Below are 72,089 nucleotides of genomic sequence, written 5' to 3'. Positions count from 1 at the left end.
ATATACAGGCCACCTTTTGTGTATGATTGGTGTTCTGTGTAAACTGTGGGTTCGTACCTCTGAGTTGTTTGACTCTGTGCTCGCTGTTTTCCTTCATAGGCACCGTCCGCTGGGACATGTGAGGAGATGGCGGCATCCTCTGGTGTACCGACCATTGGTGGACCTGTCGACAATGGAGGATCGACATGTCATGATCACATACAGGCTTGACCGTGCCACAATCCAGGAACTGTGTACCCAGTTGGAGCCAGACCTGATGTCAGCAATCCGCCATCCCACAGGAATCCCGCTTCAAGTGCAGGTGCTGTCAGTGCTCCATTTCCTTGCAAGTGGGTCATTTCAAACAACAGTGGCCATAGCATCAGGGATGTCCCAGCCTATGTTTTCCAACGTATTGTCCAGAGTGTTGTCTGCCCTTCTGAAACACATGCAGAGGTACATCGTTTTCCCTCAGGTGGAGGATTTGCCTACAGTGAAAGGTGATTTCTATGCCCTGGGACATATCCCCAACATCATAGGTGCCATTGATGGGACCCATGTGGCTTTGGTCCCCCCCGCAGGAGTGAACAGGTGTACAGAAACCAGAAGAGTTATCATTCGATGAATGTACAGATGGTATGTTTGGCAGAACAGTACATCTCCCATGTGAATGCTAAGTTCCCTGGCTCAGTGCATGACGCCTACATCCTGCGGAATAGCAGCATCCCTTATGTGATGCGTCAACTCCAGAGACACTGTTTGTGGCTATTAGGTAAGCACCTGGAAGCAAGACAGTGGGAATGGTTGTCTGGGTCTGGGGTTACCCTACAGGTTAGTGTGTGTCTAATACTTGTCCCTCGCCATTGCAGGTGACTCTGGTTACCCCAACCTCTCATGGCTACTGACCCCAGTGAGGAATCCCAGGACAAGGGCAGAGGAACGCTACAATGAGGCACATGGGCAAACTAGGAGGGTGATCGAGCGGACCTTCGGCCTCCTGAAGGCCAGGTTCCGGTGCCTCCATATGACAGGTGGTTCCCTATTCTACTCACCAAAGAAGGTGTGCCAGATCATAGGTGCCTGCTGTATGCTTCATAACTTGGCATTGCGATGACAGGTGCCTTTTCTGCAGGAGGATGGTCCAGATGGCAGTGTTGTTGCAGCTGTGGAGCCTGTGGATAGTGAAGACGAGGAAACAGAGGAAGAAGACATGAACAACAGGGACTCAGTGATCCAGCAACATTTCCAGTGAGACACAGGTAAGAGTACAGACCTGCCTACCACATGTACTTAAACACTGCTACCTCTCTACTGTCTGTCCTTTTCACTCAGTGTATGGTCACTGAGTTGTCACTTTCCCTTACGATTTCACAGATGTGGGTCCCACTGTGTGACATCTGCTTTGATTCCTCATGGACTTGAGCTGTGTGACATAGGTATGTTGACATTACTATTGAAAGAGCATTTTGTCACTGTAATTGTTCATACACTATTTCGAAATCACAGACAGACTGCAGATTGTTTTGAGTTTTAAGTGTATTTATTTAAGTGCTCAATATTGGAGGGGGTGGTGAAATGGTGAGGAGTGATGGCGGGGGAATGTCCATGGCAGAGTCCAGTCTATTAGTCTCACAGGTGCATTGCCCAAATGGGCATAGGAAGTGGAGCTGGGGCAGTTTCAGTATGGACAGGGTGACAAAGTGCGACAGTAGGATGACAGTCAGGGTGGTCTCATTTCTTGGCGGGGTCTTGGCATCGTGGTCTGTCTTTGTCCTGGATCTCAGGGACCGTTTGCGGGGTGGTTCTCCCTCTGTAGGGTGTGGGGTGCTGGTGTGGTGGTCCTGTGGCGGGGCGTCCTGTCCACTAGCGCAAGCGGAGGTGGTGGGCAGTTCATCATCCATGCTAGTGTCCGGGGCCACTTGTAGTGCCACAGTGTCCCTCCTGGTGTTGAGTACTTCCTTCAGCACCCCTACAATGGTGCCCAGGGTGGAGCTGATGGTTCTGAGTTCCTCCATGAAGCCCATATACTGTTCCTCCTGCAGACGCTGGGTCTCCTGAAACTTGGCCAGTACCGTTGCCATCGTCTCCTGGGAGTGGTGGTAGGCTCCCATGATGGAGGAGAGGGCTTCATGGAGAGTGGGTTCCCTTGGCCTGTCCGCCCCCTGTCGCACAGCAACCCTCCCAGTTCCCCTGTGTTCCTGGGCCTCCGTCCCCTGGACCGTGTGCCCACTGCCACTGCCCCCAGGTCCCTGTTGTTGTTGGGGTGGTGGGTTATCCTGGGTTCCCTGTAGTCGTGGACACACAGCTGATTGACGTGTCCTGGGGACGGAGGTATGGGCCCGCTGGGTGGGTGCTGTGCTGGTGTTTCCAGAGGTGGGAAGGTCTGTGATGGCCTGTGCCTGTGTGAGGGGAACCGACTGTCCCAAGGTCCCCGACAGGCCGGGCTGGTCATCTAGATCCAGTTGGAGAGAGGTGCTGTCATCACTGTGGGCCTCTTCTGTTGGTGGTGTGGACATGTGTGGACCCTCCTGTCCGGTGACGTTGGGTAGGGGTCCTGCAGGGGTATAAAAGGATGGTTATTAAATCTGTGTGTGTCATGGTGTGCAATGGGTGGGTGAGCGTGTACCCCAGTCCTTGCATTCCTGTGTGGGAGCTTGTGTCATGGTGGTTTAGGGGGTTGTATGGGTATGTGCAGTGGGCATGCTTTAGTGATGGGTGTCCATGCTCTGTTGTTGCATGCAGGGCTTGGTGCTGGGATGGGTGTTTTGTGATGTTGGGACATATGTGAGGAGTTGGGGTGCTGGGGGTGAGGGTGTGTGATAGCATGCAGGTAGGGTGGGGGATGTAATAGTTAAGATTTGACTTACTAAAGTCCATTCTTCCGCCTACTCCTGCGAGGCCCTCAGGATGCAGAATCGCCAAGACCTGCTCCTCCCATGTTGTTAGTTGTGGGTGAGGAGGCGGGGGTCCGCCGCCAGTCCGCTGAACCGCCAGGTGGTGTCTTGAGACCAAGGAATGCACCTTCCCCCGTAGGTCGTTCCACCTCTTCCTGATGTCCTCCCGAATTCTTGGGTGCTGTCCCACTGCGTTGACCCTGTCCACTATTCTTCGCCATAGCTCCATCTTCCTTGCAATGGAGGTGTGCTGCACCTGTGCTCCAAATAGCTGTGGCTCTACCCGGACGATTTCCTCCACCATGACCCTGAGCTCCTCCTCCGAGAACCTGGGCTGTCTTTGCCGTGCCATGAGGTGGTGTAGGTGATGTGTGTGGTGGATTGTGTGGTGATCAGTGTGCTGATATGTAGTGGTGTGTTGTGTGAGGTGCGTGGAAGTTGTGTGGGTGATGGTATTGTGTGCCTGTGGATGTTGTTGTTCTTGCTGTTGGTGTCTCTCTCTGGCCTTCTTTCTGAATTTTTTGGTCATAGGGGTTTGTGGGTGATGTGGGTGTGTGTTTTATATTGTAATGGGTGTGTGGGAGTGGTGTGTGTATGTGTATCAGGTGTGTGTATTTAGAATTGTCCAATGTGGTAGTGTTTTGTAAATGTGTGTTTTTTTAGCGCGGCGGTGTGTACCACCAATGGAATACCGCGGTTGAAAGACCTCCGCGTGGATACGTGGGTCGTGATAGTGTGGGCGTATTTCTGTTGGCGTGACGGTGTTGGTTTTGTTTTCGCCAGTTTATCACTGACCTTTGGTGTGGTGGACTTGTGTGGGTGTCTGAATTTTGGCGGATTCTGAAATGTGGGTCATAATAGCTGTGGCGGTTTTCCACGGCCGCGGCGGTGTGTTGGCAGTCTTCTGCATGGCGGTAAGCGGCTTTTACCACCAATGTTGTAATGACCACCAATGTCTGCTGTTTTACAAGTTTCATAGAATGTAAGGGATCTGAAGAAAAGTACATTGAACTGTCTCTGCTACTGCAGCTCAAGCCGTCAAAGACCAAAGTATACACTTGGACTGGCCATGAAGAGTAAAAGTTTGATTGTGGTGACAGCGAAAAAGAAAACAAAGGCTTAAGCACCAACCCATGTACTTCAAGGTACAGTAGCAAGTGCCTGCCTGCCCATTTTCAATACGGCTGCTGACATGGGACTGATTTCAGTGAATTACAACATGAATGCTCATCACGAGATAGTAAGTCAGTTCCCTTCATTATTTCATGGTTTGGGAAAGTAAAAGGCTGTGAAAGTAAAACTGCATATTAACGAGGATATCGGTCCTGTTGATCAGAGACATAGGCAAGTTGCTTTTCATTCACAAGAAGCTGTTGAAAAATAACTTGAATTATTACTTAAGCATGACATTATCGAACATGCCACTGGTCCACCACCAAGGGTTCCTCTCACAGTAGTAGTTCCTGAAAAGGACCCTGAAGGAGCTGTGCGCAGATGCATTGACATGTGCCAAGCAAACAAAGCAATTGAATGAGAGAGACATCCAGGGCTGCACATTGCAGATATGATTATGTAATTAAATGGTGCCAAGATCTTTTCTTGACTTGAGTTGAATAAAGGTTATCATCAGCTAGGACTAGAGAAAACTGCACTATATTACAACTTTTGCTACACATGTTGGTTTGTTTAGATACAAGAGACTTAGGGGGTCATTCTGACCCCACCGACCACGGGAGCACCGCCAACAGGCTGGCGGTGCTCCCTCGAGCATTCTGACCGCGGCGGTTCAGCCGCGGTCAGAAACGGAAAGTCGGCGGTCTCCCGCCGACTTTCCGCTGCTCGGGTGAATCCTCCATGGCTGCGGAGTGCGCTCCGCAGCCATGGGGATTCTGACACCCCCTACCGCCATCCTGTTCCTGGCGGGTCTCCCGCCAGGAACAGGATGGCGGTAGGGGGTGCCGCGGGGCCCCTGGGGGCCCCTGCAGTGCCCATGCCCATGGCATGGGCACTGCAGGGGCCCCCGTAAGAGGGCCCCACTGTGTATTTCAGTGTCTGCAAAGCAGACACTGAAATACGCGACGGGTGCAACTGCACCCGTCGCACCTTCCCACTACGCCGGCTCCATTCGGAGCCGGCGTCCTCGTGGGAAGGTAGATTTGCCCTGGGCTGGCGGGCGGCCTTTTGGCGGCCGCCCGCCAGCCCAGGGCAAATCTCAAAATACCCTCAGCGATCTTGTGACCGCGGAGCGGTATTTTGACGGGGGAACATTGGCGGGCGGCCTCCGCCGCCCGCCAATGTTAGAATGACCCCCTTAGGGTCTGATTTCGATTTTGGTGGAACTCCCATTGTCCCTCTGTGGGGGAGTTTAAAAGTACTCCATTAAGCTTATGGATACCCGCCAGCCCATTTACATGATCCCCCTAGCCAACATCCTCCGATCCCACAGAATCACTATCCTCTCCTACGCAGATGACACCCAACTCATCCTCTCCCTCACCTGCAACACCACCACCACCAAAACCAACCTACATGCAGCTCTCCTCGACACTGCCAACTGGATAACAACTAACCACCTCAAGCTTAACTCCAACAAAACCGAGATCATCATCTTCGGCCCCAACAAAACCATATGGGACGAATCCTGGTGGCCCACAGCCCTAGGCCACGCACCCACCCCAGCAAACCACGCACGCAACCTCAGCATCATCCTGGACCCCTCCCTCTCCATGACACAGCAAATCAATGCTCTAACCTCCTCCTGCTTCCACACACTCCGCACTCTAAAAAAATCCTTCAAATGGATTCCCCCAGAGACCAGGAAGACAGTCACCTATGCATTCATCAGCAGCAGACTAAACTACAGTAACGCCCTCTACGCCGGCACCACACTCAAACTCACATGCAAACTCCAGAGAATCCAGAACACAGCTGCACGCCTCGTCCTTGGCCTCCCCCACCACAAACGAATCTCACCACACCTCAAAATCCTTCACTGGCTCCCCATAAACAAGAGAATCACATTCAAGATCCTCATCCACGGACACAAATCCCTCCACAACACCGGCCCGACCTACCTCAACGAAAGAGTGAACTTCCACACTCCCACCCGCAACCTCCGATCAGCCGACCTCGCCCTAGCCACAGTCCCCCGCATCCAACGCACCACCAAAGGAGGCAGGTCCTTCTCCTACCTCGCCCCCAAAACCTGGAACTCCCTCCCCACCAACCTCCGCAAAACTAAAGACCTCCTGCTCTTCAGAAAGAACCTCAAAACATGGTTGTTCGAACAGTAACCCTCCAGCCCCCCCCCCAAGCGCCTTGAGACCCTCACGGGAGAGTAGCACGCTTTACAAATATTTTGATTGATTGATTGATGGACGAATGGTGGCTGAATCACCGTCTGCGTTGACAGGGTGTTTTCTGTTTCATAAGCAGCGCACCACAGACAACTCTGCGGACTTCTATGCTGGCTAACATTACTCTGTCGCCATCAGGGTGGCAGGTTTGGACCGAGCATATCTAGATTTCATTGTTGTGCAATACACTGTTGCATTATCTGGTGGAACGTCAAAACCAGTTTCAGTGGTGTAGTACAAGAAGTTCTTTTTTCAATGATGAGACACATCAACAGCTTCATACACTTAACACAAAATTAAGATTTTGCCAATGTGAAGGGAGATTAGTATTCTGTGGGTCAACTAACACATGTGGTTAGAGCTATTTAAGCAGCACATATTGGCTTGGTGGCAACATTCAACAGAAATCAAGTGTAATGCAATCCCAAAAACTTAAAATCAGTTATTGTGAAAGGTGTGTTTATACAAGATACGTGTACCCAAAGTGAGTGTGTGTATCTCACATGATCAACCCATGTTCACTTTGTACTTTTGTACAGCAGAGTGTAACTGCAAGTGTCACAACTTTGAAATCTCCAAATGAAAATGACATGGTGAAGGGGACTATAACTGAATAAAACCAAAATATTCTTTAAATTACATGACAAAATAGACACTTTACAAATCAATAATTTTGAGGACACATTTTTTAAGAACAATCACGGACAAACAATGTAAATGAATACAGTAGTCAGTATGTCAAACCTTTGACCAACACACATCTTTGCCCTGGAATGTCTTAAACTTGCCCTTCCTAAAGCATGTCCAGCACAGACTTTTATCCTCCTTAGATTAAAAGTTGGTTTAACATTTAATGCAATAATATATAAATTATACTTACACTCATGTGAAGAAGTTAATAACATCTTTATGTAAGTCAATTCCTTTTTCTTCACCATTATCATCTGCATTTGGCATTTCAATATCCCACCCAGTGGCTCATCATGGTCTCCATCCTGTGCAATGTACTGGATGTTCCATTTCAAGGCTATGTTGTGCAACATGCAGCATGCCATGGTGATTTTGCACACCTTACCAGTTAAGTAGGGGAAGGCTCCACCAGTGTTATCCAGACATCTAAATCTGGCATTTAGGAGATCAAAAGCCCACTTTACTGGCCTCTGTGTTCTTCCATCTGCCCCACTGAAGGGGACTTCCCCTGGCGTTGTTGGATTCCTCAGCAGTGTTAACAACCCTGGTTGGTAAGGATAAGCTGAGGCTCTTATATAAACCAAAAAATAAAAATGAACCCAAAAATCTAATCCCATTGTAGATCCTTGAATTAGACATTAAGCAATAAATATATTGATAGATTGTACTTACCAACAAGGCAGGCCCTCTCAGGTTCACGTTGTGACATTTGCAAGGGTATGCTGCTGTTCCATAGTACAAAGGAATCGTGCTGACCCTGGAGAACGTACACACACTTGTGATGTACAAATCAGATAAGCAGACAACTTGCACATTGAATGGAAGTCCGTTCGATTGTGGTAGACCTGTTCTCTGTCATGTGGTGGCACTAAGGCAATATGGCCCTCATTACAACATTGGCGGTAAATCCCCTTTACCGCCGTGCCAAAGACCGCCAACACACCGCTGCGGCGGCGGATATCTGCTACAGCTATTACGACCCACAGCTCGGAATCCGCCAAAATCCAGACACCCACACAAGTCAGCCACACCAAAGGTCAGTGATGAACTGGCGATAACAAAACCTCCACCGCCACGCCAACAGGAATACGCCCATACTATCACGACCCACGAATCCATGCTCGGTCTTTCAACCGCGGTATTCCATTGGCGGTACACACCGCTGTGCTCAAAATACACACACATTTACAAAACACTACCACATTGGACAAAACGAAATACACACACCTGATACACATACACACACCACTCCCGCACACCCAATCCAATATAAAACACACACCCACATCATCCACAAACCATTATGACCAAAAATTCCGAAAGAAGGCCAGAGAGAGACACCACCAACAACATTAGCATCCACAGGCACACAACACCATCACTCACACACCATCCACGCACCTCAGACAACACACACAAACACATCCCCTCACACATCACAACCGACACCACCTCACACATCACCCACACCACATAATGGCACCTCAACGACACCCCAGGTTCTCTGAGGAGGAGCTCAGGGTGATGGTTGAGGAAATTGTCCGGGTAGAGCCGCAGCTATTCGGATCACAGGTGCAGCACACCTCCATTGCAAGGAAGATGGAGCAATGGCGCAGAATCGTCGACAGGGTAAACGCAGTGGGACAGCATCCAAGAACACCGGATGACATCAGGAAGAGGTGGAACGACCTATGGGAGAAGGTGCGTTCCGTGCTCACACGTCACCAGATTGCAGTACAGAGGACTGGCGGCGGACCCCCACCTCCTCCCCCACAACTAACAACATGGGAGGATCAAGTCTTGGCTATAATGCATCCTGAGGGCCTCGCAGGAGTAGCAGGAGGAATGGACTCCGGTAAGTCAACTCTTAACTATTACATCCCCCACCCTACCTGCATGCTATCCCATACCCCCACCCTCACCCCATCACTCCAACACCTCACAAATGTCCCACTATCACAACCCACACATCCCAACACCAAGCCCTACATGCAACACCAAAGCATGGACATCCATCACCAAAGCATGTCCACAACAGATACCCACACAGACCCCAAACCAATTATCACACAAGGTCCTAGACTAGAATGCAAGCACTGGAATACAGGGTCACTCACCCATTGCACACGATGGCACACACAGATGCTATAATCAAGCCTTTACACCCCTGCAGGGCTCCTACCCAACGTCACCGGAGAGGAGGTTCCAGAAATGCCCACTCCCCCCACAGAAGAGGCCCACAGTGATGACAGCAGCTCTGCCCAACTGGAACAAGATGACCAGCCTGGCCCATCTGAGACCTCGGGACAGTCGGTTCCCCTGACACTGGCACAAGCCACCACAGACCTCCCCCTCAGGACACACCAGCACAGCACCCACCCAGCGGGCCCATCCCTCTGTCCCCAGAACACGTCAAGCAGCAGGATGTCCACCACTACATGGACCCTGGGTCAACACCCACCCCAAGAAAATCAGATACCTGGGGTAGTGGCAGTGGGCACACGGTTCAGGAAACAGAGGTAAAGGAAAACAGGGGAACTGAGAGGACAGCTGTGCGACAGGGGGAGGACAGGCCCAGAGAACCCACTCTCCACGATGCACTCTCCAACATCATGGAAGCGTACCATCATTCCCAGGAGACAATGGCAACAGTACTGGCCAACTTTCAGGAGACCCAGCGGCTGCAGGAGGAACACTATCTGGGAATCAGGGAGGAACTCAAATCCATCAACACTACCCTGTTCACCATTGTAGGGGTGCTGAAGGACCTTGTCCACACCAGGAGGGACACTGTGGCACAACAAGGGGCCCCTCACACTAGCCTGGATTATGAACAGCCCACCACCTCCGCCGGTGCTAGTGGACAGGAGGCACTGCCACAGGACCATGACACCAGCACCCCACCCCCTGCACGTGGAGAACCATCCCGCAAACGGACCCTGAGATCCAGAAACAAGACAGAGAACAATGCCAGAACCCCCACCAGGAAATGAGACGCCCCTGAATGTCATCCTTCTTTCCCACTTTGTCACCCTGTCCATCCATCAATTGCCCTAGCTCCACTTCCTATGCCCCTTTGGACAATGCACCTGTGAAACAAATAGACTGGACTCTGCCATGGACATTTCTCCACCATCACCCCTGCCCAGTTTACAACCTCCTCCACTTACTTGCACACAAATAAACACCCTTGAATCACAAAACAATCTGGAGTCAGTCTGTGCTTTCACAAATGTGTATTTACAATAACTATGGAACATATCAATGTCAATTTTCTTGTCAACATACCGATGTAACACAGCTCTAGTCCATGAGGTAATATAGCAGAGGTCACGAAGTGGGACCCACATCTGTTAAATGGAAAGGTAAGTGGCAAGTCAGGGTCCATACACTGGGTAAAAGTGACAGACTTATGATAGGTCAAACAATTGTATGAGTTGTGTGAGGCAGTGATATCTTCTTACCTGTGTCTCACTGGAAGTATTGCTGGATAACGTTGTTTCTGTTGTCGATATCCTCTTCTTCTGCCTCCTCTTCTTCACTGTCCACAGGCTCCACAGCTGCCAGAAGACCTCCAGCTGGACGTTCCTCCTGCAGAAAAGGCACCTGGTGTCGCAAAGCCAGGTTGTGCAGCATACAACAGGCCATGATGATCTGGCACACCTTCTTTGGTGAGTAGTAGAGAGAACCACCTGTCATATGGAGGCACCGGAACCTGGCCTTCAGGAGGCCGAAGGTTCTTTCTATAATCCTCCTAGTTCACCCATGTGCCTCATTGTAGTGTTCCTCTGCCCTTGACTGGGATTGCGCACTGGGGTCAGTAGCCATAACAGGTTGGGGTACCCAGAGTCACCTGCAAATGTTGAGGGACAACTGTTAGACACACACTAACCTGTAGGGACAACCCCAGACCCAGACAACTATTCACAGGGTATAGGGTCCTTGTCCTCACCTATTAGCCACACACGGTGCCTCTGGAGTTACCCCATCACATAAGGGATTCTGCTATTCCTCAGAATGTAAGCGTCATGGACTGAGCCAGGAAACTTGGCATTCACATGGGAGATGTACTGGTCTGCCAAACACACCATCTGCACATTCATAGAATGGCAGCTCTTCTGGTTTCTGTACACCTGTTCACTCCTGCGGGGGGTACCAAGGCCACATGTGTCCCATCAATGGCACCTATGATGTTGGGGATATGTCCCAGGGCACAGAAGTCACTTTTCACTGTAGGCAAATCCTCCACCTGAGAGAAAACGATGTAGCTATGCATGTGTTTCAGCAGGGCAGACAGCACTCTGGACAACACGTTAGAGAACATTGGCTGGGACATCCCTGATGCAATGGCCACTGTAGTTTGAAAAGACCCACTTGCCTGGAAATGGAGTACTGACAGGACCTGCACTAGAGGGGGTATTCCTGTGGGATGGCGGATAGCTGACATCAGGTCTGGCTCCAACTGGGCACACAGTTCATAGATTGCTGCACAATCAAGTCTGTAGGTGACTATTACGTGTCTCTTTCCATTGTCGACAGGTCCACCAGCGGTCTGTACACCGGAGGATGCCGCCATCTCATCACCTGCCGCAGCGGACATGCCCTATGGAGGAGAACAGCGAGCAGAGAGTCAGCCAACACTGAGGTATTACAAAATGTCATTTGTACAAATTTGTTTATCCGCAATGTGCTTGTTACTGTGTGTATGCAAGGCCTGGATAGATGTGACGCAGTTATCATTAATGCCATGTGGCCCCCTGAAATGGCGGCTGCCTGACCTGTAAGGTGGGACAAGGGGATATGAGGTAACTGCGCTGGCGTTCTACACCGTCGCGGTAGGCGTTTGAAGACCGCGGCGCAATCCTGCATTGGATAACATTGGACCCTATGGGTCCCAGGAGCCAATGACGATGTACGCCGGCGGTGACGGTACGCACCGCCGTGGACGTGACCGCCATTTTCTATCTGTACACTCACTTGATACCTGACCTTCAACAGGAGAGGACCTACACTGTACGTGCTGCTGTGACCTCAGTCTGGAAGCGACGATGGCTCATGTTTCTGGGGAAAGGGCCCCTGCCTTCTCTTCGTAGGAGTTTGAGAAGTTAGTGGATGGGGTCCTCCCCCAGAACACGCTATTCTACGGTCCTCCAGACAAACAGGTGAGTACACTGTGAGCATGCTGCATGGGCAGTGCCTGTTTGGAGTGGTGTGGATGGAAGATACAGGGGGGGGGGGAACTGAGCCCTGCTTGAGCGAACCGTGAGTGTATGTGCGTCAGGGCAAGGGTGGGAACGTGGGCCAATGACTGTGACGGTCTGGACGGCTAAAGTTTTTCCATGTCCCCTGTACTATTCCTGTAGGTCAGCGCCAACCAGAAGAAGGATATTTTGCATGCCATCGCCAAGGACGTCCGGACCCTGGGGGTCCACCACAGACGGAGCACCCACTGTCGGAAAAGATGGGAGGACATTTGCCGTTGGAGCAAGAAGACGGCCGAGGCCCAGCTGGGGATGGCCTCCCAATGTGGGAGGGGTGCACGTCGCACCACGACCCCCCTGATGTTCCGGATCCTGGCGGTGGCGTATCCGGAGTTGGATGGGCGCTTAAGGGCATCACAGCGGCCACAAGGGGGTGAGTACAGTCACATCCATCTGACTCTGCACGCATTACGAGGTGTCTGGGTGGGGGAAGTAGGCAGTGGGTTCCCCTAGGCCAGGGCGAGCTTTGTAGGCAAGGTCCCTTTGTGAGGCAGGCTATGTGGCACCCCAACCCCACCAGTGGTAAGAGCCATCTACACCTAGTCAGACTCCTGTGACTTCCATGTGTGCAGCAATCGTGCATAGGCCTTGTACCCCATGGCCCTGTGAATTAACTAGGAACTATAAGTGCATGGCATAGTGCAGAGGGCTGCTGTCTGTAGTGTCAATGGTAGTGGTATTGCATGCACTGAACATGTCTTTCTTCTGTCTCCCCCCCCCTTTTTGTGGTCTCCCTGTTCTTGTGTACAATAGCATCATCAGGTGGAGGAGCAGTGGCAACGGAGCAGGAGGGAGCTGCATCCCACTTGGCCCTGGAGGGCGAGAAAATGGAGTCTGAAGCCACCAGTGGGACAGAGGGTGAGGGGAGCTCCAAGGCGGAAACAGGAGGTGACAGCTGCGACAGTGACTCTTCCTCTGATGGGAGCTCCCTTGCGGTGGCGGGCCCCTCTGTCCCCCCCGCATCAACAGTTACAGCCGCCACCCCCTCTACCAGCACCGCCCCCCCAGCAGCCCCTCAGCGTGTGTCCCGTGGCTGCTCACCCAGGAGGGTGGGCATCTCCTTCGCCCCAGGCACCTCAGGCCCTGCCCCAGTCAGCCCTGCTGCCCTCAGTGAGGAGGCTATTGACCTCCTGAGATCCCTCACTGTTGTGTGATCTACCATTCTGAATGCCATCCAGGGTGTCGAGAGGCATTTGCAACAAACACATGCATACTTGGAGGGCATTCATTCTGGCCAGGCAGCGAGCATTTCAGGCTCTGGCCTCAGCACTGATGGCAGCCATTGTCCCTGTGTCCAGCCTCCCCCCTCCAACTTCCTCCACCCAGACCCAATCCCCTGTACCTCAGCCTATCCCAAGCACACCATCAGACCAGCATGCACACACCTCAACACACAAAAGTGGCTCAGGCAAACATAAGCACCACACATCCCACAGGCACTCACACAAGCATCATACCCATGCAGACATACCAACATCCACTGCCTCCACAGTTTCCTCCTCCACGTCTCCCTCCTCCTTCCCAGTCTCGTCTCCACTCACACCTGCATGCACTACATCTTGAGCCACTACCTCCATCACCAGCACGCCCATCACCACACACCGCTCATGTGCTCTCACCTCCCCCACTACCATTCACATATCCCCTGTGTCCTCTACCAGTGTGTCTGTGAGCCCTCCTCCCAAAGTACACAAACGCAGGCACACACCCACCCAACAGCCATCCACCTCACAACAGCCTCAAGCCCATGCACCTTCACCCAAATTCAGCAAACGTACACCTCCTACAACCTCTACCTCTTCCTCCACTCCCAAACCCACTCCATCTACCCGTCCCAGTGTGTCTAAGAAACTTTTCCTGGCTAATATTGACCCCTTCCCTACACCTCTCCCCCGCCCGTCCTCTAGGGCCAGGCTTTCCAGGTCCCAACCCAGCACCTCAGCCACTACATCACCAGGCACAGTGGTGCCAGCAACTGCGGCCAACCAACAGGGCTGCCAGTGTGCCACGGAACGAGGGCAAGGACATTCCGCCACCTGCAAAAGTTAAAAAGTTGCCCACATCCTGGAGGGAGAAGCAGAAAACACATGCCATCAAGGGCTCAGGGAAAATGAAGGGGATAGTGGCAAGACAGCTGCGCCACCATCCAAGGTGGGGAAGGGCCAGAAAATAAAGGGCAGGTCAGGAGAGGGCATGGTGGCACCGACTGAGGGACCAGTGTCACACCTTCTTTCCACGTCGACGCCAACCTGTACGGCAGAGAAGACCGCCACCTGCACTGCCGCCAGCACCACTGCCACAGAGTCCGCCACCAGCACCGCTGCCACAGAGCCCGCCCCCAGCACCGCCGCCACAGAGCCCGCCCCCAGCACCGCCGCCACAGAGCCCGCAACCAGCTCTGCCACCACAGAGCCCGCAACCAGCACTGCCACCACAGAGCCCGCAACCAGCACTGCCGCCACAGAGCCCGCCGCCAGCACCGCCGCCAGCACCGCCGCCACAGAGCCCGTAACCAGCACCGCCGCCACAGAGCCCGCAACCGGCACTGCTGCCACAGAGCCCACAACCAGCACCGCCGCCACAGAGCCTGCCGCCAGCACCGCTGCCACAGACCCTGCCACCAGCACCGCTGCCACAGAGCCCGCCGCAAGCACCACCTCGACTGACATCGCCGCAAACACCGCAAGCAGCCCCGCGACATCCTGAGCCAGTGGCACCAACGCAGACATGGCTGCCATCCCTAGTGGTCAGTCGTCCAAGGCTGGTGGTGAGCTCCAGGAGCCTGGGCAGCTTCCATGAAGCATCACTTTCAGTGGAGAAAGGCATCCACTACCTCAGTCCTTGGCAGGATCAAGAACTCTTGGCACCAAGCCCCCTCCAGAACCAGTGTATTATTTACACATTTCTAGAAAAATAATAGACATTAAAAACGTTACTTAAAATTTAAAAATCCCTAATACCTGTTGTGTACAGCACACTGGCAGCCCTAATGGTTGGGGCACTCCAATAGCCCGCAGTTGCTGGCACCACTGTCCGTGGGGATGTGGTGGCTGAGTTGCTGGGTTGGGACCTGGAAAGCCTGGCATTAGCGGACGGACTTGGGGGTGAGGAGTAGGGAACAGGTCAATATTAGCCAGGAAAAGTTTTTTAGACACACTGGGACGGGTAGATGGATGGGGTTTGGGAGTGGAGGAAGAGGTAGTGGTTGTAGGAGGTGAACGTCTGCTGAATTTGGGTGAAGGTGCATGGGCTGGAGGCTGTTGTGAGGTGGATGGCTGTTGGGTGGGTGTGTGCCTGCGTTTGTGTACTTTGGGATGAGGGCTCACAGACACACTGTGAGAGGAAACAGGGGATGTGTGAATGGTAGTGGGGGTGGTTAGTGCACGTGAGCGGTGTGTGGTGATGGGTGTGCTGGTAATGGAAGTAGTGGCTGAAGATGTAGTGCATGCAGGTGTGAGTGGAGACAAGACTGGGAGGGAGGAGGGAGACGTGGAGGAGGGGGACACAGTGGAGGCAGTGGATGTTGGTATGTCTGCATGGGTATGATGCTTGTGTGATTGCCTGTGGGATGTGTGGTGCTTATGTTTGCCAGAGCCACTTTTGTGTGTTGAGGTGTGTGCATGCTGGTCTGATGGTGTGCTTGGGATAGGCTGAGGTACAGGGGATTGGGTCTGGATGGAGGAAGTTGGAGGGGGGAGGCTGGACACAGGGAGCATGGCTGCCATCAGTGCTGAGGCCAGAGCCTGAAATGCTCTCTGTTGGGCTGCCTGGCCAGAATGAATGCCCTCCAGGTATGCATTTGTTTGTTGCAAATGCCTCTCAACACCCTGGATGGCATTCAGAATGGTAGACTGCCCAACAGTGAGGGATCTAAGGAGGTTAATAGCCTCCTCACTGAGGGCAGCAGGGCTGACTGGATCAGGGCCTGAGGTGCCTGGGGCGAAGGAGATGCCCACCCTCCTGGGTGAGCGGGCATGGAACAGACGCTGAGGGGCTGCTGGGAGGGCGGTGCCGGTAGGGGGGGTGGCGGTTGTACCTGTTAATGCGGGGGGCACAGAGGGGCCCGCCACTGCAAGGGAGCTCCTGTCAGAGGAGGAGTCGCTGTCACTGCTATCACCTCGTGTCCCCGCCGGGGAGCTCCCCTCGCCCTCCGTCCCACTGGTGGCTTCTGACTCCGTTGTTTCGCCCTCCAGGGCCAACTGGGATGCAGCTCCCTCCTGGTCCGGTGCCACTGCTCCTCCGCCTGATGATGTTATTGCACACAAGAACAGGTAGACCACAAAAAGGGGTGTGGAAAGACAGAAGAAAGACATGTTTAGTGCATGCAACACCACTACTGTTGGCGGACACTACAAACACAGCAGCCCTCTGCACTACGCCATGTACTTATTGTTCCTAGATTATTCACATGCCCATGGGGTACAAGGCCTAAGCCTGATTGCTGCACACATGGAAGTCACAGGAGGCTGACTAGGTGTAGATGGCACTAACAACTAATGGGGTTGGGGTTCCACTGAACCTGGGGTTCCACTGAACCTGCCTCTCAAGGGACCTTGCCTACCAAGCTCGCCCTGGCCTAGGGTAACCCACTGCCCACCTCCCCCATCCAGATACCTCGTAATGCGTGCAGAGTCAGATGAATGTGACTGTACTCACCCCCTTGTGGCTGCTGTGATGCCCTCAAGCGCCCATCCAACTCCGGATACGCCACCGCCAGGATCCGAAACATCAGGGGGGTCATGGTGCGACAGGCACCCCTTCCACGTTGGGAGGCCAAACCCCTGCTAGGCCTCCGCCGTCTTCTTGCTCCAGCACCGAATGTCCTCCCATCTTTTCTGGCAGTGGGTGCTCCACCTGTGGTGGACCCCCAGGGTCCGGACGTCCTTGGCGATGGCACGCCAAATATCCTTCTTCTGGTGGGCGATGACCAAGAGGAATAGTACAGGGGAAAAGGAAGATCTTTACCCGTCCGGACCGTCATACTCATTGGCCCACGTTCCCACCCTTGCCCTGACGCACATACACTCACCGTCCGCTCATGCAGGCCTCAGTACCCCACCCCCATGTACCTTCCATCCACACCACTCCAAACAGGCATTGCCCATGCAGCATGCTCACAGTGTACTCACCTGTGTGTCTGGAGGACCGTACAGTTGTGTGTACTGGGGGAGGACCCCATCCACTAATTCTCCAACTCCTCCGAAGTGAAGGCAGGGGCTCTTTCTCCAGACACGTGAGCCATCGTCGCTTCCAGACTGAGGTCACAGCAGCACTTGCAGTGTAAGTCCTCTCCTGTTGAAGGTCAGGTATCAAGTGAGTGAACAGACAGAAAATGGCGGTCACATCCGCAGCGGTGCGTACCTTCACCGCCGGTGTATATCGTCATTGGCTCCTGGGACCCATAGGGTCCAATGCTAACCAATGCAGGATTGCACCACGGTCTTCGATCGACTACTGCGACGGTGTAGAATGCCAGCGCAGTTACCTCATATCCCCTTGTAGCACCTTACAGGTCAGGCAGCCGCCATTTCAGGGGGCCACATGGCATTAATAATAACTGCGTCACACCTATCTAGGCCTCGCATACACACAGTAACAGGCACATTGCGGATTAAGAAATGTGTGCAAATGACATTTTCTGATACCTCAGTAGAGGCTGACTCTCCGCTCGCTGTTCTCCTCCATAGGGCACGTCCGCTGGGGCAGGTGATGAGATGGCGGCATCCTCCGGTGTACAGACCGCTGGTGGACCTGTCGACAATGGAAGAGAGACACGTAATAGTTACCTACAGACTTGATCGAGCCACAATCCATGAACTGTGCCCAGTTGGAGCCAGACCTGATGTCAGCTATCCGCGCCATCCCACAGGGTTGCCCCCCAGTACAGGTCCTGTCAGTACTCCATTTCCTGGCAAGTGGGTCTTTTCATACAACAGTGGCCATTGCATCAGGGATGTCCCAGCCAATGTTCTCTAACGTGTTATCCAGAGTATTGTCTGCCCTGCTGAAACACATGCGCAGCTACATCGTTTTCCCTCAGGTGGAGGATTTGCGTACAGTGAAAGGTGACTTCTATGCCCTGGGACATATCCCCAACATCATAGGTGCCATTGATGGGAACACATGTTGCCTTGGTCCCCCCCGCAGGAGTGAACAGGTGTACAGAAACTAGAAGAGCTGCCATGCTATGAATGTGCAGATGGTGCGTTTGGCCGATCAGTACATCTCCCATGTGAATGCCAAGCTTCCTGGCTCAGTCCATGACGCTTACATTCTGAGGAATAGCAGCATCCCTTATGTGATGGGGCAACTCCAGAGGCACCGTGTGTGGCTAATAGGTGAGGACAAGGACCCTATACCCTGTCAATAGTTGTCTGGGTCTGGGGTTGTCCCTACGGGTTAGTGTGTGTCTAACAGTTGTCCCTCAACATTTGCAGGTGACTCTGGGTACCCCAACCTATTATGGCTACTGACCCCAGTGAGAAATCCCTGGACAAGGGCAGAGGAACGCTACTTTGAGGCACATGGGCGAACTAGGAGGGTGATCAAACGGACCTTCGGCCTCCTGAAGGCCAGATTCCGGTGCCTCCATATGACAGGTGGTTCTCTCTACTACTCACCAAAGGAGGTGTGCCAGATCATAGTGGCCTGCTGTATGCTGCACAACCTGGCTTTGCGACGACAGGTGCCTTTTCTGCAGGAGGATGGTCCAGCTGGAGGTATTGTGGCAGCTGTGGAGCCTGTGGACAGTGAAGAAGAGGAGGCAGAAGAAGAGGATATCGACAACAGAAACAACGTTATTCACCAATACTTCCAGTGAGACACAGGTAAGATGATGTCGCTGCCTCACACATCTCATACTATTGTTTGAGCTATCAGAAGTCTGTTATTTTCACCCAGTGTATGGACCCTGACTTGTCACTTTGCCTTTCCATTTAACAGATGTGGGTCCCACTTTGTGCCCTCTGCTATATTTCCTCCAGACCTACAGCTGTGTTTCATCGGTATGTGGACAATTAAATTGACATTGCTATATTCCATAGTTATTGCAATTACACATTAGTGAAAGCACAGACTGACTCCAGATTGTTTTGTGATTGATGTGTGTTTATTTCTGTGCAAATAAGTGGAGGGGAGTTGTAAAATGGGCAGGGGTGATGGTGGAGGAATGTCCATGGCAGAGTCCAGTCTATTTGTTTCACAGGTGCATTGTCCAAAGGGGCATAGGAAGTGGAGCAAGGGCAGTTGAAGGATGGACAGGGTGACAAAGAGGGACAGAAGGGTGTTCCTGGATCTCAGGGACCGTTTGCGGGGTGGCTCTCAATCTGCAGGAGGTGGGGTGCTGGTGTCGTGGTCCTGTGGCGGTGCCTTCTGTCCACTAGTGCCTGCGTAGGTGGAGGGACGTTCATCATCCAGGCTAGTGTAAGGGGCCCCTTGTTGTGCCTCAGTGTCCCTCTTGGTGTTGACAAGGTCCTTCAGCACCCTTACAATGGTGACCAGGGTGTTGTTAATGGACTTCAGTTCCTCCCTGATCCCCAGATAGTGTTCCTCCTGCAGCCGCTGGGTCTCCTGAAAGTTGGCCAGTACCGTTGCAATCGTCTCCTGGCAATGATGGTACGCTCCCATGATGTTGGTGAGGGCCTCGTGGAGAGTGGGTTCCCTGGGCCTGTCCTCCCCCCGTCGCACAGCAGTCCTCCCAGTTCCCCTGTTTTCCTGTTCCTCTGTCCCCTGAACCGTGTGCCCACTGCCACTGCCCCCAGGTCCCTGATTTTCTTGGGGTGGTGGGTTTGCCTGAGTTCCCTGTAGTGGTGGACACACTGCTGCTTGACGTGTCCTGGGGACAGAGGGATGGGCCTGCTGGGTGGGTGCTGTGCTGGTGTTTCCTGAGGGGGGAGGCTCTGTGGTGGCTTGTGCCAGTGTCAAGGGAACCGTCTGTCCCGAGGTCCCAGATGGGCCGGGCTGGTCATCTTGATCCAGTTGTGCAGAGATGCTGTCATCACTGTGGCCTCTTCTGTGGGGGTCTGGATATGTCCAGAACCTCCAGTCCGGTGATGTTGGGTAGGGGTCCTGCAGCGGTGTAAAGGCATGATTATTGCATCTGTGTGTGCCATTGTGTGCAATGGGTGATTGACCCTGTACTCCAGTGCTTGCATTCTTGTCTAGGTCCTTGTGTGATATTTGGGCCCATATTTATACTTTTTGACGCAAAACTGCGCCAACGCAGTTTTGCGTCAAAAAAATTAGCGCCGGCTAACGCCATTCTGAAGCGCCATGCGGGCGCCGTATTTATTGAATGACGTTAGCCGGCGTTAGCCGCCGGCGCTGTCTGGTGTGCGTTAAAAAAAACGACGTACACCAGGCAGCGCCGGCGTAGGGGGAAAATGGCATATGGGCGTCCAGAAATGGTGCAAGTCAGGCTGAGGCAAAAAATTCGCCACAACCCGATTTGCGCCATTTTTTTACGACACCCATCCCCCATTGAAATGACTCCTGTCTTAGCAAAGACAGGAGTCATCCCCCCTTGCCCAATGGCCATGCCCAGGGGACTTCTGTCCCCTGGGCATGGTCATTGGGCATAGTGGCATGTAGGGGGGCACAAATCAGGCCCCCCTAAGCCACAAAAAAAACAAAAAAAAAAAATACTTACCTGGACTTACCTTAATGTCCCTGGGGTGGGTCCCTCCATCCTTGGGAGCCCTCCTGGGGTGGGCAAGGGTGGCAAGGGGTGTCCCTGGGGGCTTGGGAGGGCACCTCTGGGCTCATTCTGAGCCCACAGGTCCCTTAACGCCTGCCCTGACCCAGGCGCTAAAATCCGGCGCAAATGCAGGTTTTTTAGTCCCGCCCACTCCCGGGCGTCATTTTTGCCCGGGAGTATAAATACGACGCATATGCATCGCAGTCATTTTTTAAGACGGGAACGCCTACCTTGCATATCATTAACGCAAGGAAGGTGTTCACGCAAAAAAATGACGCTAACTCCATGAACTTTGGCGCTAGACGCGTCTAACGCCAAAGTATAAATATGGAGTTAGTTTTGCGTCGAATTTGCGTCGAAAAAAACAACGCAAATTCGGCGCAAACGGAGTATAAATATGCCCCTTGGTTTGGGGTCTGTGTGGGTATCTGTAGTGGACATGCTTTGGTGATGGGTGTCCCTGCTTTGGTGTTGCATGCAGGGCTTGGTGTTGGGATGGGTGGGTTGTGATAGTGGGACAAATGTGAGGTGTTGGAGTGATGGGGGTGAGGGGGTGGGGGTGGGTGGGAGTATGTGATGGCATGCAGGTAGGGTGGGGGATATAATAGTTAAGAGGTGACTTACCAGAGTCCATTCCTCCTGCTACTCCTGCGAGGCCCTCAGGATGCAGTATTGCCAAGATTTGCACCTCCCATGTTGTTAGTTGTGGGGGAGGAGGTGGGGGTCCACCGCCAGTCCTCTGTACTGCAACCTGGTGTCTTGAGACCACAGAACGGACCTTCCCCCGTAGGTTGTTCCACCTCTTCCTGATGTCATCCCGTGTACTTGGATGCTGTCTCACTGCGCTGACCCTGTTGACGATTCTGCGCCATAGCTCCATCTTCCTAGCAATAGAGGTGTGCGGCACCTGTGATCCGAATAGCGGCGGCTCTGCCCGGATGATTTCCTCCACCCTGACCCTGAGCTCCTGCTCAGAGAACCTGGGGTGTTGTTGTGGTGCCATGATGTGGTGTGGGTGATGTGTGAGGTGGTGTGTGTTGTGATGTGTGGGGGGATGTGTTGTGTGTTGTTTGAGGTTCGTGGATGTTGTGTGAGTGATGATGGTGTGTGTCTGTGGATGCTAGTGTTGTTTCTGGTGGTGTCTCTCTCTGGCCTTCTTTTGGAATTTTTGGTAGTAAGGGTTTCTGGGTGATATGGGTGTGTGTTTTTTATTGGAGTTGGTGTTTGGGAGTGGTGTGTGTATGTGAATCAGGTGTGTGTATTTCGATTTGTCCAATGTGGTTGTGTTTTGTAAATGTGTGTGTATTTTGAGTGCGGCGGTGTGTACTGCCATTGGAATACTGCGGTTGAAACACCGCTGCGTGGATTCGTGGGTCGTGATAGTGTGGGCGTATTCCTTTTGGAGTGACGGTGGAGGTTTTGTTTTCGCCAGTTTGTCACTGACCTTTGGTGTGGCGGACTTGTGTGGGTATCTCTTATTATGGCGGATTCCGAGCTGTGGGTCGTAATACCTGTAGCGGACTTCTGCTGCCACAGCGGTGTGTTAGCGGTCTTCTGCACGGCGCTAAGTGGCATTTACCGCCAATGTTGTATTGAGAGCCAATGTGAACACATTACATTTTTCCAATGAAAACTGATGTGTTTTTTTGTAAAGTGACTAGCTGTGGATTTTGCCCTCTAGCTCACCTGGAACCTAGGGAAACCTACCAAACTTGTAAATTTTTTGAAAGTAGACACCTAGGGAAATCCAGGACGGGGTGCCTTGTACGTCTTCCTCTAGGTTCTGTCACCCAGAATCCTTTGCAAATATCAAAACTGGGCAAAAAACATTTTTTCCTCAAATTTCGGAGGTGCAAAGTTCTGGAATCTGAGGGGGCTCACAAACTTCCTTTCACCCAGCATTCCCACAAGTCTTCCGATAAAAATGGTACCGCACTTGCGTGAGTGGGCTTAGTGCCCGCAACAGGAAATGCCACAAAATACAAAGTGGACCCATCACAATTTCCGAATGAAAACTGACATGTTTTTTGCAAAGTGCCTATCTGTGGAGTTTTGCCTCTAACCCAGCCAGCACCTAGGGAAACCTACCAAACCTGTACATTTCTGAAAACTAGACATCTAGGGGAATTCAGAATAGGGTGACTTGTGGGGCTCTCACCAAGTTCTATTACCCATGATCCTTTGCAATCCTCATAATTTGGCCAGAAAATACCTTGTTCCTCACATTTTGGTGCTGCAAAGTTCTGGAATCTGAGGGGAGCCACAAACTTCCTTCCATCCAGCATTCCCACAAGTCTCCCGATTAAAGTGGTACCTCCCTTGTGTGGGTAGGCCTGCTGCCCACACCTGGAAATGCCCCAAAACACCACGTGAACACATCACATTTTTCTAATGGAAACAAATGTGTTTTTTTGGAAATTGCCTAGCTGTGGATTTTGGCCTCTCGCTCAGCTGGTACTTAAGGAAACCTACCAATCCTGTACATTTTTGGAAAGTAGACATCCAGTGGAATCCAGGATTTGGTGACTTGTGGAACACTCGCTGGGTTCTGTCACCAAGAATCCTTGGCAAACCTCAAAATTTGGCCAGAAAAACACTTTTTCCTCACATTGCGGTGCTGCAAAGTTCTGGAATCCGAGGGGAGCCACAGACTTCCTTCCACCAAGCATTCCCCCATGTCTCCTGAAAAAAAATGTACCTCACTTGTGTAGGTAGGCTTAGTGCCCACAACAGGAAATGTCCCAAAAAACAACTTGAACACATTACATTTTTCCAATGAAAACAGATGTGTTTTTTTGCAAAGAGCCTAGCTGTGGATTTTGGCCTCTATCTCAGCTGGCACCTAGGGAAACCTACCAAACCTGTATATTTTTCGAAAGTAGACACTTAGGGGAATCCAGGATGGGGTGACTTGTGGGACTCTCACTGGGTTCTGTCACCCTGAATCCTTTGCAAACCTCAAAACTGGGCTAAGAAACACTCTTTCCTCACATTCGGTGCTGCAAAGTTCTGGAATCTGACGAGAGCCACAAACTATCTTCCATCCAGCATTCCCACAAGTCTCCCGATGAAAATGGTACCTCACCTGTGTGGGTAGCCCTAGTGCCTGCAACAGGTTGTGCCCCAAAACACAATATGAACACATCACATTTTAACAATGAAAACTGAGGTGTTTTTTTGCAAAGTGCCTAGCTGTGGATTTTGCCCTCTAGTTCAGCTTGCACCCAGGGAAACCTACCAAACCTGTACATTTTTGGAAAGTAGACATGTAGGGGAATCTAAGATAGGTGAATTGTGGGACTCTGACTGAGTTCTTTCACCCAGAATCCTTTGCAAACCTCAAAACTGAGCTAAAAAACACTCTTTCCTCACATTCGGTGCTGCAAAGTTCTGGAATCTGACGGGAGGCACAAACGTCCTTCTATCCAGTATTTCCCCAAGTCTCCCAGTGAAAACGCTACCTCCCTTGCGTGGGTAGGCCTGCTGCCCACACCCGGAAATGCCCCAAAACACAACGTGAACACATCACATTTTTCCAATGAAAACTGACATGTTTTTTGCAAACTGCCTAGCTGTGGATTTTGGCCTTTAACTCAGCCGGCACCTAGGGAAACCTACCAAACCTGTACATTTTTGGAAAGTAGACACCTAGGGGAATCAAGGATGGGGTGACTTGTGGGCCTCTCACTGGGTTCCGTCACCCAGAATCGTTTACAGATCTCAAATGTGGCTAAAAAACACTCTTTCCTCACATTTCAGTGCTGCAAAGATCTGGAATCTGACGGAAGCCACAAACACCCTTCCACCCAGCATTCCCCCAAATCTCCTGATGAAAAACGGTATCTCATTTGTGTTGGTAAACCTAGTGCCCGTGACAGGAAATACCCCAAAATACAATCTGAACACATCGATGTGTTTTTCTGCAAAGTGACTAGCTGTGGATTTTGGTGTGTAGCTCAGCCGGCACCTAGGGAAACCTGTCAAGTCTGCACATTTTGAAAAGTAGACAACTATGGGATTCCAGGATGGGATGACTTGTGGGGCTCACTGGGTTCTGTCACCCAGAATCCTTTGCAAACCTCAAAACTGGGCTAAAAAACACTCTTTTCTCACTTTTCTGTGCTGCAAAGTTCTGGAATCTGAGGGGAGCTACAAACTTCCTCCTAGCAAGTATTCCACCCATGTCTCCTGATGAAATGGTACCTCAGTTGTGTGGGTAGACCTAGTTCCCACAAGAGGAAATGCCCCAAAACACAATGTGTACACATTACATTTTTCCAATGAAAACAGATGTGTTTTTTTGCCAATTGCCTAGCTGTGAATATGGGCCTCTAGCTCAGCAGGCACCTATGGAACCCTACCGAACCTGTAAATTTTTGGAAAATAGACACCGAGGGGAACCCAGGACGGGGTGCGTTGTGGGACTTTAGCTGTATTCTGTCACCCAGAATCCTTTGCAAACATCAAAACTGGGGTAAAAAACACTTTTTCCTCACATTTCAGAGTTGCAAAGTTCTGGATTCTGAAGGGACCCACAAACTTCCTTCCATCCAGCATTCCCACAAGTCTCCTGATAAAAATAGTACCTCACTTGCATGGGTGGGCTAAGAGCCCACAGCAGGGAAATGCCACAAAACACAACGTGGGCACATCACATTTTCCGGATGAAAGCGGACATGTTTTTTGCAAAGTGCCTAGCTGTGGATTTTTGCCTTTAACTCAGCCAGCACCTAGTGAACCCTACCAAACCTGTACATTTTTTAAAACTAGACGTCTAGGGGAAATCAGAATGGGGTGGCTTGTGAGGCTCTCACTAGGTTCTTTTACGTTGAATCCTTTTGAAACCTCATAATTTGGCCTGAAAAACACTTTTTCCTCACATTTTGGTGCTGCAAAGTTCTGGAATCTGAGGGGACCCACAAACTTCCTTCCACCCAGCTTTCCCCCATGTCTCCTGATAAAGATGGTACCTCAGTTGTGTGGGTAGGCTTAGTGCCTGTGTAAGGAAATGCCCCAAAACACAACATGGACACATCACATTTTCCCACGGAAAAGTGACCTGTTTTTTGCAAAGTGCCTGGCTGTAGATTGTGGCCTGTCGTTCTGCCAACACCTAGGGAAACCTACCAAACCTATACTTTTTTAAAAAGTAGACACCTAGGGTAATCCAGAATGTGGTGACTTGTGGGACTCTCACTGGGTTCTGTCACCCAGAATCGTTTGGAAACCTCAAAATTGGGTTATCAAACACTCTTTCCTCACATTTCGGTGCTACAAAGTTCTGGAATCTGAGGGGAGCCACAAGCTTCCTTCTTCCCAGTATCACCCCATGTCTCCCCATGAAAATGGTACCTCACTTGTGTGGATAGGACTAGTGGTCACGACAGGAAATGCCCCAAAACACCACGTGAACACATCACATTTTGCAATGAAAATAGATGTGTTTTTCCCAAGGTGCCTAGCTGTGGATTTTGGCCTCTAGCTCAGCTGGCACCTAGGGAAATATTAGAAATGGGGTCTTTGCTTGACAGTCAAGTTACACCCTGTTGAAGCGAGGACCCTCACTCTAGTCCGGGTAAAAAAGAATCACCCTCGGCTAGCCCCTGCTTACCCCCTTGGTTGCTTGGCAGACCAGTAGGCTTAACTTCAGAGTGCTAGGTATAAAGTATTTGTACCAACGCACACAATAACTTAATGAAAACACTCCCAAATGACACAACACAGGCTTAGAAAAATAGAAAATATTTATCTAAACAAAACAAGACCAAAACAACAAAAATTCACAACACACAAGTCTAGCTACCAATTAAAAATCAAAAAGACTCTTTAAGTAGTTTTAAACACATACTAACACTGTTAGCGTGAAAATGTACCTTGGGTGCGTAAAAAATAACCACGCACGGGCGAGTGTGCATCAAAAAAGGGCTTGCGATGCGTCGATTCCAGTCACAAGCGAGACCTTGTGTTGTCTCTCCTTTCGCCGGGTCAGGGCGCATCGTTTCTTCTTTCCGCAGGAGAGCGATGCGTTGATCTGGTTAGCACTCTCGGGTCCTGGCAGGCTTTGTGTTGTTTTTACACGCCCAACGGTACTTGCGTCGGAAATCCAGCCGCACGATGATTCAAAAACCACGCAGCATGGATTTCAATCTCCCAGCCTCCGTCAGCGATGCTGCATGTCGTTTCTCCAGCTCCGTATGTCGATTCTTCGGTAGCATTTCAGGCGAGCGTCAATTTTCACCTGCGAAGCCGGGGCTGCAACTTCTCTTCAGCCGCAGATCAGAGCTGCGTCAATCTTTTCCCCACACTGCGTTCTGTGCGTGGATTTCTTCCTCTTAGGCTACCATCTTCTCCTTTCAGGGTCCCAGGAACTGGATGGGCACTACAGGGCAGAGTAGGAGTCTCTCCAGAGACTCCAGGTGCTGGCAGGGAGAAGTCTTTGCTGTCCCTGAGACTACAAACAACAGGAGGCAAGCTCTAAATCAAGGCCTTGGAGAACTTTACAAGATAGAAGGCACACAAAGTCCAGTCTTTACCCTCTTACTCTGGCAGAAGGATAGCTCCACAAAGCACAGTCACAGGCAGGTCAGCTCTTCTTCCTCAGCTCTTCAGCTCTTCTCCAGGCAGAGGTTCCTCTTGGTTTCCAGAAGTGTTCTAAAGTCTGTGGTTTTGGGTGCCCTTCTTATACCCAATTTCTCCTTAAAAGTAGGCCTACTTCAAAGTAAAATCTCCTTTGAATGTGAAATCCTGCCTTGCCCTGGCCCGGCCCCAGACACTCACCAGAGGGTTGGAGACTGCATTGAGTGAGGACAGGCACAGCCCTTTCAGGTATAAGTTACCACTCCTCCCCTCCCTCCTAGCACAGATGGCTCATCAGGAAATGCAGACTACACCCCAGCTCCCTTTGTGTCACTGTCTTGTGTGAGGTGCACCCAGCCCAACTGTCAAACTGACCCAGACAGGGAATCCACAAACAGGCAGAGTCACAGAAATGGTATAAGCAAGAAAATGCTCACTTTCTAAAAGTGGCATTTTCAAGCACACAATCTCAAAATCAAGTTTACTAAAAGGTGTATTTTTAAATTGTGAGCTCAGAGACCCCAACTCCACATGTCCATCCACTCCCAAAGGGATTCTACACTTTAATCAGGTTTAAAGGTAGCCCCCATGTTAACCTATGAGAGGGACAGGCCTTGCTACAGTGAAAAACAAATTTGGCAACATTTCACTGTTAGGACATGTAAAACACATTACTATATGTTCTACCTTAACCATACACTGCACCCTGCCCTTGGGGCTACCTAGGGCCTACCTTAGAGGTGTCTTACATGCAAGAAAAGGGACGGTTTAGGCCTGGCAAGTGGGTACACTTGCCAAATCGAATTTACAGTAAAAACTGCACACACACAGACACTGCAGTGGCAGGTCTGAGACATGATTACAGAGCTACGTGTGTGGGTGGCACAAGCAGTGTTGCAGGCCCACTAGTAGCATTTGATTCACAGGCCCTGGCACCTCTAGTGCACACTACTACGGACTTACTAGTAAATCAAATAAGCCAATCATGGATACGCCTATCACATACACATTTTGTAAAAGAGCACTTGTACTTTAGCACTGGTTAACAGTGGTAAAATGCCCAGAGTAACAAAAACAGCAATAACTTAGTCCAGCACACATCAACAACCTGGGTAACAGAGGCAAAAAGTTAAGGGAGACCATGCCAAGGATGAAAAGTCTAACAGGAAACCTACCAAACCTGCACATTTTTGGAAATTAGACACCTAGGGGAATCCAGGACGTGATGACTTGTGGGATTCTCACTGGGTTCTGTCACCCAGAATCCTTTGCAACCTCAACATTGGGCTAAAAAACACTTTTTCCCTCACATTTCGGTGCTGCAAAGTTCTTGAATCTGAGGGGACCCACAAAGTTCATTCTACCCAGTATTCCCCCCAAGTCTCCTGATGAAAATGGTACCTCACTTCTGTGGGTAAGCCTAGTGCCCAAGACAGGAAATGCCCCAAAACACAATGTGAACATCACATTTTCCTAATGAAAACGGATGTGTTTTTTGCAAAGCGCCTAGCTGTGGATTTTTGCCTGTAGCTCAGACAGCACCTAGGGAAACCTACCAAACCTGTACATTTTTGGGAGGTACACACCTAGGGAAATCCAGGATCTGGTGAATTGTGGGACTCTCACTGGGTTCCTTCGCCCAGAATCCTTTGGAAAACTCAAAATTGGGTTACAAAAAACACTCTTTCCTTGCATTTCGGTGCTGCAAAGTTCTGGAATCTGAGGGGACCCACAAACCTCCCTCCACCCAGCATTTCACAAGTCTCCCAATAGAAATGGACCTCACTTGCGGGGTTGGGGATAGTGCCCACAACAGGAAATGCCCCAAAACACAATGTGGACACATCACATTTTTCCAGTGAAAACTGGCATTTTTTTTGCAAACTGCCTAGCTGTGGATTTTGGCCTCTAACTCAGCAGGCACGTAGGGAAACCTACCAAACCTGTACATCTTTGAAAAGTAGACACCTAGTTGAATCCAGGATGCGGTGACTTGTGGGGCTCTCACTGGTTTCTGTCACCCAGAATCCTTTAGAAATCTTAAATTTGGCTGAAAAAACACTCTTTCCTCAAATTTTAGTGCTGTAAAGTGCTAGAATCTGAGGGGAGCCACAAACGTTCCTCTACTCCATATTCCCCCAAGACTCCCGATGAAAATGGTATCTCACTTGTGTGGACAGGCCTAGTGCCCACAACAGGAAATGCCCCAGAATACAACGTGAACACATCACATTTTTCCAATGGAAACAGATGTGTTTTTTGAAAAGTGCCAAACTGTGGATTTTTGGCCTCTAGCTCAGCTGGCACCTAGGAAAACCTACCAAACCTGTACATTTATGGAAAGTAGATATCTGGGGGAATCCAGGATGGGATGACTTGTGGGACTCTCACTAGGTTCTGTCACCCAGAATTCTTTGCGACCTCAAAGTTGGGCTAAAAACACTTTTTCCTCACAGTTCGGGTCTGCAAAGTTCTAGAATCCGAGGGAAGCCACAAACTTACTTCCATCCAGCCATCCCAAACCTCCCCCGATAACAATGGTACCTCACTTGTGTGGGTAAGCCTACTGCCTGCAGCAGGAAATGTACCAAAACACAACATGGACACCTCACATTTTTCCAATGAACACTAATGTGTTTTTTGCAAGGTGCCTAACTGTGAATTTGGGCCTCTAGTGCAGCTAGAACCTAATGAAACCCATCAAACTTGTACATTTTTGGAAAGTAGACCCCTAGGAGAATCCAGGATGGGTTGGCTTGTGTGACTCTCACTGGGTTCTGTCACCCAGAATCCTTTGCAAACCTCAAAACTGTGTTAAAAAACACTTTTTCCTAACATTTCGTAGCTGCAAAGTTCTGGTATCTGAGGGGACCCACAAACTTCCTTCCACCCAGCATTCCCACAAGTCTCCCGATAGAAATAGACCTCACTTGTGTGGGTGGGCTGAATGCCCACAACAGGAAGTGCACCAAAACACTAATTGGACATATCACATTTTTCCAATGAAAATGGACATGTTTTTTTACAAACTGCCTAGCTGTGGATTTTGGCCTCTAACTCAGCCGGCACCTAGGGAAACCTACCAAACCTGTACATTTTTAGAAAGTAGACACCTAGGGGAACCGTGGATGGGGTGACTTGTGGGGTTCTTACTGGGTTTAGTCACCCAGAATCATTTACAAATCTCAAATTTGGCTAAAAAACAAACACTCTTTCCTCAAATTTTAGTGCTGTAAAGTTCTGGAATCAGAGGTGACCCACAAAGTTCATTCTACCCTGTGTTCCCCCAAGTTTCCCGATGAAAATGGTACCTTTCTTGTGTGAGTAGGCCTAGTGACCACGACAGGAAATGCCCCAAAACACAATGTGAACATCACATTTTCCTAATGAAAGCGGATGTGTTTTTTGCAAAGCGCCTAGCTGTGGATTTTAGCCTGTAGCTCAGCCGGCACCTAGGGAAACCTACCAAACCTGTACATTTTTGGAAAGTAGACAACTAGTGGATTCTAAAATGGGGTGGGACTCCCACTGGGTTCTGTCACCCAGAATAATTTGCAAACCTCAAAACTGGGCTAAAAAAACACTCTTTCCTCACATTTCGGTGTTGCAAAGTTCTTGAATCTGAGGGGAGCCCCAAACTTCCTTCTATACAGTACTCCCCCAAGTCTTCAGATGAAAATGGTACCTCACTGGTGTGGGTATGCCTAGTGCCCACAACAGAAAATGCCCCAAAACACATAACGAACACATCACTTTTTTCCATATGTAAACGGATGTGTTTTTTTTCAAAGCGCCTATCTGTGGATTTTGGCCTGTGGCTCAGCCGGCACCTAGGGAAACCTACCAAACCTGTACATTTTTGGGAGGTACACACCTAGGGAAATCCAGGATCTGGTGAATTGTGGGACTCTCACTGGGTTCCGTCGCCCAGAATCCTTTGGAAAACTCAAAATTGGGTTACAAAAAATACTCTTTCCTCGCATTTCGGTGCTGCAAAGTTCTGGAATCTGAAGGGACCCACAAACCTCCCTCCACCCAGCATTTCACAAGTATCCCAATAGAAATGGACCTCACTTGCGAGGGTGTGGATAGTGCCCACAGCAGGAAATGCCCAAAACACAATGTGGACACATCACATTTTTCCAATGAAAACGGGCATTTTTTTTGCAAACTGCCTAGCTGTGGATTTTGGCCTCTAACTCAGCAGGCACGTAGGGAAACCTACCAAACCTGTACATCTTTGGGAAGTAGACACCTAGTTGAATCCAGGATGCGGTGACTTGTGGGGCTCTCACTGGTTTCTGTCACCCAGAATCCTTTAGAAATCTTAAATTTGGCTAAAAAAACACTGTTTCCTCAAATTTTAGTGCTGTAAAGTGCTAGAATCTGAGGGGATCCACAAACGTTTCTCTACCTCGTATTTCCCCAAGACTCCCAATGAAAATGGTATCTCACTTGTGTGGACAGGCCTAGTGCCCACAACAGGAAATGCCCCAGAATACAACGTAAACACATAACATTTTTACAATGGAAACAGATGTGTTTTTTGCAAAGTGTCAAACTGTGGTATCTCACTTGTGTGGGTAAGCCTACTGCCTGCAGCAGGAAATGTACCAAAACACAACATGGACACCTCACATTTTTCCAATGAACACTAATGTGCTTTTTGCAAGGTGCCTAACTGTGAATTTGGGCCGATAGTGCAGCTAGAACCTAATGAAACCAATCAAACTTGTACATTTTTGGAAAGTAGACCCCTAGGAGAATCCAGGATGGGTTGGCCTGTGTGACTCTCACTGGGTTCTGTCACCCAGAATCCTTTGCAGACCAAAACACAACATGGACACCTCACATTTTTCCAATGAACACTAATGTGTATTTTGCAAGGTGCCTAACTGTAAATTTGGGCCTCTAGTGCAGCTAGAACCTAATGAAACCCATCAAACTTGTACATTTTTGGAAAGTAGACCCCTAGGAGAATCCAGGATGGGTTGGCTTGTGTGACTCTCACTGGGTTCTGTCACCCAGAATCCTTTGCAGACCTCAAAACTGTGTTAAAAATCACTTTTTCCTAACATTTCGTAGCTGCAAAGTTCTGGAATCTGAGGGGACCCACAAACTTCCTTCCACCCAGCATTCCCACAAGTCTCCCGATAGAAATAGACCTCACTTGCGTGGGTGGGCTGAATGCCCACAACAGGAAGTGCACCAAAACACTAATTGGACATATCACATTTTTCCAATGAAAATAGACATGTTTTTTTACAAACTGCCTAGCTGTGGATTTTGGCCTCTAACTCAGCCGGCACCTAGGGAAACCTACCAAACCTGTACATTTTTAGAAAGGAGACACCTAGGGGAACCGTGGATGGGGTGACTTGTGGGGTTCTCACTGGGTTCTATCACCCAGAATCCTTTACAAATCTCAAATTTGGCTAAAAAACAAACACTCTTTCCTCAAATTTTAGTGCTGTAAAGTTCTGGAATCTGAGGGGACCCACACAGTTCATTATACCCCGTATTCCCCCAGGTTTTCCGATGAAAATAGTACCTATCTTGTGTGAGTAGGCCTAGTGACCACGACAGGAAATGCCCCAAAACACAATGTGAACATCACATTTTCCTAATGAAAACGGATGTGGTTTTTGCAAAGTGCCTACCTGTGGATTTTCACTTGTAGCTCAGCCGGCCCGAGGGAAAACTACCAAACCTGAACATTGTTGGAAAGTAGACACCTAGGGGAATCCAGAATGCGGTGACTTGTGGAACCCTCACTGGGTTCTGTCATGCAGAATCATTTACAACCTCAAAATTCGGCTACAAAACACTTTTTCCTCATATTTCGATGCTGCAAAGTTTTGGAATCTGAGGGAAACCACAAACTTCTTTCTACCTAGTATTCCCCCAACTCTCCCAATGAAAATGATACTTCACTTGTGTGGGTAGGCCTATTGCCCGCACCAGGAAGTTCACCAAAACACAACATGGACACATCACATTTTTCCAATGAAAACTGATGTGTTTTTTGCTACATGCCTAGTTGTGGATTTTAGCGTCTAGCTCAGCCGGCACCTAGGGAAACCTACCAGGCCAATACATTTTTGAAAAGAAGAGAACTGGGGGAATTCCAGAATGGTGTGACTTGTGGGACTCTCACTGGGTTCTGTCTCCCAGAATCCTCTGGAAACCTACAACAACATGGACATATCACATTTTCCAATGAAAACTGATGTGTTTTTTGCAAGGTGCCTACCTGTCGATTTTGTCCTCTAACTCACCTGGCACCTAGGGAAACCTACCAAACCTCCACATTTTTGGAAAGTAGACACGTAGTGAAATCTACGATGGGGTGACTTTGGGGACTCTTACTGAATTCTGTCACCCAGAACCCTTTGCAAACATCACAACCAGGCTAAAAAAAACACTTTTTCCTCACATTTCGGAGCTGCAAAGTTCTGTAATCTAAGGGGACCCACAAACTTCCTTCTACCCAGCATTCCCACATGTCTCCCGATAAAAGAGGTACCTCACTTACGTGGGTTGGCTTAGTGCCCTCAACAGGAAATGCCCCAAAACACAACGTGGACACATCACATTTTCCCAAAGAAAACAGACGTTTTTTGCAAACTGCCTAGCTGTGGATTTTAGACTCTAACTCTGCCTGCACCTAGGGAAACCCACCAAACCTGTACATGCCTAGAAAGTAGACACCTAGGGGTATCCAGGATGGGGTGAGTTGTGGGGCTCTCACTGGGCTCTGTCACCCAGAATCCTTTAGAAATCTCAAATTTGGCTAAAAAAACACTCTTTCCTCAAATTTTAGTGCTGTAAAGTGCTGGAATCTGAGAGGAGCCACAAACGTTCCTCTACCCCGTATTCCCCCAAGACTCCTGATGAAAATGGTATCTCACTTATGTGGACAGGCCTAGTGCCCACAACAGGAAATGCCCCAGAATACAACGTGAACACATCACATTTTTCCAATGGAAACAGATGTTTTTTTTGCAAAGTACCAAACTGTGGATTTTGACCTCTAGCTAAGCTAGCACCTAGGGAAACCTACCAAACCTGTACATTTATGGAAAGTAGATATCTAGGGGAATCCAGGATGGGGTGACTTGTGGGACTCTCAATGGGTTCTGACACCCAGAATTCTTTGCAGCCTCAATGTTGGGCTAACAAATACTTTTTCCTCACAGTTCGGGTCTGCAAATTTCTGGAATCTGAGGGAAGTCCAAACTTACTTCCATCCAGCCATCCCACACCTCTCCCGATAACAATGGTACCCCACTTGTGTGGGTAAGCCTACTGCCCGCAGCAGGAAATGTACCAAACACAACATGGACACCTCACATTTTTCCAATGAACACTAATGTGTTTTTTGCAAGGTGCCTAACTGTGAATTTGGGCCTCTAGTGCAGCTGGCACCTAATGAAACCCACCAAACTTGTACATTTTTGGAAAGTAGACACCTAGGAGAATCCAGGATGGGTTGGCTTGTGTGACTCTCACTGGGTTCTGTCACCCAGAATCCTTTGCAAACCTCAAAACTGTGTTAAAAAACACTTTTTCCTAACATTTCGTAGCTGCAAAGTTCTGGAATCTGAGGGGACCCACAAACTTCCTTCCACCCAGCATTCCCACAAGTCTCCCGATAGAAATAGACCTCACTTGCATGGGTGGGCTGAGTGCCCACGATAGGAAGTGCACCAAAACACTAATTGGACATATCACATTTTTCCAATGAAAACTGACATGTTTTTTTACAAACTGCCTAGCTGTGGATTTTGGCCTCTAACTCAGCCGGCACCTAAGGAAACCTACCAAACCTGTACATTTTTAGAAAGTAGACACCTAGTTGAACCGTGGATGGGGTGACTTGTGGGGTTCTCACTGGGTTTAGTCACCCAGAATCATTTACAAATCTCAAATTTGGCTAAAAAACAAATACTCTTTCCTCAAATTTTAGTGCTGCAAAGTTCTGGAATCAGAGGTGACCCACAAAGTTCATTCTACCCCGTGTTCCCCCAAATTTCCCGATGAAAATGGTACCTTTCTTGTGTGAGTAGGCCTAGTGACCACGACAGGAAATGCCCCAAAATACAATGTGAACATCACATTTTCCTAATGAAAGCGGATGTGTTTTTTGCAAAGCGCCTAGCTGTGGATTTTAGCCTGTAGCTCAGCCGGCACCTAGGGAAATCTACCAAACCTGTACATTTTTGGAAAGTAGACAACTAGTGGATTCTAAGATGGGGTGGGACTCCCACTGGGTTCTGTCACCCAGAATCCTTTGCAAACCTCACAACTGGGCTAAAAAAACACTCTTTCCTCACATTTCGGTGCTGCAAAGTTCTTGAATCTGAGGGGAGCCCCAAACTTCCTTCTATACAGTACTCCCCCAAGTCTTCAGATGAAAATGGTACCTCACTGGTGTGGGTAGGCCTAGTGCCCACAACAGGAAATGCCCCAAAACACATAACAAACACATTACATTTTTCCATCTGTAAACGGATGTGTTTTTTTGCAAAGCGCCTAGCTGTGGATTTTGGCCTGTAGCTCAGCCGGCACCTAGGGAAACCTATCAAACCTGTACATTTGTGGGAGGAATACACCTAGGGAAATCCAGGATCTGGTGAACTGTGGGACTCTCACTGGGTTCCGTCGCCCAGAATCCTATGGAAAACTCAAAATTGGGTTACAAAAAACACTCTTTCCTCGCATTTCGGTGCTGCAAAGTTCTGGAATCTGAGGGGACCCACTAACCTCCCTCCACCCAGCATTTCACAAGTCTCCCAATAGAAATGGACCTCACTTGCGAGGGTGGGGATAGTGCCCACAACAGGAAATGCTCCAAAACACAATGTGGACACATCACATTTTTCCAATGAAAACTGGCATTTTTTTTGCAAACTGCCTAGCTGTGGATTTTGGCCTCTAACTCAGCAGGCACGTAGGGAAACCTTCCAAACCTGTACATCTTTGGAAAGTAGACACCTAGTCGAATCTAGGATGGGGTGACTTGTGGGGCTTTCACTGGGTTCTGTCACCCAGAATCCTTTAGAAATATTAAATTTGGCTAAACAAACACTCTCTCCTCAAACTGTAGTGCTATAAAGTGCTTGAATCTGAAGGGAGCCACAAACGTTCCTCTACCCCGTATTCCCCCAAGACTCCCGATGAAAATGGTATCTCACTTGTGTGGACAGGCCTAGTGCCCACAACAGGAAATGCCCCAGAATAGGACGTGAACACATCACATTTTTCCAATGGAAACAGATGTGTTTTTTGCAAAGTGCCAAACTGTGGATTTTGGCCTCTAGCTCAGCTGGCACCTAGGGAAACCTACCAAACCTGTACATTTATGGAAAGTAGATATCTAGGGGAATCCAGGATGGGGTGACTTGTGGGACTCTCACTGGGTTCTGTCACCCAGAATTCTTTGCAACCTCAATGTTGGGCTAAAAAACACTTTTTCCTCACAGTTCGGGTCTGCAAATTTCTGGAATCTGAGGGAAGTCACAAACTTACTTCCATCCAGCCATCCCACACCTCTCCCGATAACAATGGTACCCCACTTGTGTGGGTAAGCCTACTGCCCGCAGCAGGAAATGTACCAAACACAACATGGACACCTCACATTTTTCCAATGAACACTAATGTGTTTTTTGCAAGGTGCCTAACTGTGAATTTGGGCCTCTAGTGCAGCTAGCACCTAATGAAACCCATCAAACTTGTAAATTTTTGGAAAGTAGACCACTAGGAGAATCCAGGATGGGTTGGCTTGTCTGACTCTCACTGGGTTCTGTCACCCAGGATCCTTTGCAAACCTCAAAACTGTGTTAAAAAACACTTTTTCCTAACATTTCGTAGCTGCAAAGTTCTGGAATCTGAGGGGACCCACAAACTTCCTTCCACCCACCATTCCCACAAGTCTCCCGATAGAAATAGACCTCACTTGCGTGGGTGGGCTGAATGCCCACAACAGGAAGTGCACCAAAACACTAATTGGACATATCACATTTTTCCAATGAAAACGGACATGTTTTTTTACAAACTGCCTAGCTGTGGATTTTGGCCTCTAACTCAGCCGGCACCTAGGGAAACCTACCACACCTGTACATTTTTAGAAAGTAGACACCTATGGGAACCGTGGATGAGGTGACTTGTGGGGTTCTCACTGGGTTCTGTCACCCAGAATCCTTTACAAATCTCAAATTTGGCTAAAAAACAAACACTCTTTCCTCAAATTTTAGTGCTGTAAAGTTCTGGAATCTGAGGGGACCCACAAAGTTCATTATACCCCGTATTCCCCCAGGTTTCCCGATGAAAATGGTACCTCTCTTGTGTGAGTAGGCCTAGTGACCACGACAGGAAATGCCCCAAAACACAATGTGAACATCACATTTTCCTAATGAAAATGGATGTGTTTTTTGCAAAGTGCCTAGCGGTGGATTTTCGCTTGTAGCTCAGCCGGCACCTAGGGAAAACTACCAAACCTGCACATTTTTGGAAAGTAGACACCTAGGGGAATCCAGAATGCGGTGACTTGTGGAACTCTCACTGGGTTCTGTCATGCAGAATCATTTACAACCTCAAAATTTGGCTTCAAAACACTTTTTCCTCATATTTCGATGCTGCAAAGTTCTGGAATCTGAGGGAAACCACAAACTTCTTTCTACCTAGTATTCCCCCAACTCTCCCAATGAAAATGATACTTCACTTGTGTGGGTAGGCCTATTGCCTGCACCAGGAAGTTCACCAAAACACAACATGGACATATCACATTTTTCCAATGAAAACGGATGTGTTTTTTGCTAGATGCCTAGTTGTAGATTTTAGCGTCTAGCTCAGCAGGCACCTAGGGAAACCTACCAAGCCAATACATTTTTGAAAAGAAGAGAACTGGGGAATTCCAGAATGGTGTGACCTGTGGGACTCTCACTGGGTTCTGTCACCCAGAATCCTCTGGAAACCTACAACAACATGGACATATCACATTTTCCAATGAAAACTGATGTGTTTTTTGCAAGGTGCCTACCTGTCGATTTTGTCCTCTAACTCACCTGGCACCTAGGGAAACCTACCAAACCTCCACATTTTTGGAAAGTAGACACGTAGTAAAATCTAGGATGGGGTGACTTGTTGGACTCTTACTGAATTCTGTCACCCAGAATCCTTTGCAAACATCACAACTGGGCTAAAAAAAAAAACACTTTTTCCTCACATTTCGGAGCTGCAAAGTTCTGTAATCTGAGAGGACCCACAAACTTCCTTCCACCCAGCATTCCCACAAGTCTCCCGATAAAAGTGATACCTCACTTACGTGGGTTGGCTTAGGGCCCTCAACAGGAAATGCCCCAAAACACAACGTGGACACATCACATTTTCCCAATGAAAACTGACATTTTTTGCAAACTGCCTAGCTGTGGATTTTAGACTCTAACTCACCTGGCACCTAGGGAAACCTACCAAACCTCCACATTTTTGGAAATTAGGCACGTAGTAAAATCTACGATGGGGTGACTTGTGGGACTCTTACGGAATTCTGTCACCCAGAACCCTTTGCAAACATCACAACGGGGCTAAAAAAAACACTTTTTCCTCACATTTCGGAGCTGCAAAGTTCTGTAATCTAAGGGGACCCACAAACTTCCTTCTACCCAGCATTCCCACATGTCTCCCGATAAAAGAGGTACCTCACATACGTGGGTTGGCTTAGTGCCCTCAACAGGAAATGCCCCAAAACACAATGTGGACACATCACATTTTCCCAAAGAAAACAGACGTTTTTTGCAAACTGCCTAGCTGTGCATTTTAGACTCTAACTCTGCCTGCACCTAGGGAAACCCACCAAACCTGTACATGCTTAGAAAGGTGACACCTAGGGGTATCCAGGATGGGGTGAGTTGTGGGGCTCTCACTGGGCTCTGTCACCCAGAATCCCTTAGAAATCTCAAATTTGGCTAAAAAAACACTCTTTCCTCAAATTTTAGTGCTGTAAAGTGCTGGAATCTGAGAGGAGCCACAAACGTTCCTCTACCCCGTATTCCCCAAGACTCCTGATGAAAATGGTATCTCACTTATGTGTACAGGCCTAGTGCCCACAACAGGAAATGCCCCAGAATACAACGTGAACACATCACATTTTTCCAATGGAAACAGATGTGTTTTTTTGCAAAGTACCAAACTGTGGATTTTGGCCTCTAGCTAAGCTGGCACCTAGGGAAACCAACCAAGCCTGTACATTTATGGAAAGTAGATATCTAGGGGAATCCAGGATGGGGTGACTTGTGGGACTCTCACTGGGTTCTGACACCCAGAATTCTTTGCAGCCTCAATGTTGGGCTAAAAAATACTTTTTCCTCACAGTTCGGGTCTGCAAAGTTCTGGAATCTGAGGGAAGCCACAAACGTACTTTCATCTAACCATCCCACACCTCTCCCGATAACAATGGTACCTCACTTGTGTGGGTAAGCCTACTGCCCGCAGCAGGAAATGTACCAAACACAACATGGACACCTCACATTTTTCCAATGAACACTAATGTGTTTTTTGCAAGGTGCCTAACTGTGAATTTGGGCCTCTAGTGCAGCTGGCACCTAATGAAACCCACCAAACTTGTACATATTGGAAAGTAGACACCTAGGAGAATCCAGGATGGGTTGGCTTGTGTGACTCTCACTGGGTTCTGTCACCCAGAATCCTTTGCAAACCTCAAAACTGTGTTAAAAAACACTTTTTCCCAACATTTCGTAGCTGCAAAGTTCTGGAATCTGAGGGGACCCACGAACTTCCTTCCACCCAGCATTCCCACAAGTCTCCCGATAGAAATAGACCTCACTTGCGTGGGTGGGCTGAGTGCCCACGACAGGCAGAGCACCAAAACACTAATTGGACATATCACATTTTTCCAATGAAAACTGACATGTTTTTTTACAAACTGCCTTGCTGTGGATTTTGGCCTCTAACTCAGCCGGCACCTAAGGAAACCTACCAAACCTGTACATTTTTAGAAAGTAGACATCTAGTTGAACCGTGGATGCGGTGACTTGTGGGGTTCTCACAGGGTTTAGTCACCCAGAATCATTTACAAATCTCAAATTTGGCTAAAAAACAAACACTCTTTCCTCAAATTTTAGTGCTGTAAAGTTCTGGAATCTGAGGTGACCCACAAAGTTAATTCTACCCCGTGTTCCCCCATGTTTCCCAATGAAAATTGTACCTTTCTTGTGTGAGTAGGCCTAGTGACCACGACAGGAAATGCCCCAAAACACAATGTGAACATCACATTTTCCTAATGAAAGCGAATGTGTTTTTTGCAAAGCGCCTAGGTGTGGATTTTGGCCTGTAGCTCAGCCGGCACCTAGGGAAATCTACCAAACCTGTACATTTTTGGAAAGTAGACAACTAGTGGATTCTAAGATGGGGTGGGACTCCCACTGGGTTCTGTCACCCAGAATCCTTTGCAAACCTCACAACTGGGCTAAAAAAACACTCTTTCCTCACATTTCGGTGCTGCAAAGTTCTTGAATCTGAGGGGAGCCCCAAACTTCCTTCTATACAGTACTCCCCCAAGTCTTCAGATGAAAATGGTACCTCACTGGTGTGGGTAGGCCTAGTGCCCACAACAGGAAATGCCCCAAAACACATAACGTACACATTACATTTTTCCACATGTAAACGGATGTGTTTTTTTGCAAAGCGCCTAGCTGTGGATTTTGGCCTGTAGCTCAGCCGGCACCGAGGGAAACCTATCAAACCTGTACATTTGTGGGAGGTACACACCTAGGGAAATCCAGGATCTGGTGAACTGTGGGACTCTCACTGGGTTCCGTCGCCCAGAATCCTTTGGAAAACTCAAAATTGGGTTACAAAAAACACTCTTTCCTCGCATTTCGGTGCTGCAAAGTTCTGGAATCTGAGGGGACCCACTAACCTCCCTCCACCCAGCATTTCACAAGTCTCCCAATAGAAATGGACCTCACTTGCGAGGGTGGGGATAGTGCCCACAACAGGAAATGCTCCAAAACACAATGTGGACACATCACATTTTTCCAATGAAAACTGGCATTTTTTTTGCAAACTGCCTAGCTGTGGATTTTGGCCTCTAACTCAGCAGGCACGTAGGGAAACCTTCCAAACCTGTACATCTTTGGAAAGTAGACACCTAGTCGAATCTAGGATGGGGTGACTTGTGGGGCTTTCACTGGGTTCTGTCACCCAGAATCCTTTAGAAATATTAAATTTGGCTAAACAAACACTCTCTCCTCAAACTGTAGTGCTATAAAGTGCTTGAATCTGAAGGGAGCCACAAACGTTCCTCTACCCCGTATTCCCCCAAGACTCCCGATGAAAATGGTATCTCACTTGTGTGGACAGGCCTAGTGCCCACAACAGGAAATGCCCCAGAATAGGACGTGAACACATCACATTTTTCCAATGGAAACAGATGTGTTTTTTGCAAAGTGCCAAACTGTGGATTTTGGCCTCTAGCTCAGCTGGCACCTAGGGAAACCTACCAAACCTGTACATTTATGGAAAGTAGATATCTAGGGGAATCCAGGATGGGGTGACTTGTGGGACTCTCACTGGGTTCTGTCACCCAGAATTCTTTGCAACCTCAATGTTGGGCTAAAAAACACTTTTTCCTCACAGTTCGGGTCTGCAAATTTCTGGAATCTGAGGGAAGTCACAAACTTACTTCCATCCAGCCATCCCACACCTCTCCCGATAACAATGGTATCCCCACTTGTGTGGGTAAGCCTACTGCCCGCAGCAGGAAATGTACCAAACACAACATGGACACCTCACATTTTTCCAATGAACACTAATGTGTTTTTTGCAAGGTGCCTAACTGTGAATTTGGGCCTCTAGTGCAGCTAGCACCTAATGAAACCCATCAAACTTGTAAATTTTTGGAAAGTAGACCACTAGGAGAATCCAGGATGGGTTGGCTTGTCTGACTCTCACTGGGTTCTGTCACCCAGGATCCTTTGCAAACCTCAAAACTGTGTTAAAAAACACTTTTTCCTAACATTTCGTAGCTGCAAAGTTCTGGAATCTGAGGGGACCCACAAACTTCCTTCCACCCACCATTCCCACAAGTCTCCCGATAGAAATAGACCTCACTTGCGTGGGTGGGCTGAATGCCCACAACAGGAAGTGCACCAAAACACTAATTGGACATATCACATTTTTCCAATGAAAACGGACATGTTTTTTTACAAACTGCCTAGCTGTGGATTTTGGCCTCTAACTCAGCCGGCACCTAGGGAAACCTACCAAACCTGTACATTTTTAGAAAGTAGACACCTATGGGAACCGTGGATGAGGTGACTTGTGGGGTTCTCACTGGGTTCTGTCACCCAGAATCCTTTACAAATCTCAAATTTGGCTAAAAAACAAACACTCTTTCCTCAAATTTTAGTGCTGTAAAGTTCTGGAATCTGAGGGGACCCACAAAGTTCATTATACCCCGTATTCCCCCAGGTTTCCCGATGAAAATGGTACCTCTCTTGTGTGAGTAGGCCTAGTGACCACGACAGGAAATGCCCCAAAACACAATGTGAACATCACATTTTCCTAATGAAAATGGATGTGTTTTTTGCAAAGTGCCTAGCGGTGGATTTTCGCTTGTAGCTCAGCCGGCACCTAGGGAAAACTACCAAACCTGCACATTTTTGGAAAGTAGACACCTAGGGGAATCCAGAATGCGGTGACTTGTGGAACTCTCACTGGGTTCTGTCATGCAGAATCATTTACAACCTCAAAATTTGGCTTCAAAACACTTTTTCCTCATATTTCGATGCTGCAAAGTTCTGGAATCTGAGGGAAACCACAAACTTCTTTCTACCTAGTATTCCCCCAACTCTCCCAATGAAAATGATACTTCACTTGTGTGGGTAGGCCTATTGCCTGCACCAGGAAGTTCACCAAAACACAACATGGACATATCACATTTTTCCAATGAAAACGGATGTGTTTTTTGCTAGATGCCTAGTTGTAGATTTTAGCGTCTAGCTCAGCAGGCACCTAGGGAAACCTACCAAGCCAATACATTTTTGAAAAGAAGAGAACTGGGGAATTCCAGAATGGTGTGACCTGTGGGACTCTCACTGGGTTCTGTCACCCAGAATCCTCTGGAAACCTACAACAACATGGACATATCACATTTTCCAATGAAAACTGATGTGTTTTTTGCAAGGTGCCTACCTGTCGATTTTGTCCTCTAACTCACCTGGCACCTAGGGAAACCTACCAAACCTCCACATTTTTGGAAAGTAGACACGTAGTAAAATCTAGGATGGGGTGACTTGTTGGACTCTTACTGAATTCTGTCACCCAGAATCCTTTGCAAACATCACAACTGGGCTAAAAAAAAAAACACTTTTTCCTCACATTTCGGAGCTGCAAAGTTCTGTAATCTGAGAGGACCCACAAACTTCCTTCCACCCAGCATTCCCACAAGTCTCCCGATAAAAGTGATACCTCACTTACGTGGGTTGGCTTAGGGCCCTCAACAGGAAATGCCCCAAAACACAACGTGGACACATCACATTTTCCCAATGAAAACTGACATTTTTTGCAAACTGCCTAGCTGTGGATTTTAGACTCTAACTCACCTGGCACCTAGGGAAACCTACCAAACCTCCACATTTTTGGAAATTAGGCACGTAGTAAAATCTACGATGGGGTGACTTGTGGGACTCTTACGGAATTCTGTCACCCAGAACCCTTTGCAAACATCACAACGGGGCTAAAAAAAACACTTTTTCCTCACATTTCGGAGCTGCAAAGTTCTGTAATCTAAGGGGACCCACAAACTTCCTTCTACCCAGCATTCCCACATGTCTCCCGATAAAAGAGGTACCTCACATACGTGGGTTGGCTTAGTGCCCTCAACAGGAAATGCCCCAAAACACAATGTGGACACATCACATTTTCCCAAAGAAAACAGACGTTTTTTGCAAACTGCCTAGCTGTGCATTTTAGACTCTAACTCTGCCTGCACCTAGGGAAAACCCACCAAACCTGTACATGCTTAGAAAGGTGACACCTAGGGGTATCCAGGATGGGGTGAGTTGTGGGGCTCTCACTGGGCTCTGTCACCCAGAATCCCTTAGAAATCTCAAATTTGGCTAAAAAAACACTCTTTCCTCAAATTTTAGTGCTGTAAAGTGCTGGAATCTGAGAGGAGCCACAAACGTTCCTCTACCCCGTATTCCCCAAGACTCCTGATGAAAATGGTATCTCACTTATGTGTACAGGCCTAGTGCCCACAACAGGAAATGCCCCAGAATACAACGTGAACACATCACATTTTTCCAATGGAAACAGATGTGTTTTTTTGCAAAGTACCAAACTGTGGATTTTGGCCTCTAGCTAAGCTGGCACCTAGGGAAACCAACCAAGCCTGTACATTTATGGAAAGTAGATATCTAGGGGAATCCAGGATGGGGTGACTTGTGGGACTCTCACTGGGTTCTGACACCCAGAATTCTTTGCAGCCTCAATGTTGGGCTAAAAAATACTTTTTCCTCACAGTTCGGGTCTGCAAAGTTCTGGAATCTGAGGGAAGCCACAAACGTACTTTCATCTAACCATCCCACACCTCTCCCGATAACAATGGTACCTCACTTGTGTGGGTAAGCCTACTGCCCGCAGCAGGAAATGTACCAAACACAACATGGACACCTCACATTTTTCCAATGAACACTAATGTGTTTTTTGCAAGGTGCCTAACTGTGAATTTGGGCCTCTAGTGCAGCTGGCACCTAATGAAACCCACCAAACTTGTACATATTGGAAAGTAGACACCTAGGAGAATCCAGGATGGGTTGGCTTGTGTGACTCTCACTGGGTTCTGTCACCCAGAATCCTTTGCAAACCTCAAAACTGTGTTAAAAAACACTTTTTCCCAACATTTCGTAGCTGCAAAGTTCTGGAATCTGAGGGGACCCACGAACTTCCTTCCACCCAGCATTCCCACAAGTCTCCCGATAGAAATAGACCTCACTTGCGTGGGTGGGCTGAGTGCCCACGACAGGCAGAGCACCAAAACACTAATTGGACATATCACATTTTTCCAATGAAAACTGACATGTTTTTTTACAAACTGCCTTGCTGTGGATTTTGGCCTCTAACTCAGCCGGCACCTAAGGAAACCTACCAAACCTGTACATTTTTAGAAAGTAGACATCTAGTTGAACCGTGGATGCGGTGACTTGTGGGGTTCTCACAGGGTTTAGTCACCCAGAATCATTTACAAATCTCAAATTTGGCTAAAAAACAAACACTCTTTCCTCAAATTTTAGTGCTGTAAAGTTCTGGAATCTGAGGTGACCCACAAAGTTAATTCTACCCCGTGTTCCCCCATGTTTCCCAATGAAAATTGTACCTTTCTTGTGTGAGTAGGCCTAGTGACCACGACAGGAAATGCCCCAAAACACAATGTGAACATCACATTTTCCTAATGAAAGCGAATGTGTTTTTTGCAAAGCGCCTAGGTGTGGATTTTGGCCTGTAGCTCAGCCGGCACCTAGGGAAATCTACCAAACCTGTACATTTTTGGAAAGTAGACAACTAGTGGATTCTAAGATGGGGTGGGACTCCCACTGGGTTCTGTCACCCAGAATCCTTTGCAAACCTCACAACTGGGCTAAAAAAACACTCTTTCCTCACATTTCGGTGCTGCAAAGTTCTTGAATCTGAGGGGAGCCCCAACTTCCTTCTATACAGTACTCCCCCAAGTCTTCAGATGAAAATGGTACCTCACTGGTGTGGGTAGGCTAGGTGCCCACAACAGGAAATGCCCCAAAACACATAACGTACACATTACATTTTTCCACATGTAACGGATGTGTTTTTTTTGCAAAGCGCCTAGCTGTGGATTTTGGCCTGTAGCTCAGCCGGCACCGAGGGGAAACCTATCAAACTGTACATTTGTGGGAGGTACACACTAGGGAAATCCAGGATCTGGTGAACTGTGGGACTCTCACTGGGGTTCCGTCGCCCAGAATCCTTTGGAAACTCAAAATTGGGGGGTTACCAAAAACACTTTTTCCTCGCATTTCGGTGCTGCAAAGTTCTGGATCTGAGGGGACCCACAAACATCCCTCCACCCAGCATTTCACAAGTCTCCCAATAGAAATGGACCTCACTTGCGAGGGTGAGGATAGTGCCCACAACAGGAAATGCCCCAAAACACAATGTGGACACATCACATTTTTCCAATGAAAACGGGCATTTTTTTTTGCAAACTGCCTAGCTGTGGATTTTGGCCTCTAACTCAGCAGGCACGTAGGGAAACCTACCAAACCTGTACATCTTTGGAAAGTAGACACCTAGTCGAATCCAGGATGCGGTGACTTGTGGGTCTTTCACTGAGTTCTGTCACCCAGAATCCTTTAGAAATCTTAAATTTGGCTAAACAAACACTCTTTCCTTCAAACTGTAGTGCTGTAAAGTGCTAGAATCTGAAGGGAGCCACAAACGTTCCTCTACCCCGTATTCCCCCAAGACTCCCGATGAAAATGGTATCTCACTTGTGTGGACAGGCCTAGTGCCCACAACAGGAAATGCCCCAGAATAGAACGTGAACACATCCCATTTTTCCAATAGAAACAGATGTGTTTTTTACAAAGTGCCAAACTGTGGATTTTGGCCTCTAGCTCAGCTGGCACCTAGGGAAACCTGCCAAACCTGTACATTCATGGAAAGTAGATATCTAGGGGAATCCAGGGTGGGGTGACTTGTGGGACTCTCACTGGGTTCTGTCACCCAGAATTCTTTGCAACCTCAATGTTGGGCTAAAAAACACTTTTTCCTCAGAGTTCGGGTCTGCAAATTTCTGGAATCTGAGGGAAGCCACAAACTTACTTCCATCCAGCCATCCCACACCTCTCCCGATAACAATGGTACCCCACTTGTGTGGGTAAGCCTACTGCCCGCAGCAGGAAATGTACCAAAGACAACATGGACACCTCACATTTTTCCAATGAACACTAATGTGTTTTTTGCAAGGTGCCTAACTGTGAATTTGGGCCTTTAGTGCAACTAGCACCTAATGAAACCCATCAAACTTGTAAATGTTTGCAAAGTAGACCCCTAGGAGAATCCAGGATGGCTTGGCTTGTCTGACTCTCACTGGGTTCTGTCACCCAGGATCCTTTGCAAACCTCAAAACTGTGTTAAAAAACACTTTTTCCTAACATTTCGTAGCTGCAAAGTTCTGGAATCTGAGGGGACCCACAAACTTCCTTCCACCCAGCATTCCCACAAGTCTCCCGATAGAAATAGACCTCACTTGCGTGGGTGGGCTGAATGCCCACAACAGGAAGTGCACCAAAACACTAATTGGACATATCACATTTTTCCAATGAAAACGGACATGTTTTTTTACAAACTGCCTAGCTGTGGATTTTGGCCTCTAACTCAGCCGGCACCTAGGGAAACCTACCAAACCTGTACATTTTTAGAAAGTAGACACCTATGGGAACCGTGGATGGGGTGACTTGTGGGGTTCTCACTGGGTTCTGTCACCCAGAATCCTTTACAAATCTCAAATTTGGCTAAAAAACAAACACTATTTCCTCAAATTTTAGTGCTGTAAAGTTCTGGAATCTGAGGGGACCCACAAAGTTCATTATACCCTATAGTCCCCCAGGTTTCCCGATGAAAATGGTACCTCTCTTGTGTGAGTAGGCCTAGTGACCACAACAGGAAATGCCCCAAAACACAATGTGAACATCACATTTTCCTTATGAAAATGGATGTGTTTTTTGCAAAGTGCCTAGCTGTGGATTTTCGCTTGTAGCTCAGCTGGCACCTAGGGAAAACTACCAAACCTGCACATTTTTGGAAAGTAGACACCTAGGGGAATCCAGAATGCGGTGACTTGTGGAACCCTCACTGGGTTCTGTCATGGAGAATCATTTACAACCTCAAAATTTGGCTACAAAACACTTTTTCCTCATATTTCGATGCTGCAAAGTTCTGGAATCTGAGGGAAACCACAAACTTCTTTCTACCTAGTATTCCCCCAACTCTCCCAATGAAAATGATACTTCACTTGTGTGGTAGGACTATTGCCTGCACCAGGAAGTTCACCAAAACACAACATGGACATATCACATTTTTCCAATCAAAACTGATGTGTTTTTTGCTAGATGCCTAGTTGTGGATTTTAGCATCTAGCTCAGCCGGCACCTAGGGAAACCTACCAAGCCAATACATTTTTGAAAAGTAGACAACTGGGGAATTCCAGAATGGTGTGACCTGTGGGACTCTCACTGGGTTCTGTCACCCAGAATCCTCTGGAAACCTACAACAACATGGACATATCACATTTACCAATGAAAACTGATGTGTTTTTTGCAAGGTGCCTACCTGTCGATTTTGTCCTCTAACACACCTGGCACCTAGGGAAACCTTCCAAACCTCCACATTTTTGGAAATTAGACACGTAGTAAAATCTAGGATGGGGTGACTTGTGGGACTCTTACTGAATTCTGTCACCCAGAATACTTTGCAAACATCAGAAACTGGGCTAAAAAAAAACCCACTTTTTCCTCACATTTCGGAGCTGCAAAGTTCTGTAATCTGAGAGGACCCACAAACTTCCTTCCACCCAGCATTCCCACAAGTCTCCCGATAAAAGTGATACCTCACTTACGTGGGTTGGCTTAGGGCCCTCAACAGGAAATGCCCCAAAACACAACGTGGACACATCACATTTTCCCAATGAAAAATGACGTTTTTTGCAAACTGCCTAGCTGTGGATTTTAGATTCTAACTCTTCCTGCACTTATGGAAACCCACCAAACCTGTACATGCTTAGAAAGTAGACACCTAGGGGTATCCAGGATGGGGTGGGTTGTGGGGCTCTCACTGGGCTCTGTCACCCAGAATCCTTTGCAAACCTCAACCTTGGCTAAAAAACACTCTTTCCTCAAATTTTAGTGTTGCAAATTTCTGGAACCTGAGGGGGGCCACAAACTTCCTTCTACCCAGTATTCCCCCAAGTCTCCTGATGAAAATGGTACCTCACTTGCGTGGGTGGGCTTTGTGCCCTCAACAGGAAATGCCCCAAAACACAACGTGAACACATCACATTTTTCCAATGGAAACAGATGTGTTTTTTTGCAAAGTACCAAACTGTGGATTTTGGCCTCTAGCTCAGCTGGCACCTAGGGAAACCTACCAAACCTGTACATTTATGGAAAGTAGACACCTAGTCGAATCCATGATGGGGTGACTTGTGGGGCTCTCACTGGGTTCTGTCACCCAGAATCCTTTAGAAATCCCAAATCTGGCAAAAAAACACTCTTTCCTCAAATTTTAGTGCTGTAAAGTGCTGGAATCTGAGAGGAGCCACAAACCTTCCTCTACCCCGTATTCCCCCAAGACTCCCGATGAAAATGGTATCTCACTTATGTGGACAGGCCTAGTGCCCACAACAGAAAATGCCCCAGAATACAACGTGAACACATCACATTTTTCCAATGGAAACAGATGTGTTTTTTTGCAAAGTACCAAACTGTGGATTTTGGCCTCTAGCTCAGCTGGCACCTAGGGAAACCTACCAAACCTGCACATTTATGAAAAGTAGATATCTAGGGGAATCCAGGATGGGTGACTTGTGGGACTCTCACTGGGTCCTGTCACCCAGAATTCTTTGCAATCTCAATGTTGGGCTAAAAAATACTTTTTCCTCACAGTTCGGGTCTGCAAAGTTCTGGAATCTGAGGGAAGCCACAAACGTACTTCCATCCAGCCATCCCACACCTCTCCCGATAACAATGGTACCTCACTTGTGTGGGTAAGCCTACTGCCCGCAGCAGGAAATGTACCAAAACACAACATGGACACCTCACATTTTTCCAATGAACACTAATGTGTTTTTTGTAAGGTGCCTGACTGTGAATTTGGGCCTCTAGCTCAGCTGGCACCTAGGGAAAACTACCAAACCTGCACATTTTTGGAAAGTAGACACCTAGGGGAATCTAGAATGCGGTGACTTGTGGAACCCTCACTGGGTTCTGTCATGCAGAATCGTTTACAACCTCAAAATTCGGCTACAAAACACTTTTTCCTCATATTTCGATGCTGCAAAGTTCTGGAATCTGAGGGAAACCACAAACCTCTTTCTACCTAGTATTCCCCCAACTCTCCCAATGAAAATGATACTTCACTTGTGTGGGTAGGCCTATTGCCTGCACCAGGAAGTTCACCAAAACACAACATGGACATATCACATTTTCCAGTGAAAACTGATGTGTTTTTTGCTAGATGCCTAGTTGTGGATTTTAGCGTCTAGCTCAGCCGGCACCTAGGGAAACCTACCAAGCCAATACATTTTTTTAAAGTAGACAACTGGGGAATTCCAGAATGGTGTGACCTGTGGGACTCTCACTGGGTTCTGTCACCCAGAATCCTCTGGGAACCTACAACAACATGGACATATGACATTTTCCAATAAAAACTGATGTGTTTTTTGCAAGGTGCCTACCTGTCAATTTTGTCCTCTAACTCACCTGGCACCTAGGGAAACCTTCCAAACCTCCACATTTTTGGAAATTAGACACGTAGTAAAATCTAGGATGGGGTGACTTGTGGGACTCTTACTGAATTCTGTCACCCAGAATCCTTTGCAAACATCACAATTGGGCTGGAAAAAAAAAACACTTTTTCCACACATTTCGGAGCTGCAAAGTTCTGTAATGTGAGAGGACCCACAAACTTCCTTCCACCCAGCATTCCCACAAGTCTCTCGATAAAAGCGATACCTCACTTACGTGGGTTGGCTTAGGGCCCTCAGCAGGAAATGCCCAAAACACAACGTGGACACATCACATTTTCCCAATGAAAACGGACATTTTTTGCAAACTGCCCAGCTGTGGATTTTAGACTCTAACTCACCTGGCACCTAGGGAAACCTACCAAACCTCCACATTTTCGGAAATTAGACACGTAGTAAAATCTACTATGGGGTGACTTGTGGGACTCTTACTGAATTCTGTCACCCAGAATCCTTTGCAAACATCACAACTGGGCTAAAAAAACACTTTTTCCTCACATTTCGGAGCTGCAAAGTTCTGTAATCTGAGAGGACCCACAAACTTCTTTCCACCCAGCATTCCCACAAGTCTCCTGATAAAAGTGATACCTCACTTACATGGGTTGGCTTAGGGCCCTCAACAGGAAATGCCCCAAAACACAACGTGGACACATCACATTTTCCCAACGAAAACAGATGTTTTTTGCAAACTGCCTAGCTGTGGATTTTAGACTCTAACTCTGCCTGCACTTAGGGAAACCCACCAAACCTGTACATGCTTAGAAAGTAGACACCTAGGGGTATCCAGGATGGGGTGGGTTGTGGGGCTCTCACTGGGCTCTGTCACCCAGAATCCTTTCCAAACCTCAACCTTGGCTAAAAAAAACTCTTTCCTCAAATTTTAGTGTTGCAAATTTCTGGAACCTGAGGGGGGCCACAAACTTCCTTCTACCCAGTATTCCCCCAAGTCTCCTGATGAAAATGGTACCTCACTTGTGTGGGTGGGCTTTGTGCCCTCAACAGGAAATGCCCCAAAACACAACGTGAACACATCACATTTTTCCAATGGAAACAGATGTGTTTTTTTGCAAAGTACCAAACTGTGGATTTTGGCCTCTAGCTCAGCTGGCACCTAGGGAAACCTACCAAACCTATACATTTATGGAAAGTAGACACCTAGTCGAATCCATGATGGGGTGACATGTGGGGCTCTCACTGGGTTCTGTCACCCAGACTCCTTTAGAAATCTCAAATTTGGCAAAAAAACACTCTTTCCTCAAATTTTAGCGCTGTAAAGTGCTGGCATCTGAGAGGAGCCACAAACCTTCCTCTACCCCGTATTCCCCCAAGACTCCCGATGAAAATTGTATCTCACTTATGTGAACAGGCCTAGTGCCCACAACAGGAAATGCCCCAGAATACAACGTGAACACATCATATTTTCCCAATGGAAACAGATGTGTTTTTTTGCAAAGTACCAAACTGTGGATTTTGGCCTTTACCTCAGCTGGCACCTAGGGAAACCTACCAAACCTGTACATTTAAGGAAAGTAGATATCTAGGGGAATCCAGGATGGGGTGACTTGTGGGACTCTCACTGGGTTCTGTCACCCAGAATTCTTTGCAACCTCAATGTTGGGCTAAAAAATACTTTTTCCTCACAGTTCGGGTCTGCAAAGTTCTGGAATCTGAGGGACGCCACAAACGTACTTCCATCCAGCCATCCCACACCTCTCCCGATAACAATGGTACCTCACTTGTGTGGGTAAGCCTACTGCCCGCAGCAGGAAATGTACCAAAACACAACATGGACACCTCACATTTTTCCAATGAACACTAATGTGTTTTTTGCAAGGTGCCTGACTGTGAATTTGGGCCTCTAGTGCAGCTGACACCTAATGAAACCCACCAAACGTGTACATTTTTGGAAAGTAGACAACTAGGAGAATCCAGGATGGGTTGGCTTGTGTGACTCTCACTGGGTTCTGTCACCCAGAATCCTTTGCAAACCTCAAAACTGTGTTAAAAAACACTTTTTCCTAACATTTCGTAGCTGCAAAGTTCTGGAATCTGAGGGGACCCACAAACTTCCTTCCACCCAGCATTCCCACAAGTCTCCCGATAGAAATAGACCTCACTTGCGTGGGTGGGCTGAGTGCCCACAATAGGAAGTGCACCAAAACACTAATTGGACATATCACATTTTTCCAATGAAAACGGACATGCTTTTTACAAACTGCTTTGCTATGGATTTTGGCCTCTAACTCAGCCGGCACCTAGGGAAACCTACCAAACCTGTACATTTTTAGAAAGCAGACACCTAGGGGAACTGTGGATGGGGTGACTTGTGGGGTTCTCACTGGGTTTGGTCACCCAGAATCCTTTACAAATCTCAAATTTGGCTAAACAACAAACACTCTTTCCTCAAATTTTAGTGCTGTAAAGTTCTGGAATCTGAGGGGACCCACAAAGTTAATTCTACCCCGTATTCCCCCAGGTTTCCCGATGAAAATGGTACCTCTCTTTTGTGGGTAGGCCTAGTGACCACGACAGGAAATGCCCCAAAACACAATGTGAACATCACATTTTCCTAATGAAAAAGGATGTGTTTTTTCAAAAGTGCCTAGCTGTGGATTTTCGCTTGTAGCTCAGCCGGCCCGAGGGAAAACTACCAAACCTGCACATTTTTGGAAAGTAGACACCTAGGGGAATCCAGAATGCGGTGACTTGTGGAACCCTCACTGGGTTCTGTCATGCAGAATCGTTTACAACCTCAAAATTCGGCTACAAAACACTTTTTCCTCATATTTCGGTGCTGCAAAGTTCTGGAATCTGAGGGAAACCACAAACTTCTTTCTACCTAGTATTCCCCCAACTCTCACGATGAAAATGATACTTCACTTGTGTGGGTAGGCCTATTGCCCGCACCAGGAAGTTCACCAAAACACAACATGGACACATCACATGTTTCCAATGAAAACTGATGTGTTTTTTGCTAGATGCCTAGTTGTGGATTTTAGCGTCTAGCTCAGCCGGCACCTAGGGAAACCTACCAAGCCAATATATTTTTGAAAAGTAGAGAACTGGGGAATTCCAGAATGGTGTGACTTGTGGGACTCTCACTGGGTTCTGTCACCCAGAATCCTCTGGAAACCTACAACAACATGGACATATCACATTTTCCAATGAAAACGGATGTGTTTTTTGCAAGGTGCCTACCTGTCGATTTTGTCCTCTAACTCACCTGGCACCTAGGGAAACCTACCAAACCTCCACATTTTTGGAAAGTAGACACGTAGTGAAATCTAGGATGGGGTGAATTGTGGGACTCTTACTGAATTCTGTCACCCAGAACCCTTTGCAAACATCACAACCGGGCTAAAAAAAACACTTTTTCCTCACATTTCGGAGCTGCAAAGTTCTGTAATCTAAGAGGACCCACAAACTTCCTTCTACCCAGCATTCCCACATGTCTCCTGATAAAAGAGGTACCTCACTTACGTGGGTTGGCTTAGTGCCCTCAACAGGAAATGCCCCAAAACACAACGTGGACACATCACATTTTCCCAAAGAAAACAGACGTTTTTTGCAAACTGCCTAGCTGTGGATTTTAGACTCTAACTCTGCCTGCACCTAGGGAAACCCACCAAACCTGTACATGCTTAGAAAGTAGACACCTAGGGGTATCCAGGATGGGGTGAGTTGTGGGGCTCTCACTGGGCTCTGTCACCCAGAATCCTTTGCAAACCTCAACCATGACTAAAAAAACACTTTCCTCAACTTTTAGTGTTGCAAATTTCTGGAACCTGAGGGGGGCCACAAACTTTCTTCTACCCAGTATTCCCCCACGTCTACTGATGAAAATGGTACCTCTCGTGTGGGTAGGTCTAGTGCCCTCAACAGGAAATGCCCCAAAACACAACTTGAACACATCACATTTTTCCCATGAAAACTGATGTGTTTTTTTTGCAAAATGCCTACCTGTGGATTTTGGCCTCTATCGCAGTTGGCACCTAGAGAAACCTACAAAACCTGTACATTTTTGGAAAGTAGACAACTAGGGGAATCCAGGATGGAGTGACTTTTGGGACTCTCTCTGAGGTCTGTCACCCAGAATCCTTTACAACCTCAATATCGGGCTAAAAAACACTTTTTCCCACATTTCGGTTCTGCAATGTTCTGGAATCTGAGGGGAGCCACAAACTTCCTTCTACCCAGCATTCCCACATGTCTCCTGATAAAAGAGGTACCTCACTTACGTGGGTTGGCTTAGTGCCCTCAACAGGAAATGCCCCAAAACACAACGTGGACACATCACATTTTCCCAAAGAAAACAGACGTTTTTTACAAACTGCCTAGCTGTGGATTTTAGACTCTAACTCTGCCTGCACCTAGGGAAACCCACCAAACCTGTACATGCTTAGAAAGTAGACACCTAGGGGTATCCAGGATGGGGTGAGTTGTGGGGCTCTCACTGGGCTCTGTCACCCAGAATCCTTTGCAAACCTCAACCTTGACTAATAAAACACTTTCCTCAAATTTTAGTGTTGCAAATTTCTGGAACCTGAGGGGGGCCACAAACTTTCTTCTACCCAGTATTCCCCCACGTCTACTGATGAAAATGGTACCTCTCGTGTGGGTAGGCCTAGTGCCCTCAACAGGAAATTCCCCAAAACACAACTTGAACACATCACATTTTTCCCATGAAAACTGATGTGTTTTTTTTGCAAAATGCCTACCTGTGGATTTTGGCCTCTATCGCAGTTGGCACCTAGAGAAACCTACAAAACCTGTACATTTTTGGAAAGTAGACAACTAGGGAATCCAGGATGGAGTGACTTTTGGGACTCTCTCTGAGGTCTGTCACCCAGAATCCTTTACAACCTCAATATCGGGCTAAAAAACACTTTTTCCCACATTTCGGTTCTGCAATGTTCTGGAATCTGAGGGGAGCCACAAAGTTCCTTCCATCCAGCATCCCCACAAGTCTCCTGATAGAAACGGTACCTCACTTGTATGGGTAGGCCTACTGCCCGCACGAGGAAATGCACCAAAACACAACATGGACACCTCACATTTTTCCAATGAGCACTAATGTGTTTTTTGCAAGGTGCCTACCTGTGGATTTTGGCCTCTAGTGCAGCTGGGAGATAATCAAACCCACCAAACCTGTACATTTCTGGAAAGTAAGCACCTAGGGGAATCCAGGATGGGTTGACTTGTGGGACCCTCACGGGGTTCTCTCAACCAGAATCCTTTGCAAACCTCAAAACTGGGTTAAAAACACTTTTTCCTAACATTTCATAGCTGCAAAGTTCTGGAATCTGAGGGGACCCACAAACTTCCTTCCACCCAGCATTTCCAGAAGTCTCCCGATAGAAATGGACCTCACTTGCGTGAGTGGGCTTAGTGCCCACAACAGGAAGTGCCCCAAAACACAATGTGGACACATCACATTTTTCCAATGAAAACAAGCATTTTTTTTTGCAAACTGCCTAGCTGTGGATTATGGCCTCTAACTCAGCAGGCACTTAGGGAAACCTACCAAACCTGTACATCTTTGGAAAGTAGACACCTAGTCGAATCCAGGATGGGGTGACTTGTGGGGTTCTCACTGCGTTCTGTCACCCAGAATCCTTTAGAAATCTCAAATTTGGCTAAAAAAACACTCTTTCCTCAAATTTTAGTGCTGTAAAGTGCCGGAATCTGAGAGGAGCCACAAACGTTCCTCTACCCCGTATTCCCCCAAGACTCCCGATGAAAATGGTATCTCACTTATGTGGACAGGTCTAGTGCCCACAACAGGAAATGCCCCAGAATATAACGTGAACACATCACATTTTTCCAATGGAAACAGATGTGTTTTTTTGCAAAGTGCCAAACTGTGGATTTTGTCCTCTAGCTCAGCTGGCACCTAGGGAAACCTACCAAACCTGTACATTTATGGAAAGTAGATATCTAGGGGAATCCAGGATGGGGTGACTTGTAGGACTCTCACTGGGTTCTGACACCCAGAATTCTTTGCAACCTCAATGTTGGGCTAAAAAATACTTTTTCCTCACAGTTCGGGTCTGCAAGGTTCTGGACTCTGAGGGAAGCCACAAACGTACTTCCATCCAGCCATCCCACACCTCTCCCGATAACAATCGTACCTCACTTGTGTGGGTAAGCCTAGTGCCCGCAGCAGGAAATGTACCAAAACACAACATGGACACCTCACATTTTCCCAATGAACACTAATGTGTTTTTTGCAAGGTGCCTAACTGTGAATTTGGGCCTCTAGTGCAGCTGGCACCTAATGAAACCCACCAAACTTGTACATTTTTGGAAAGTAGACACCTAGGAGAATCCAGGATGGGTTGGCTTGTGTGACTCTCACTGGGTTCTCTCCCCAAGAATCCTTTGCAAACCTCAAAACTGTGTTCAAAAACACTTTTTCCTAACATTTCGTAGCTGCAAAGTTCTGGAATCTGAGGGGCCCCACAAACTTCCTTCCACCCAGCATTCCCACAAGTCTCCCGATAGAAATAGACCTCACTTGCGTGGGTGGGCTGAGTGCCCACGACAGGAAGAGCACCAAAACACTAATTGGACATATCACATTTTTCCAATGAACACGGACATGTTTTTTTACAAACTGCCTTGCTGTGGATTTTGGCCTCTAACTCAGCTGGCACCTAGGGAAACCTACCAAACCTGTACATTTTTAGAAAGTAGACACCTAGGGGAACCGTGGATGGGGTGACTTGTGAGGTTCTCACTGGGTTTAGTCACCCAGAATCATTTACAAATCTCAAATTTGGCTAAAAAACAAACACTCTTTACTCAAATGTTAGTGCTGTAAAGTTTTGGAATCTGAGGGGACCCACAAAGTTCATTCTACCCCGTATTCCCACTGGTTTCCCGATGAAAGTGGTACCTCTCTTGTGTGAGTAGGCCTAGTGACCACGACAGGAAATGCCCCAAAACACAATATGAACATCACATTTTCCTAATGAAAACGGATGTGTTTTTTTAGAAAGCGCCTAGCTGTGGATTTTGGCCTGTAGCTCAGCTGGCACCTAGGGAAACCTACCAAACCTGTACATTTTTGGAAAGTAGACAACTAGTGGATTCTAAGATGGGGTGGGACTCCCACTGGGTTCTGTCACCCAGAATCCTTTGCAAACCTGAAACCCGGGCTAAAAAAACACTCTTTCCTCACATTTTGGTGCTGCAAAGTTCTTGAATCTGAGGGGAGCACCAAACTTCCTTCTATACAGTACTCCCCCAAGTCTTCAGATGAAAATGGTACCTCACTGGTGTGGGTAGGCCTAGTGATCACAACAGGAAATGCCCCAAAACACATAACGAACACATCACATTTTTCCATATGTAAACGGATGTATTTTTTTGCAAAGCGCCTAGCTGTGGATTTTGGCCTGTAGCTCAGCCGGCACCTACGTAAACCTACCAAACCTGTACATTTTTGGGAGGTACACACCTAGGGAAATCCAGGATCTGATAAATTGTGGGACTCTCACTGGGTTCCGTCGCCCAGAATCCTTTGGAAAACTCAAAATTGAGTTACAAAAAACACTCTTTCTTCGCATTTCGGTGCTGCAAAGTTCTGGAATCTGAGGGGACCCACAAACCTCCCTCCACCCAGCATTTCACAAGTCTCCCAATAGAAATGGACCTCACTTGCGAGGGTGGGGATAGTGCCCACAACAGGAAATGCCTGAAAACACAATGTGGACACATCACATTTTTCCAATGAAAACGGGCATTTTGTTTGCAAACTGCCTAGCTGTGGATTTTGGCCTCTAACTCATCAGGCACATAGGGAAACCTACCAAACCTGTACATCTTTGGAAAGTAGACACCTAGTCGAATCCAGGATGGGGTGACTTTTGGGGCTCTCACTGGGTTCTGTCACCCAGAATCCTTTAGAAATCTTAAATTTGGCTAAAAAAACACTCTTTCCTCAAATTTTAGTGCTGTAAAGTGCTAGAATCTGAGGGGAGCCACAAACGTTCCTCTAGCCCGTATTCCCCCAAGACTCCCGATGAAAATGGTATCTCACTTGTGTGGACAGGCCTAGTGCCCACAACAGGAAATGCCCCAGAATACAACGTGAACACATCACATTTTTCAATGGAAACAGATGTGTTTTTTGCAAAGTGCCAAACTGTGGATTTTGGCCTCTAGCTCAGCTGGCACCTAGGGAAACGTACTGAACCTGTAAATTTAAGGAAAGTAGATATCTAGGGGAATCCAGGTTGGGGTGACTTGTGGGACTCTCACTAGGTTCTGTCACCCAGAATTCTTTGCAACATCAATGTTGGGCTAAAAAACACTTTTTCCTCACAGTTCGGGTCTGCAAAGTTCTGGAATTTGAGGGAAGCCACAAACTTACTTCCATCCAGCCATCCCACACCTCTCCCGATAACAATGGTACCTCACTTGTGTGGGTAAGCCTACTGCCTGCAGCAGGAAATGTACCAAAACACAACATGGGCACCTCACATTTTTCCAATGAACACTAATGTGTTTTTTGCAAGGTGCCTAACCGTGAATTTGGGCCTCTAGTGCTGCTAGCACCTAATGAAACCCATCAAACTTGTACATTTTTGGAAAGTAGACCCCTAGGAGAATCCAGGATGGCTTGGCTTGTGTGACTCTCACTGGGTTCTGTCACCCAGAATCCTTTGCAAACCTCAAAACTGTGTTAAAAAACACTTTTTCCTAACATTTCATAGCTGCAAAGTTCTGGAATCTGAGGGGACCCACAAACTTCCTTCCACCCAGCATTCCCACAAGTCTCCCGATAGAAATAGACCTCACTTGCGTGGGTGGGCTGAATGCCCACAACAGGAAATGCACCAAAACACTAATTGGACATATCACATTTTTCCAATGAAAACGGACATGTTTTTTTACAAACTGCCTAGCTGTGGATTTTGGTCTCTAACTCAGCCGGCACCTAGGGAAACCTACCAAACCTGTATATTTTTAGAAAGTAGACACCTAGGGGAACCGTGGATGGGGTGACTTGTGGGGTTCTCACTGGGTTCTGTCACCCAGAATCCTTTACAAATCTCAACTTTGGCAAAAAACAAACACTCTTTCCTCAAATTTTTGTGCTGTAAAGTTCTGGAATCTGAGGGAACCCACAAAGTTCATTCTACCCCGTATTCCCCCAGGTTTCCCGATGAAAATGGTACCTTTCTTGTGTGAGTAGGCCTAGTCACCACGACAGGAAATGCCCCAAAACACAATGTGAACATCACATTTTCCTAATGAAAGCGGATGTGTTTTTTGGAAAGCGCCTAGCTGTGGATTTTGGCCTGTAGCTCAGCCGGCACCTAGGGAAACCTACCAAACCTGTACATTTTTGGAAAGTAGACAACTAGTGGATTCTAAGATGGGGTGGGACTCCCACTGGGTTCTGTCACCCAGAATAATTTGCAAACCTCACAACTGGGCTAAAAAACACTCTTTCCTCACATTTCGGTGCTGCAAAGTTCTTGAATCTGAAGGGAGCCCCAAACTTCCTTCTATACAGTACTCCCCCAAGTCTTCAGATGAAAATGGTACCTCACTGGTGTGGGTAGGCCTAGTGCCCACAACAGGAAATGCCCCAAAACACATAACGAACACATCACATTTTTCCATATGTAAACGGATGTGTTTTTTTGCAAAACGCCTAGCTGTGGATTTTGGCCTGTAGCTCAGCCGCCACCTGGGGAAACCTACCAAACCTGTACATTTTTGGGAGGTACACACCTTTGGAAATCCAGGATCTGGTAAATTGTGGGACTCTCACTGGGTTCCGTGGCCCAGAATCCTTTGGAAAACTCAAAATTGGGTTACAAAAAACACTCTTTCTTCGCATCTCGGTGCTGCAAAGTTCTGGAATCTGACGGGACCCACAAACCTCCCTCCACCCAGCATTTCACAAGTCTCCCAATAGAAATGGACCTCACTTGCGAGGGTGGGGATAGTGCCCACAACAGGAAATGCCCGAAAACACAATGTGGACACATCACATTTTTCCAATGAAAACTGGCATTTTGTTTGCAAACTGCCTAGCTGTGGATTTTGGCCTCTAACTCATCAGGCACGTAGGGAAACCTACCAAACCTGTACATCTTTGGAAAGTAGACACCTAGTCGAATCCAGGATGGAGTGACTTTTGGGGCTCTCACTGGGTTCTGTCACCCAGAATCCTTTAGAAATCTTAAATTTGGCTAAAAAACACTCTTTCCTCAAATTTTAGTGCTGTAAAGTGCTAGAATCTGAGGGCAGCCACAAACGTTCCTCTACCCCGTATTCCCCCAAGACTCCCAATAAAAATGGTATCTCACTTGTGTGGATAGGCCTAGTCCCCACAACAGGAAATGCCCCAGAATACAACGTGAACACATCACATTTTTCAATGGAAACAGATGTGTTTTTTGCAAAGTGCCAAACTGTGGATTTTGGCCTCTAGTTCAGCTGGCACCTAGGGAAACCTACTGAACCTGTACAGTTAAGGAAAGTAGATATCTAGGGTAATCCAGGTTGGGGTGACTTGTGGGACTCTCACTAGGTTCTGTCTCCCAGAATTCTTTGCAACCTCAATGTTGGGCTAAAAAACACTTTTTCCTCACAGTTCGGGTCTGCAAAGTTCTGGAATTTGAGGGAAGCCACAAACTTACTTCCATCCAGCCATCCCACACCTCTCCCGATAACAATGGTACCTCACTTGTGTGGGTAAGCCTACTGCCTGCAGCAGGAAATGTACCAAAACACAACATGGGCACCTCACATTTTTCCAATTAACACTAATGTGTTTTTTGCAAGGTGCCTAACCGTGAATTTGGGCCTCTAGTGCAGCTAGCACCTAATGAAACCCATCAAACTTGTACATTTTTGGAAAGTAGACCCCTAGGAGAATCCAGGATGGGTTGGCTTGTGTGACTCTCACTGGGTTCTGTCACCCAGAATCCTTTGGAAACCTCAAAACTGTGTTAAAAAACACTTTTTCCTAACATTTCATAGCTGCAAAGTTCTGGAATCTGAGGGGACCCACAAACTTCCTTCCACCCAGCATTCCTACAAGTCTCCCGATAGAAATAGACCTCACTTGCGTGGGTGGGCTGAATGCCCACAACAGGAAATGCACCAAAACACTAATTGGACATATCACATTTTTCCAATGAAAACTGACATGTTTTTTTACAAACTGCCTAGCTTTGGATTTTGGCCTCTAACTCAGCCGGCACCTAGGGAAACCTACCAAACCTGTACATTTTTAGAAAGTAGACACCTAGGGGAACCGTGGATGGGGTGACTTGTGGGGTTCTCACTGGGTTCTGTCACCCAGAATCCTTTACAAATCTCAACTTTGGCAAAAAACAAACACTCTTTCCTCAAATTTTCGTGCTGTAAAGTTCTGGAATCTGAGGGAACCCACAAAGTTCATTCTACCCCGTATTCCCCCAGGTTTCCCGATGAAAATGGTACCTTTCTTGTGTGAGTAGGCCTAGTGACCACGACAGGAAATGCCCCAAAACACAATGTGAACATCACATTTTCCTAATGAAAGCGGATGTGTTTTTTGCAAAGCGCCTAGCTGTGGATTTTGGCCTGTAGCTCAGCCGGCACCTAGGGAAACCTACCAAACCTGTACATTTTTGGAAAGTAGACAACTAGTGGATTCTAAGATGGGGTGGGACTCCCACTGGGTTCTGTCACCCAGAATCCTTTGCAAACCTCACAACTGGGCTAAAAAAACACTCTTTCCTCACATTTCGGTACTGCAACGTTCTTGAATCTGAGGGGAGCCCCAAACTTCCTTCTATACAGTACTCCCCCAAGTCTTCAGATGAAAATGGTACCTCACTGGTGTGGGTAGGCCTAGTGCCCACAACAGGAAATGCCCCAAAACACATAACGAACACATCACATTTTTCCATATGTAAACGGATGTGTTTCTTTGCAAAGCGCCTAGCTGTGGATTTTGGCCTGTAGCTCAGCCGGCACCTAGGGAAACCTACCAAACCTGTACATTTTTGGGAGGTACACACCTAGGGAAATCCAGGATCTGGCAAATTGTGGGACTCTCACTGGGTTCCGTCGCCCAAAATCCTTTGGAAAACTCAAAATTGGGTTACAAAAAACACTCTTTCTTCGCATCTCGGTGCTGCAAAGTTCTGGAATCTGAGGGGACCCACAAACCTCCCTCCACCCAGCATTTTACAAGTCTCCCAATAGAAATGGACCTCACTTGCGAGGGTGGGGATAGTGCCCACAACAGGAAATGCCCGAAAACACAATGTGGACACATCACATTTTTCCAATGAAAACAGGCATTTTGTTTGCAAACTGCCTAGCTGTGGATTTTGGCCTTTAACTCATCAGGCACGTAGGGAAACCTACCAAACCTGTACATCTTTGGAAAGTAGACACCTAGTCGAATCCAGGCTGGGGTGACTTTTGGGGCTCTCACTGGGTTCTGTCACCCAGAATCCTTTAGAAATCTTAAATTTGGCTAAAAAAACACTCTTTCCTCAAATTTTAGTGCTGTAAAGTGCTAGAATCTGAGGGGAGCCACAAACGTTCCTCTACCCCGTATTCCCCCAAGACTCCCGATAAAAATGGTATCTCACTTGTGTGGACAGGCCTAGTGCCCACAACAGGAAATGCCCCAGAATACAACGTGAACACGTCACATTTTTCAATGGAAACAGATGTGTTTTTTGCAAAGTGCCAAACTGTGGATTTTGGCCTCTAGCTCAGCTGGCACCTAGGGAAACCTACCAAACCTGTACATTTATGGAAAGTAGATATCTAGGGTAATCCAGGTTGGGGTGACTTGTGGGACTCTCACTAGGTTCTGTCTCCCAGAATTCTTTGCAACCTCAATGTTGGGCTAAAAAACACTTTTTCCTCACAGTTCGGGTCTGTAAAGTTCTGGAATTTGAGGGAAGCCACAAACTTACTTCCATCCAGCCATCCCACACCTCTCCCGATAACAATGGTACCTCACTTGTGTGGGTAAGCCTACTGCCTGCAGCAGGAAATGTACCAAAACACAACATGGGCACCTCACATTTTTCCAATGAACACTAATGTGTTTTTTGCAAGGTGCCTAACCGTGAAATTGGGCCTCTAGTGCAGCTAGCACCTAATGAAACCCATCAAACTTGTACATTTTTGGAAAGTAGACCCCTAGGAGAATCCAGGATGGGTTGGCTTGTGTGACTCTCACTGGGTTCTGTCACCCAGAATCCTTTGCAAACCTCAAAACTGTGTTAAAAAACACTTTTTCCTAACATTTCATAGCTGCAAAGTTCTGGAATCTGAGGGGACCCACAAACTTCCTTCCACCCAGCATTCCCACAAGTCTCCCGATAGAAATAGACCTCACTTGCGTGGGTGGGCTGAATGCCCACAACAGGGAATGCACCAAAACACTAATTGGACATATCACATTTTTCCAATGAAAACTGACATTTTTTTTACAAACTGCCTAGCTTTGGAGTTTGGCCTCTAACTCAGCCGGCACCTAGGGAAACCTATCAAACCTGTACATTTTTAGAAAGTAGACACCTAGGGGAACCGTTGATGGGGTGACTTGTGGGGTTCTCACTGGGTTCTCTCACCCAGAATCCTTTACAAATCTCAACTTTGGCAAAAAACAAACACTCTTTCCTCATATTTTAGTGCTGTAAAGTTCTGGAATCTGAGGGAACCCACAAAGTTCATTCTACCCCGTATTCCCCCAGGTTTCCCGATGAAAATGGTACCTTTCTTGTGTGAGTAGGCCTAGTGACCACGACAGGAAATGCCCCAAAACACAATGTGAACATCACATTTTCCTAATGAAAGCGGATGTGTTTTTTGCAAAGCGCCTAGCTGTGGATTTTGGCCTGTAGCTCAGCCTGCATCTAGGGAAACCTACCAAACCTGTACATTTTTGGAAAGTAGACAACTAGTGGATTCTAAGATGGGGTGGGACTCCCACTGGGTTCAGTCACCCAGAATCCTTTGCAAACCTCACAACTGGGCTAAAAAAAACACTCTTTCCTCACATTTCGGTGCTGCAACGTTCTTGAATCTGAGGGGAGCCCCAAACTTCCTTCTATACAGTACTCCCCCAAGTCTTCAGATGAAAATGGTACCTCACTGGTGTGGGTAGGCCTGGTGCCCACAACAGGAAATGCCCCAAAACACATAACGAACACATCACATTTTTCCATATGTAAACGGATGTGTTTTTTTGCAAAGCGCCTAGCTGTGGATTTTGGCCTGTAGCTCAGCCGGCACCTAGGGAAACCTATCAAACCTGTAAATTTGTGGGAGGTACACACCTAGGGAAATCCAGGATCTCGTGAACTGTGGGACTCTCACTGGGTTCTGTCGCCCAGAATCCTTTGGAAAACTCAAAATTGGGTTACAAAAAACACTCTTTCCTCACATTTCGGTGCTGCAAAGTTCTGGAATCTGAGGGGACCCACAAACCTCCCTCCACCCAGCATTTCACAAGTCTCCCAATAGAAATGGACCTCACTTGCGAGGGTGGGGATAGTGCCCACAACAGGAAATGCCCCAAAACACAATGTGGACACATCACATTTTTCCAATGAAAACGGGCATTTTTTTTGCAAACTGCCTAGCTGTGGATTTTGGCCTCTAACTCAGCAGGCACATAGGGAAACCTATCAAACCTGTACATCTTTGGAAAGTAGACACCTAGTCGAATCCAGGATGGGGTGACTTGTGGGGCTTTCACTGGGTTCTGTCACCCAGAATCCTTTAGAAATCTTAAATTTGGCTAAACAAACACTCTTTCCTCAAATTGTAGTGCTGTAAAGTGCTAGAATCTGAGGGGAGCCACAAACGTTCCTCTACCCCGTATTCCCCCAAGACTCCCGATGAAAATGGTATCTCACTTGTGTGGACAGGCCTAGTGCCCACAACAGGAAATGCCCCAGAATAGAACGTGAACACATAACATTTTTCCAATGGAAACAGATGTGTTTTTTGCAAAGTGCCAAACTGTGGATTTTGGCCTCTAGCTCAGCTGGCACCTAGGGAAACCAACCAAACCTGTACATTTATCGAAAGTAGATATCTAGGGGAATCCAGGATGGGGTGACTTGTGGGACTCTCACTGGGTTCTGTCACCCAGAATCCTTTGCAAACCTCAAAACTGTGTTAAAAAACACTTTTCCCTAACATTTCGTAGCTGCAAAGTTCTGGAATCTGAGGGGACCCACAAACTTCCTTCCACCCAGCATTCCCACAAGTCTCCCGATAGAAATAGACCTCACTTGCGTGGGTGGGCGTAATGCCCACAACAGGAAGTGCACCAAAACACTAATTGGACATATCACATTTTTCCAATGAGAACGGACATGTTTTTTTACAAACTGCCTAGCTGTGGATTTTGGCCTCTAACTCAGCCGGCACCTAGGGAAACCTACCAAACCTGTACATTTTTAGAAAGTAGACACCTAGGGGAACAGTGGATGGGGTGACTTGTGGGGTTCTCACTGGGTTCTGTCACCCAGAATCCTTTACAAATCTCAAATTTGGCTAAAAAACAAACACTCTTTCCTCAAATTTTAGTGCTGCAAAGTTCTGGAATCTGAGGGGACCCACAAAGTTCATTATACCCCGTATTCCCCCAGGTTTCCAGATGAAAATGGTACCTCTCTTGTGTGAGTAGGCCTAGTGACCACAACAGGAAATGCCCCAAAACACAATGTGAACATCACATTTTCCTAATGAAAATGGATGTGTTTTTTGCAAAGTGTCTAGCGGTGGATTTTCGCTTGTAGCTCAGCCGGCACCTAGGGAAAACGACCAAACCTGCACATTTCTGGAAAGTAGACACCTAGGGGAATCCAGAATGCGGTGACTTGTGGAACCCTCCCTGGGTTCTGTCATGCAGAATCATTTTCAACCTCAAAATTCGGCTACAAAACACTTTTTCCTCATATTTCGATGCTGCAAAGTTCTGGAATCTGAGGGAAACCACAAACCTCTTTCTACCTAGTATTCCCCCAACTCTCCCAATGAAAATGATACTTCACTTGTGTGGGTAGGCCTATTGCCTGCACCAGGAAGTTCACCAAAACACAACATGGACATATCACATTTTTCCAATGAAAACTGATGTGTTTTTTGCTAGATGCCTAGTTGTGGATTTTAGCATCTAGCTCAGCCGGCACCTAGGGAAACCTACCAAGCCAATACATTTTTTTAAAGTAGACAACTGGGGAATTCCAGAATGGTGTGACCTGTGGGACTCTCACTGGGTTCTGTCACCCAGAATCCTCTGGAAACCTACAACAACATGGACATATCACATTTTCCAATGAAAACTGATGTGTTTTTTGCAAGGTGCCTACCTGTCGATTTTGTCCTGTAACTCACCTGGCACTTAGGGAAACCTACCAAACCTCCATATTTTGGGAAATTAGACACGTAGTAAAATCTAGGATGGGGTGACTTGTGGGACTATTACTTAATTCTGTCACCCAGAATCCTTTGCAAACATCACAACTGGGCTAAAAAAAAACACTTTTTCCTCACATTTTGCTGCTGCAAAGTTCTGTAATCTGAGAAGACCCACAAACTTCCTTCCACCCAGCATTCCCACAAGTCTCCCGATAAAAGTGATACCTCACTTACGTGGGTTGGCTTAGGGCCCTCAACAGGAAATGCCCCAAAACACAACGTGGACACATCACATTTTCCCAATGAAAACGGACGTTTTTTGCAAACTGCCTAGCTGTGGATTTTAGACTCTAACTCTGCCTGCACTTAGGGAAACCCACCAAACCTGTACATGCTTAGAAAGTAGACACCTAGGGGTATCCAGGATGGGGTGGGTTGTGGGGCTCTCACTGGGCTCTGTCACCCAGAATCCTTTGCAAACCTCAACCTTGGCTAAAAAACACTCTTTCCTCAAATTTTAGTGCTGTAAAGTGCTGGAATCTGAGAGGAGCCACAAACCTTCCTCTACCCCGTATTCCCCCAAGACTCCCGATGAAAATGGTATCTCACTTATGTGGACAGGCCTAGTGCCCACAACAGGAAATGCCCAAGAATACAACGTGAACACATCACATTTTTCCAATGGAAACAGATGTGTTTTTTTGCAAAGTACCAAACCGTGGATTTTGGCCTCTAGCTCAGTTGGCACCTAGGGAAACCTACCAAACCTGTACATTTATGGAAAGTAGATATCTAGGAGAATCCAGGATGGGGTGACTTGTGGGACTCTCACTGGGTTCTGTCACCCAGAATTCTTTGCAACCTCAATGTTGGGCTAAAAAATACTTTTTCCTCACAGTTCGGGTCTGCAAAGTTCTGGAATCTGAGGGAAGCCACAAACGTACTTCCATCCAGCCATCCCACACCTCTCCCGATAACAATGGTACCTCACTTGTGTGGGTAAGCCTACTGCCCGCAGCAGGAAATGTACCAAAACACAACATGGACACCTCACATTTTTCCAATGAACACTAATGTGTTTTTTGCAAGGTGCCTGACTGTGAATTTGGGCCTCTAGTGCAGCTGGCACCTAATGAAACCCACCAAACTTGTACATTTTTGGAAAGTAGACAACTAGGAGAATCCAGGATGGGTTGGCTTGTGTAACTCTCACTGGGTTCTGTCACCCAGAATCCTTTGCAAACCTCAAAACTGTGTTAAAAAACACTTTTTCCTAACATTTCATAGCTGCAAAGTTCTGGAATCTGAGGGGACCCACAAACTTCCTTCCACCCAGCATTCTCACAAGTCTCCTGATAGAAATAGACCTCACTTGCGTGGGTGGGCTGAATGCCCACAACAGGAAGTGCACCAAAACACTAATTGGACATATCACATTTTTCCAATGAAAACTGACGTGTTTTTTTACAAACTGCCTAGCTGTGGATTTTGGCCTCTAACTCAGCCGTCACCTAGGGAAACCTACCAAACCTGTACATTTTTAGAAAGTAGACACCTAGGGGAACTGTGGATGGGGTGACTTGTGGGGTTCTCACTGGGTTTGGTCACCCAGAATCCTTTACAAATCTCAAATTTGGCTAAACAACAAACACTCTTTCCTCAAATTTTAGTGCTGTAAAGTTCTGGAGTCTGAGGGGACCCACAAAGTTAATTCTACCCCGTATTCCCCCAGGTTTCCCGATGAAAATGGTACCTCTCTTGTGTCAGTAGGCCTAGTGACCACGACAGGAAATGCCCCAAAACACAATGTGAACATCACGTTTTCCTAATGAAAACGGATATGTTTTTTGCAAAGTGCCTAGCTGTGGATTTTGGCCTGTAGCTCAGCTGGCACCTAGGGAAACCTACCAAACCTTTACATTTTTGGAAAGTAGACAACTAGTGGATTCTAAGATGGGGTGGGACTCCCACTGGGTTCTGTCACCCAGAATCCTTTGCAAACCTCAAAACTGGGCTAAAAAAACACTCTTTCCTCACATTTCGGTACTGCAAAGTTCTTGAATCTGAGGGGAGCCCCAAACTTCCTTCTATACAGTACTCCCCCAAGTCTTCAGATGAAAATGGTACCTCACTGGTGTGGGTAGGCCTAGTGATCACAACAGGAAATGCCCCAAAACACATAACAAACACATCACATTTTTCCATATGTAAACGGATGTTTTTTTGCAAAGCGCCTAGCTGTGGATTTTGGCCTGTAGCTCAGCCGGCACCTAGGGAAACCTACCAAACCTGTACATTTTGGGAGGTACACACCTAGGGAAATCCAGGATCTGGTGAATTGTGGGACTCTCACTGGGTTCCGTCGCCCAGAATCCTTTGGAAAACTCAAAATTGGGTTACAAAAAACACTCTTTCTTTGCATTTCGGTGCTGCAAAGTTCTGGAATCTGAGGGGACCCACAAACCTCCCTCCACCCAGCATTTTACAAGTCTCCCAATAGAAATGTACCTCACTTGCGAGGGTGGGGATAGTGCCCACAACAGGAAATGCCCCAAAACACAACTTGAACACATCACATTTTTCCCATGAAAACTGATGTGTTTTTTTGCAAAATGCCTACCTGTGGATTTTGGCCTCTATCTCAGTTGGCACCTAGAGAAACCTACAAAACCTGTACATTTTTGGAAAGTAGACATCTAGGGGAATCCAGGATGGGGTGGCTTTTGGGACTCTCTCTGAGTTCTGTCACCCAGAATCCTTTCAACCTCAATATCGGGCTAAAAAACACTTTTTCCCACATTTCGGTTTTGCAACGTTCTGGAATCTGAGGGGAGCCACAAATTTCCATCCATCCACCATCCCCACAAGTCTCCCGATAGAAACGGTACCTCACTTGTGGGGGTAGGCCTAGTGCCCGCACCAGGAAATGCACCAAAACACAACATGGACACCTCACATTTTTCCAATGAACACTAATGTGTTTTTTGCAAGGTGCCTACCTGTGGATTTTGGCCTCTAGTGCAGCTGAGAGATAATCAAACCCACCAGACTTGTACATTTTTGGAAAGTAGACCCCTGGGAGAATCCAGGATGGGTTGGCTTGTGGGACTCTCACTGGGTTTTGTCACCCAGAATCCTTTGCAAACCTCAAAACTGTGTTAAAAAACACTTTTTCCTAACATTTCGTAGCTGCAAAGTTCTGGAATCTGAGGGGACCCACAACCTTCCTTCCACCCAGCATTTCCAGAACTCCAGGATCTGGTGAATTGAGGGACTCTCACTGGGTTCTGTCACCCAGAATCATTTGGAAAACTCAAAATTGGGTTACAAAAAACACTCTTTCCTCGCATTTCGGTGCTGCAAAGTTCAGGAATCGGAGGGGACACTCAAACTTCCCTTCAACCAGCATTTCACAAGTCTCACAATAGAAGTGGACCTCACTTGCGAGGGTGGGGTTAGTGGCCACAACAGGAAATGCCCCAAAACACAATGTGGACACATCACATTTTTCCAATTAAATTGACTTTTTATTCAAAGTGCCTAGCGGTGGATTTTTGCCTCTATCTCAGCCGGCACCTAGGGAAACCTATCAAACCTGTACATGTGTAGAAAGTAGACACCTAGGGGAGCACAGAATGGGGTGACTTGTGGGGCTGTCACTAGGTTCTGTCACCCAGAATCCTTTGCAAACCTCGAATTTGGCTAGAAAACACTCTTTCCTCAAATTTTAGTGCTGCAAAGTTTTGAAATCTGTGGGGTGCCACAAACTTCCATTTACCCAGTATTCCCCCAAGTCTCCCGATGAAAATGGTACCTCACTTGTGTGGGTAGGCCTAGTGCCCACAACAGGAAATTTCCCAAGATACAAGGTGAACACATAATATTTTTCCAATGGGAACAGATGTGTTTTTTTTTTGCAAAGTACCTAACTGTGGATTTTGGCCTCTAGCTCAGCTGGCACCTAGGGAAATGTTAGACTTTTCATCCTTAGCGTGGTCTCCCTTAACTTTTTGCCGCTGTTTCCCAGGTTGTTGATGTGCGGTGGACTCTGTTGTTGATGTTTTTGTTACTCTGGGCACTTTACCACTGCTAAACAGTGCTAAAGTGCAAGTGCTCCTATACAAAATGTGCATGTAATTGGTTCATCCATGATTGGCATATTTGATTTACTAGTAAGTCTCTAGTACAGTGCACTAGAGGTGCCCAGGGCATGTAAATCAAATTCTACTAGTGGGCCTGCAGCACTGGTTGTGCCACCCACATTAGTAGCCCTAAAATCATTTCTCAGACCTGCCACTGCAGTGTCTGTGTGTGCAGTTTTAAACTGTAAATTCGACTTGGCAAGTGTACCCACTTGCCAGGCCTAAACCTTCCCTTTTCTGACATATAAGGCACCCCTAAGGGAGGCCCTATGTAGAACCAAGGGCAGGGTGCAGTGTATGGTTAAGGTAGGACATATAGGCCCCAATTACAACCCTGCCGGTTGGTGATAAAGCGGCGGTAATGCCGCCAACAGGCCGGCGACAATAAATATAAAATTATGACCACGGACGAAACCGCTCAGGCAGACTGCCACTTTAACACACCGACCACCAGGGCGAAACCAACAGGCACCACGGCGGTAACCGCCAACAGCCAGGTGGA

Source organism: Pleurodeles waltl, chromosome 10, assembly GCF_031143425.1.
Source record: "Pleurodeles waltl isolate 20211129_DDA chromosome 10, aPleWal1.hap1.20221129, whole genome shotgun sequence".
NCBI classification, from domain to species: domain Eukaryota; kingdom Metazoa; phylum Chordata; class Amphibia; order Caudata; family Salamandridae; genus Pleurodeles; species Pleurodeles waltl.
The sequence above is the reverse complement of the archived record's forward strand: the minus strand, read 5'-3'. Positions refer to the sequence as shown.